Source organism: Ipomoea nil, unplaced genomic scaffold (assembly GCF_001879475.1).
Source record: "Ipomoea nil cultivar Tokyo-kokei standard unplaced genomic scaffold, Asagao_1.1 scaffold0322, whole genome shotgun sequence".
Lineage (NCBI taxonomy): Eukaryota > Viridiplantae > Streptophyta > Magnoliopsida > Solanales > Convolvulaceae > Ipomoea > Ipomoea nil.
The window spans coordinates 912,748-966,058 of NW_017616750.1; the positions used below are offsets into that span (position 1 = coordinate 912,748).

The 53,311-nt window shown below is 38.5% G+C and overlaps 1 protein-coding gene and 1 pseudogene across 2 annotated transcripts; one reads left to right on the forward strand and one right to left on the reverse strand.

Annotated features, from left to right (window-relative positions):
- Positions 1–2,531: 2,531 nt before the first annotated feature.
- LOC109171602 lies at positions 2,532–22,814 on the forward strand (annotated as a pseudogene).
- A 4,281-nt stretch (positions 22,815–27,095) lies between these two features.
- On the reverse strand, positions 27,096–30,750 carry LOC109171644. Of its 2 annotated transcripts, XM_019320717.1 has the most exons (6): positions 30,461–30,481; positions 29,275–30,304; positions 28,649–28,707; positions 28,256–28,384; positions 27,853–27,988; positions 27,271–27,594 (listed from the first exon to the last, which is right to left on the reverse strand). In XM_019320717.1, the coding sequence occupies exons 2-6, from the start codon at positions 29,977–29,979 to the stop codon at positions 27,313–27,315; spliced, it is 1,311 nt and encodes a 436-aa protein (XP_019176262.1). In that variant the 5' UTR covers positions 29,980–30,304; positions 30,461–30,481; the 3' UTR covers positions 27,271–27,312. The 2 variants fall into 2 exon arrangements, with proteins under 2 accessions (XP_019176263.1, XP_019176262.1); XM_019320718.1 differs by having other exon boundaries at positions 27,096–27,594; positions 29,275–30,750.
- Positions 30,751–53,311: the final 22,561 nt, after the last annotated feature.

A 53,311-nucleotide genomic window follows, 5' to 3' on the forward strand; every position in this document is an offset into this window, starting at 1 on the left:
CGGAGCGCACAATGCACTGTGTGCCGTGATGCTGGGTATAGAAAATTGATATTATAGATACATTTTTCGAGATAAACTTTTTTCTATCTGATCTAGCAATTTCCATTCATGAACCCAATTCTCTAATATAAATTATTATATTAATTATAATTGTTATTTTCCCCTAGTCATCTTAATTGGGCATTTGTTGACTTTAATAAGTGGAGATTCGTATGGAGAGTCACTTTAGATATTGGATTTGCTAGTGGGTTTCTGTTTATGGACAAGCAATTAAATGTCTGCCATCATATCCAAAAATGGTTTGTTTAAGAAATTAGGTAGTGGTCAATAACTAATTATTCCTCTTCAAAAAAAAAAAAAAAAAAAAAAAAACTAATTATTCAACTTTTGGTTCCCAATCAAATGACTTTGTCTCTGCTTTAACTCTGATTATTGGCAATATAATAACTCATGTGTTAGTATCACAAAGTCAACAAACAGCATTTGGTTAGACAATTGACTTAGTGATCATATGATTTCAAGTATAACTAACTTTTGGTGTGCATCTTTTTCATATGTACATAGGTGCTTTGTTTGGCAAACTTTGGTATTTTGGAGAACTTTGAAATGCAAATGTACAAAGGTGCTTTGTTTGGCAATTATACAAACTAAACAATGTTTTGATTGACATTTTGCCAATAAATGAATGACCTTATTTATTGGGTTTATATATTGATCGTTATTCATGGATTAATCTGCATAGCTTGCTAGTGAAATGAATCTACATATAGCTTGGGTATATATATTATATTGATCTTTATTCATGGATATCCTCATGGCAGGAGTGACTTACCATTATCCATATTGAACTAAAAAAAGTTTCATTTCCAAAAATTATATACACAGAAATATTCAATTCAAATAACCTAAGTTTCATTTCCAAACAAACATTCAATACACAGCAATATTATCCAATTCAACTAAACAAAGTTTATATAGCCAAAATACTACATCACATCGCTACCAGTAAGCTATAAAACCTAGTTCAGCTGGAATAGCATTTGACTTGGTTCACCAGTTTTCATCTGAAGGACTGCACCACATTTAATATATGATTACACCGCAAGGTCCTCCATACATGTGTAGGAGCGGTAGCGGTGCAATCATTCAAAAGTTCGCTAGTTAAGGTTGATTCTCACTCATATATATATATATATATATATATATATATATATATATATACCTCTTTGGTCCAACATATGTCAACTTTTAAAGAGATATTAATTAATAGCTTAATTTTGCACTAACAATTACTCCATCTATCACATTTGACCTGTCCAACTTATTATTTATTGGTCGAAAAAAGGGTCAAATAAGCCCCTAAACTTTACCCCAAAGGTCAATTAGGCCCCTAAACTTTAAAAAGGTTCAATTAAATACTCAGACATGTTAAATTGGGTCAATGAAACTCAAAAATCAGTAAATGACTTGTTATTACAGGTCATTTCAATTCCGGCCACCGGTGACGAATTCCGGCCACCGACGACAATTTCTGGCCGTCCTGTCGTCTTCCACTGGAGAAGACGAATGGACAGATGGAGAAGCCGGCAGGCGGCCGTCTGCCGTGTTCTCCAGTAGAGAAGACGACCAGGCCAGATTTGGTCTGGTCATCTTCTCCATTGGAGAAGACGATCCAGATCTGGCCGTCTTCTCCAATGGAGAAGACGACTAGACGGCCGCCTGCCGCCGGCTGTCCGGTCGTCTTCTCTAGTGGAAGACGACCGGACGGCCGGATTTTGTTGCCGGTGGCCGGATTTTGTCGTCGGTGGTCGAAATTCGTCACCGGTTATCCAAATTGAAATGATCTGTAATAACATGTCATTTATCGGTTTTTAGGCTTTATTGACCCAATTTAACATGTTTGAGTGTTTAATTGAACATTTTTAAAGTTAAATGGATCTAATTGACTTTTGAGATAAAGTTTAAGGGCCTATTTGACTCTTTTCTCTTTATTGGTCAAACCAACTCTTTCTTTTTTTGATTGTTTTTATTACTATTTACTATGTATTTAATATTATTTTTAATATACTCTATATATATAAATTTTGCATACTAATTCTAAACTTAATATTATAAAAATTAAATTATAAATAACTTTAATCCAACCTCGTTAACCAAACTCGACACATAAAATAGGACGGATGGAGTATATATTATAAATGTATTTCTGAAATGAAATTCTTATTCCGGGATTTTATCATTTGTAGAAGTCCATATAGGAAATGTGCTGTTTTCAAAAAAAAAAAAAAAAAAAAAAAAAAAATATATATATATATATATATATATATATATATATATATATATATATATATATATATATAGGAAATGTGCTGCATGATTACATGTATCTAGTGAGTGATGGAGACATAAAACTACAGTGAATGAAAACTGTAACTTTGTAGGCAAATTAAAGGGGCATCGCAAATTAAAGGGGCTTTAGATGCCTATAAAAGAATTGATGGAGTAGCTAGTAGCTAGCCCAACCTAGTGAAACAAATCATTTACCCTATCATATCATATCCTACCTAGAAAATGATTTTGGAATCCTTGCAGGAACCTATACAACTCCCTGTCCTGGATATATCCCAGCCCCTAAATCCTCATTCTCTGTCTGCTCTTGCTTCAGCCTGTAAGGATTGGGGATTCTTTCATGTTTCCAATCATGGAATCTCCAAACATCTTTATGAAAAAATCCATTCCTTATCCAGTAACCTCTTCAACCTCCCTCCAGATACTAAGCTCAAACTGGGCCCCTTTTCATCCCTAAGAACTTACACCCCTCATTTCATAGCATCTCCCTTTTTTGAGAGCCTCAAAGTTTCTGGACCTGACTTTCTGTCCTCTGCCCAGACTTCTGTAGATGTCCTTCTTGGTGAAAATGACACAGAATTCAGGTATATATATAAATATATATATATATATGCTCCTTTCACATCTCAGTTAGTTTGTTGTTAAGTGTTAGGATCAAGCCAAGCCCATAGCAAAGATACAACTTATTTTTTTTTGTAATATTACATTTTCAAAAGGTATTGTGCTAGACTTAGTTTTTCAGGCCTGCGTCTAACAATTTCTTAGCCACTTAATACTGGACTTAGCTTTTCAATATCCTCTGCCCCATAATTCCTCCCCCATCTACCAGTACAGTTTAAAAGAGTTCACCATTACGTCAAAAATTATAGCGGGTAGCGAAAACGCAACTTTATTTTCTTAACCACAACATTTTCTAGAGACCGAGTGTTGAACAATGATCCTTCAGGCCTCCGTCCAACAATCTTCTAGCCACTTTGGTGCTGGACTTGACCTTTACTAGTATCTGCTCAATAATCCCCGCACCTGTCAGTCTTAACTGTACAATTATTTCAAGAATTTGCCACCATGCCAAAAGCTAGCCCGTAGCAAAGGTGCAAATTAAATTTATTTCCTGACGTACATTTTCGAGATGCAAGGTGCTAGTTAGCTAGATTTAGCCCTAACTTCAGATCTCCGACCAATAATCCTCTAGTGCTGAACTTGGCCTTTCACTGGACTCCGATCCGGCCATCATTAACATTTTCTTTCCCCTTTTTCTGATGTGTAGTCTGGTGATGAAAGAATATGGGAGCAAAATGACGGAGCTGTCAAAGTTAATCATGAAAACAGTGTTGATGAGCCTGGGAGAAAGCCTTGAGAAGAAATACTACGACTCTGAATTCAGCAACTGCCATGGATACTTGAGAATAAACAACTACACCCCACCAGAATCCCTGGAAGGTGGTGAAGTTGAGGGTCTCGGAATGCACACAGATATGAGCTGCATAACCATCGCGTACCAAGACGAACTGGGCGGGCTACAAGTAAGATCAAAGGAAGATATATAATGGGAAGTGGGTTGATATCATCCCCCGTGAAGGAACCCTTGTGGTGAACATTGGGGACATGTTGCAGGCTTGGAGCAACGAGCGGTTCAGATCATCTGAGCACCGGGTGGTGTTGAAGAAGAAGCTTGTCAACCGTTTCTCTCTAGCTTTCTTCTGGTGCTTTGAGGATGAGAAGCTCATCTCAGCTCCTGATGAAGTGGTGGGCAAAGGAAATACGAGATTTTACAGCCCCTTTGTTTGCTCCCAGTATGTCAAGTTCAGGGAGAATGATGAGAAAGGTAAGTTTGAAAAGATTGGGTTCACTGTTAAAGATTATGCTGGCCTCACCTCATCATGGATTTCCTTGCTTAATTAGCTAGGATCTTCAGATTAGTAGGGTTTAATTTGTATGAGACCATCTATCTATCTTATATAGGTAATGTATAATATTTTGTGTGTATATAAATATATATTGGCGTGGCACATTCTTGTTTGAGATTTGTGTTTGTTTGTAGTTAGTTTGGTTTGTTTATAAATTATAAGTGCATTTGGCATGAAGATGTATACATGAGATACATATATATATATATGGAAAGACTACTTGTAGTTGCGTTGTAATGTTTGTGTATATATGAGATGTGTATGTACCATGGGTACGGTGTATTGGCAATAAAATCAAATCATTGCTTGTTTTCATTTATTACCAATATATAATACATTCTCGCATTGTTCTTTTAAGAGCATTACCATTGAGGATTGATTTTTATTTTTTATTTTTTTAATATTATTTTTTTAAGGAATAAGGGTCAAATAGGCCATTAAACTGCACACAATAATGCAATTAGGTTACTGAACCTAAAAAATTAACAATTGGGTTCCTAAACTAACCAATTTCAAATAATTTTTTCAATTTGAAGATTTCCAACATGTCAACAGGTCATCTCCCAAATTAATTATTAATTATTTTTTTAAAAATTAATACTTAAATTATCCGGCCATGGAGAAGAAGAAGAGACGAAGAAACCAGCCGGAGACGAAGAAGGTTTCTTGGTTTCCGGCCGGTTGTTTTTTTTTTTTAAATAATTAATTTTTAAACTTTATTTTTAAAAAATAATTAATTTGGGAGGATGACATGTTGACTTGTTGAAAACCTACAAATTAGAAGAATTGTACGTTTAAGATTGATTACTTTAGGGACCTAATTGTTAATTTTTTAAATTCAGTGACTTAATTGCATTATCATGTGCAGTTCGATAGCTTATTACCCTTATTCCTTTTTTAAAATTTTTTGCATCCAACACTTTTTAAAACAGAATGAAAAGAAAATGAGCATTACTATTGATTGATTTTGTTTAACCATTAATTGGAATGTGACTTAAACAACTTTTCGTTTCAAAAGATAACAAAGATGTCACCAAATCACAAAGTAATTGTTTATTCTCCTAAAAAAAACAGCATTTTAGCCATATATAACCCTTTCATTCTTTCTCTTCCTACATAACCATCTTCTCTTTGTGTCAAATCAGCCAAAAAGCATACAAAAAAAAAAAAAAAATAAATAAATAATCCATGGGAGATGCTCTAATAAAGGGGTATATTTGGTTTAATTAGGTTGTGTGTGTATATATATCACATAACATTGATAGCGCGAGCATTATTTGTACATTTTATTTATATGTACTAATTTGGTGCTCCTAAATATAAGAATTGTTTAGATACTGTAAAAATTTATAAAATGTTAAATTTTGAATCTTATTATTAAATATAAAATAACATATATATGTTAAAGGTTTAGTTAATGCCGTAATGTTAATCCGATGTTGAGGCCACCCATATGAAATTTATATGTTGAAAGGAAGCATATTATCCTAATACATGCATCCAGCATGCAATTGGGGCATTATCATGTTTGTAAGTTTAACTTTTAATAAGTTCAAATGAATAAATAAAGAAAGCACATTACAATTTTTGAATACTACTGACTCTGTTACAATGTAGTTACTTGAACCCAACAAAGTATCTCAAGTGGTAAATGAGCTCTGTTTGTGGAGAAAATTTTGGGATAACTCGGATTCAATTTCCACAAGTGACGATTCTCCTTGGGCCAGCTCCCGTGCCCCCCGAAGCGAAGGAGATTAGTCGGGTGAACCTGGACCCATAAACAAATAGAGAAAGACTCAGACCATCTCGTATTTTACACAAAAAAATGTAATCACTTCATGCTACTAGACCACAGAGTCATGAGCAGTAGTTATTAGTTAAATTATTAGTTATGTTGACAGCAAGAGATAGTAATGTGATAGCGTTAAAATACAAGCCTGACTTGGACCTAAAAGACTAAAATCTCTAGTTATGTTAGAAGGGAAAGGCCAGGGTTCACATTGAATACTGCCATAGTGAACTCAAATCCAAAATGACATTCATATTATGCGTCTTTATTATTTATTATTTATATGTAGTTAACAGATTATTTGTTTATAAATAATACATATCTTAACTACTAGCATTTTGTACGCGCGATGTGCGAAAATTCATGCCCAATATTAAAACATTAATAAATACAAATAATTAAAAAATTATAATTTGAATTATATATACACAAATAATATATGTATTTTGTACACACACATATATAATTTATCATTCATAGAAATTTAATTAAAATATAATTAAGTATTAAATTAATATATAATGATTTTAATAAAATGATAATTAAAAAATAGAAAAAAGATATGATAGATATAGATGTATGGTAATAATGATGTGTTATCAATGTTAAAATTAAAAACTAATGGTGTTATAACGGTGTAAGGGTAGTTTTGTCTAATAACATTGGAATGTACAACATTTAAAGTAAAATGTACACATTTATTTGCATACAAAAAGAGAGACATAAATCAAGGATATAACCTTAATTAAGGCTTATTATGTTTTTAGATAAGCATATAATATCTTAACTACAAACATATAATATATTAATTGCAAACACATAATATGTGCATATTATGTGCCTGTAGTTAACATATTATGTGCCTTCAATTTATTTACATGCACATTATCTGTTAACGGGAGACACATAATATGTTAGTTGTAGACACATAATTTTTGAACCAAGGTCCATAATGCAATGTGGACCCTGGTCCATGGTATAACAATTGTGTTGCAAGATATCTATGTGCCTTGTGATTCTAACTAGCCAAAGATTACAAGAATGTAAATCATACCAAGGAGACCAATAGACAATTCCTACATGCTCGAATTTGAAACCTTGTGGATACTAAGCCAACTGTTCGATGCACCTGGTTGTGTTTATACCCAAGTATGTGTGACACACACGAATCCAATGCATAATATTTTTTTAAGTATCTGTTCTATACTTTTTCTATATGTTGCAGCCCAAAGAGTTAATACTCCACCATGTCATAGAGGTACCATCTAAGCACAAGGTTCTTGGCAATTGCATAATATTCCAATTAAGTACATATATACATTCTGAATATCCATAAATCAATTTCAGGCATTCTTTTTATGTGCATATTAAGTATATAATCCTTTGTTTGCTTATAATAGAACACATAGCTGATTAACATGCGTTATTGCATGCCATTTTTAAGAGATTAATAACACACCATTTTATAGCTATTATGCAAATGTAATTTAGCCATTAGCCCATTAAAATAAGAAAAGTGTTATTTTCACTAGTAATAATTTTAAAAAAAAAAAAAAATTTCTTGACATGATACTAAAAATTATTTATACTCGTTAATTAGTTATGAATTATCTGATGAGCGCCACCTTATTAAGTGTAAAAAAAAAGTTTATACATTAGGTATATAATTATTTACAATAATTACACTTCAAAAAGCAAAAGTAAAAGTAAAAAAAAAAGGGTTTTTGGATGCGAATGTAGTGTTGTAGTAAAAAAAGTAAGAAAGAAAAGATCGCAACCTGATCTTACTTCGTGCCTCAAAATATAATTTAAGGGGTCTACAAATCAAAAGCTGTTTCTCCTTTTGTTTACAAACTTTATTTCAATTGCTAAGCTATAATATTAATTAATGGTAATGCATGCATCTGTTAATTTTCTTTCAGTTAATTTGGAAACTACAAATTTAAAAAATGTTTACTATTTTTTTTGTTATTGCGGATTTGTGGGCACTGTGAAGTCTTGAATCAAATTGTATATTTAGAGTGAAGAATGTTGGGTAATATGGTTGAAAATCCCAAAATAATAATAATCCTACGGAAAGATTAATATTATATGGGAAAACAGGAAAACAGGGAAGGAAAAGGTTGAGTGTTTGGGTAAAGGATTTAGCACGAGTTCGAACACAAGTTTCTTTTCCTTAAAACCTTATTTGCTACCTCCCACAAGTGCTAGGAGCGTTGTAGCCTAGGTTTCCCAGGATAAAACGTGCTACGATTCCTTGTTTAAGCACCTAAACAAGGAACCCGGCAAACAAAGCAAAGTAGAGAACACTAGTTGGTAAAGAAGAGAGTAGAAGCAGAGTTTTGGGAAGCTGAAAGCTACTGGAATTCCTTTCGTTTTTTGTACTGTGTGAAAAGCTACTGCTCTACCTCTCTTTATATAGGGATGTTGGAAGGGATAGCATTCAACATGGCCTTTAATTGGTATTAAACCAATTGTATAACACCTGTAACGGTCACCCACTAAGTAGGATTAAACTCAGAATTTAAAATTGGAATTAAAACAGTATTAGTTCCGTAACAGATGAGTTTAATCTGTACAACAGGCTGAACTTTCGGGTTTCAGACCGTTGGGGTGCAGGTTCACACGAGAGCACGCGGACCAGCAACACGAGAGTACATCTCTCGTGTGCACTGTGGTGCAACCCGAGAGTGCACCACTCTCGTGGTCACAGAATGCACGAGAGCACAGCGTGGGCGGACCAGCAACACGAGAGTACATCTCTCGTGTGCACTGTGGTGCAACCCGAGAGTGCACCACTCTCGTGGTCACAGAATGCACGAGAGTTGTGCTCTCGGTGCACCACAGCCTCTCTTGCTCCTCTGTAGCACGAGAGTAGGTCACAGATGCACGAGAGTTGTGCACCGGCCAGCCCATTTCCGGACGACATTCGTGCCCGCGCACGCGAGCTCGGGCTTGATTTCAAGCCTTTTTCATGTCCTCTGGATTTTGATTTGCAACCCCCCCCCCCCCCCCCCCCCCCCGCGCGAGAGAACCTCTATGCTATACAATTCTACAAGCTTGAAAAGAGCTCATGTATATAAGGGGGGCAAATCTTGTTTCCAAACCAATGTGGGACAAAGTCCTACATTTTCCCTTCATTTCCCAACTTAAATGGGTCTACTTTGAGAATCAATATCTCATTCACCCATTATCCGTTTTGAGCGTACAATATATCAATCTCTTCGTCTTACTACGAAGAATCCGAATCCACTTTGACCCGACCCAAATCGGAAGTGGACCCCACTGATAATTGTACCACAAAATAGCCACTTAATATGCCATTTTAAGCTAATTTTTCCAACAATCCCCCACATGAATGAAAATTGATTTTCGGGGTAGTTTTAAAACGGAAACAACTGTGTTCAACGGTCGATCCCTGCATAGGATAGGTAGGGTCACACCCTTTGAACCTTCCCTCGTGAAGATACATTTACTCTACTGACTGTACGGTAGAACGTGATGTCTTTGAACCGACTGCCGTTTGTGTAGACGATGACATATCTCACACAGGAGCCTCCCAACCATGCTTTGTTCTCATGATTGTGCCCATTTTGGTCGTGGGTCACCATTCCTGGTTCTGCAAGAGTTTGTGAAGAATTGTGCCCGTCAATTCTCCTTTGAAGCGACCCTCACTTCTCTCTCACATAGGTGATTCTTTCCCGAGTATCCCGCATACTCACATATGTCAACCGACATTCGAATCACTAAAGCATTTAACATGCTAACCTTGTGCGGGAGCCACTGTTTCTAACGAGGAGTGGTAGGGAATCCGAGACCCCCACAGTGACACGCTCCGTTCCATAATTTAGTTGTCCCATTGAACCTAGGTGCCAGCTAGGTTGGGTGTCCACTATAGAACTTTATACCAAGGGCTTTAGACCCATTCCTCGTCTCAACTTCTCCACAGCTACTCTACATAACCCTTTGGTTAGCGGATCCGCTATATTGTCTTCTGACTTTACGTAGTCAATCGAGACAACACCAGTTGTGAGAAGTTGTCTAATGGTATTATGTCTACGACGCACATGTCTAGACTTACCATTATACATATGATTCTGTACTCGTCCAATTGCAGCTTGACTATCGCAATGCACACACATTGGAGGTACAGGTCTTTCCCAATTTGGAATATCCTCTAAAAAATGGCGTAGCCATTCAGCCTCTTCACAACATTTGTCCAAGGCTATCAGCTCAGATTCCATCGTGGATCTAGCTATCACGGTCTGTTTAGAGGATTTCCATGCAACGGCTGCACCGGCTAGTGTAAACACGTAGCCACTCGTGGACTTAGAGTCCTTAATATCAGATATCCAGCTAGCGTCGCTATACCCTTCAAGTACAGCAGGATATCTCCCATAGTGCAGTCCAAGGTCTCGAGTATACCTTAAGTATTTCAGAACCTTCACTATTGCCGTCCAGTGCATGGCACCGGGGTTACTCGTATATCTACTGAGTTTACTAACCGCAAAGGCAATATCCGGCCTAGTGCAGCTCATTAGATACATCAAACTACCAATAACCCGAGCATATTCTACTTGAGAAATACACTCCCCGTGGTTCTTGGTTAGATGAACGCTTCGATCTAATGGCGTCCTAGTCCCTTGATGATTATCCTTGTTAAATTTTTCAAGGATTTTATCAATATAATGTGATTGGCTTAACACCAGACCATCAGGTCTTCTAATGATTCTAATCCCGAGGATTAAATCAGCCAAACCCATATCCTTCATGTCAAATCTCGCATTTAACATGTTTTTGGTAGACTTGATCATCCGATCGTTACTACCAACGATGAGCATGTCATCTACGTATAAACAAAGAATGACATAACCGTCTATCGTTTCTTTAACGTAGACACATTTGTCACTTTCGTTTATTTTAAATCCATTAGTCAACATCGCATGGTCAAACTTCTCGTGCCATTGCTTAGGCGCTTGTTTTAAACCATATAGCGATTTAACCAACTTACACACTTTCCTTTCTTGGCCCGGAACCACGAACCCTTCGGGTTGTTCCATATAGATTTCCTCATCTAGTTCGCCATTTAGGAAAGCGGTTTTAACGTCCATTTGATGAACTTCCAAATTCCGCAGCGCGGCTATAGCAAGTATCACTCTAATGGAATTTATTCTCGTCACGGGAGAATACGTGTCGAAGTAATCAAGGCCCTCGCGTTGCCTGTAACCCTTGATTACAAGCCTAGCCTTATACTTCTCGATGGAACCATCGGGTTTCATCTTCCTTTTAAAGACCCACTTGGATCCTAAGGGTTTACTACCCGGGGGAAGATCAACAAGTTCCCAAAGTGTGATTCTGTAAAATAGAATCCACTTCACTTTTAATAGCCTCTTTCCACATTGGTCCTTCTGTAGAAGTCACGGCTTCTCCGTACGTCCGAGGCTCGTTTTCTATCAAACAAGATAGAAAATCGGGCTCATTTTCTAATAAACAAGTTAGAGTACTCGAATCGTACTCCAACAAGTAAGTTAGAAAATCAGGACCGAATGATTTTCCAACTCTCGCCCGCTTACTGCGTCTTGGCTCGAGCTCGGGTTCTCTCTCGGATTCCCCACTATCATTATCCATAGCTTCGTCAAATGTTCGTTTTGATGAACTTGGTCCCTCATTGGACCTACAAGGAAATACATTTTCAAAGAAAGATGCATTCCTTGATTCTATTATCGTGTTCTCGTGTACGTCCGGATTATGGGACTCGTGTACTAAGAACCGATAAGCACTACTATTATGTGCATAGCCAATAAAGATACAGTCCACTGTCTTAGGACCTATCTTTACTTTCTTAGGTGTTGGCACCAAAACCTTGGCAAGACACCCCCACACTTTCAGGTACTGGTAGGAAGGTTTCCAACCATTCCACAGCTCATAAGGAGTCTTATCAAGCTTCTTGTGGGGTACCTTATTTAAAAGGTAATTACTTGTCAAAATAGCCTCACCCCACGCGTCTTGAGGTAGGCCCGAACTTATAAGCATCGCATTCATCATATCTTTCAATGTACGATTCTTTCGTTCGGCAACACCGTTCGATTGAGGTGAGTAAGGTGCAGTACGCTCGTGTATTATACCTACACTCGCACAGAAGTCACCAATAGGTGCTTCGTACTCACCACCTCGATCGCTTTTAACTTTCTTAATCTTACAATTAAGTTGGTTTTCAACTTCATTCTTATAGAGAATGAATTTTTCCAAGGCTTCGTCTTTGCTTTTAAGCAAATACACATAGCAATAACGTGTGCTATCGTCAATAAACGTGATAAAATATTTATTACCACCTCTCGTTTGTATCGATCTAAAATCACACAAATCACTATGGATTAATTCTAGTGGTTCAGTTTCCCTTTCAACCGATTTGAAAGGTACTTTCGTTAATTTTGCCTCAACACAAATTTCACATTTGTTATTTGTGTTAATTTGAAAATTAGGAATATGGTCCATGTTAATTAATCTACGTATAGAATTATAATTAATGTGACCTAGTCTACCATGCCACAAATTGGAAGACTCAAGCAAGTAAACGGAATTAACTTTGCTCTTATTCATGATAATAGGCATTACATTGAGCTTAAAAAGCCCATCAGTTACATAACCTTTGCCTACAAACATTCCTAACTTAGACAAAACAACCTTGTCTGACTCGAACACCATGCGAAAGCCATGCTTGTTCAACAGTGAGCCAGACACCAGATTCTTCCTCAGCTCTGGAACATACAGCACGTTGTTCAACGTCAGTTCCTTCCCGGAAGTTATCTTCAGAACCACCTTGCCCACGCCTTCCACAGCAGACTGAGCAGAGTTTCCCATCCAAACCTTCTCGCCCTCAACGGTCTCAAAGGTGTTGAACATTTCTCGGTTGCAACACAAGTGCCTTGTTGCACCAGTGTCGATGAACCACTCTCGTGGGTTAGAGTCCACGAGGTTCACCTCGGTCACCATAGCCGAAAGGCTAATCTCGACCTCCTTCTGATTGCTTTCCTCAACCATGTTGGCTTCAGAACTCTTGTTCTTCTTCTTTGGAACTTTGCATTCAGAGGACTTGTGGCCAGTCTTGCCACAATTGAAGCATTTTCCATGAAATTTCTTCTTGGTAATGCCTCCTTTCGGACCTAGCTTTTGCTTGTCCTTCTTGTTCTTCTTGGAGTTTTTAGCATGCTCCACAACATTGGCTTTAGCACCAATAGTGACAGAATTTCTCCCGTCATTTGTCCTGTTCCCCTCCTCAATTCGGAGTCGCTGGATCAGGTCCTCCAGGTTCATTTCCTTTCGCTTATGCTTAAGGTAGTTCTTGAAGTCTTTCCACCCTGGAGGCAGCAAGTGGATAACAGATCCCACTAGGAAGGCTTCACTCAACGTCATGCCTTCGTCACGGATTTCATCAAAGATTAGTTGTAAATCTTCAACCTGACTTAGCACGGTTTTGGAATCAACCATTTTGAAGTCAAGGAATCGGCCAACCACAAATTTCTTTGCGCCGGCATCCTCACTTCGGTATTTATGATCCAAAGCTTCCCACAGCGCTTTCGCTGTGCCAATCTTGCGATATACATCGTATAACGCATCACATAATCCATTCAGGATGTAGTTTCGGCATAGGAAGTCCGAATCCTTCCAATAGCCAACTGCCATCACGGATTGGGCATCTTGTTCCCTTAATTCGGGAACCGTCTCGGTCAAGAATCTCGCCAAGCCGAGAGTTGCCAGGTAGAACAGCATCTTTTGCTGCCACCTCTTGAAGTTCGATCCACTACCGGTGAACTTCTCCGGTCTTTCGGCCGAACCACTCGGTACCGTAGGTACCCGAGTCTTGGGAATATATCCCTCGGTGCTCCCACCATCTTGTGAACCAACATTCACTGGTGTAGCCTGGGAATTAGCAACATTATTGCCATTCCCACCACTGTTGTTCTCAACAACATTCTCCTCCCCGAGAGCTGGCAGAACTGGATTCTCCATTTCTTCTAGGAAATTAGAGATAAACAACCAACGGGAAACGGACAAATAAGGTTTTAAGATTGTTGGGTAATATGGTTGAAAATCCCAAAATAATAATAATCCTACGGAAAGATTAATATTATATGGGAAAACAGGAAAACAGGGAAGGAAAAGGTTGAGTGTTTGGGTAAAGGATTTAGCACAAGTTCGAACACAAGTTTCTTTTCCTTAAAACCTTATTTTCTACCTCCCATAAGTGCTAGGAGCGTTGTAGCCTAGGTTTCCCAGGATAAAACGTGCTACGATTCCTTGTTTAAGCACCTAAACAAGGAACCCGGCAAACAAAGCAAAGTAGAGAACACTAGTTGGTAAAGAAGAGAGTAGAAGTAGAGTTTTGGGAAGCTGAAAGCTACTGGAATTCCTTTCGTTTTTTGTACTGTGTGAAAAGCTACTGCTCTACCTCTCTTTATATAGGGATGTTGGAAGGGATAGCATTCAACATGGCCTTTAATTGGTATTAAACCAATTGTATAACACCTGTAACGGTCACCCACTAAGTAGGATTAAACTCAGAATTTAAAATTGGAATTAAAACAGTATTAATTCCGTAACAGATGAGTTTAATCTGTACAACAGGCTGAACTTTCGGGTTTCAGACCGTTGGGGTGCAGGTTCACACGAGAGCACGCGGACCAGCAACACGAGAGTACATCTCTCGTGTGCACTGTGGTGCAACCCGAGAGTGCACCACTCTCGTGGTCACAGAATGCACGAGAGTTGTGCTCTCGGTGCACCACAGCCTCTCTTGCTCCTCTGTAGCACGAGAGTAGGTCACAGATGCACGAGAGTTGTGCTCTCGGTGCACCACAACCTCCTCTCTTGCTCCTCTGTAGCACGAGAGTAGGTGCTCTCATATCAGTTGGAAAATGATACCGAAGTTAGGCATAACTTAGCCCGCAAGGCCAGCCCATTTCCGGACGACATTCGTGCCCGCAGGTGCCGGCGCACGCGAGCTCGGGCTTGATTTCAAGCCTTTTTCATGTCCTCTAGCTGGATTTTGATTTGCACCCCCCCCCCCCCCCCGCGCGCGAGAAAGCCTCTATGCTATACAATTCTACAAGCTTGAAAAGAGCTCATGTATATAAGGGGGGCAAATCTTGTTTCCAAACCAATGTGGGACAAAGTCCTACATTTTCCCTTCATTTCCCAACTTAAATGGGTCTACTTTGAGAATCAATATCTCATTCACCCATTATCCGTTTTGAGCGTACAATATATCAATCTCTTCGTCTTACTACGAAGAATCCGAATCCACTTTGACCCGACCCAAATCGGAAGTGGACCCCACTGATAATTGTACCACAAAATAGCCACTTAATATGCCATTTTATGCCATTTTAAGCTAATTTTTCCAACAAAGAATACATGCAACAGAAATATATATAGCTACACATCATATTTCCAAGGGAAATTACAATAGAATACAAGCTCAGTCTAAGGCTAACAAACAGAGAAAGAGTAGGACAATTAACATATATGTTGAAGGATATAAAGAAATAGCAAGGGTATTTTTGTAATCAACCAAATTTCGGTTATAACCGCTTCTTCCTTCCCTCCTTTTTGTGGCTTCATATATAATGCCTTCTACTGTACCTATCATGACAAGAATACAATGCACCATTTTTCAATTAAATTTCAAGTTCTGATTCCTTCAACTCATGTTATGTAATTGACTGTGAGCTAAGCTACTGATTCCAACATGGTATCAGAGTTACATCACAGCTACGCCGCCGTGGTAAGCACAGATCGTGAAGCCGGCAACGAGAACTCCACCAGAAATACAGCAGGAGCCTCAACTCCGGCCAGTCAGGTCTATGCGAATCAGAATCCGATGCATCGAGTGGATGAAATCAACGATCCGATGTATCTACACGTCATAGAGAATCCGAACTTAGTGTTGGTGTCACCTCCTCTGTCCGAATCCAATTATGCTACCTAGAGCAGGTACATGAAGCTGGCGCTAGGGGTGAAAAACAAGTTTGGATTCGTAAGTGACTTAATTCGAACTCTAGGTGAATCCGATCCAAAATTTACCGTCTGGAAGAGGTCAAATGACATCGTTTGTTCGTGGATCATGAGATCCCTAAACCCTACCATTGCTAAGAGTGTCTTGTATTTCGAATTAGCAGAGGACATCTGGAACGCCCTAAGGAAAAGATACTCCTAGGCAGATTCTCACAAGATTGTAGAGATTCAAAATGAGATCTATAAAAATCTGCAAGGTAATATGTCTATTAACGAGTAATTACAAAATGTAATGCTCTATGGAAGAAATTGAATGCAGTAAGGCCTTTACCTGTTTGCGAGTGCGTACCTAGATGCGCATGCTCCCTCATGGCCAAAATACGAAAGGACATGGAGGAGGAGCAGGTTATTAGGTTTCTGGAGGGATTAAATGATGACTTCAAAACTATAAAATCAGGTGTTTTAGTCATGGATCATCTTCCGACTATGGAAAAGGTCCTAAATATGACTTTGAAGCTAGAAAGGAAACTTAATGGTACCACAAACAATAGAAACAGCGAGGTTGTGCAAGCTAATGTTCTTCAGAATCAAGTAACAGATGATGAAAATGTTGTGGCTATGACAGCCTCAAACAACAAGAAGAAATTCACTAATGCAGCAGGAGGTAAGAATGTGTCAAATGCACATACTGTGGAATGAATGATCATACCATAGAGAAATGCTATAAGAAGCATGGGTATCTCCCCCGGATGGGTGCAAGGATACAAGTCCAAGAACAGGCAAAATCAAGACACTCAACAGAACTTTAACCCTTTTGTTAATCAAGTTGGTGACATAGGGCTTTCACCTGACCAGTTTAAAAGGTTGTTATTTCTCCTGCAAGGTGAGAATCAAGGGAATCAAGCCTCCAATAGTGCTGCAGTCACAATAAATAACACTGGGGTGAGGCCAAACTTCACAAAATTGTCGAATAATTCAAAAGAAGGCAAGTATCTCTCAAATCCTCACATTTATGATGTTTTAAATTGCCATACTATGTGGATCTTGGATTCAGGAGCCACTGACCATATCACATGCTCCTTAGATTATGTTGAAAATTGCCACCCAATCAATGATATATATGTGAAATTACCAAATGGAGAAACTGTACAGGTTACACACATGGGGGAAGTTAGGTTCCTTCCCAATCTGCTACTGAAAAATGTCTTATATATTCCATCCTTTACCTTTAACATAATCTCTGCTAGCAAGTTGAAAAAACAGAGTGGTTGTACACTTGTCATGAGTACTGATTCTTGTGACATTCAGGGCCTTCATGGGATGGTGGATTGTTTTGCTAAAGAAAAGGATGGGCTCTATCTGCTTAATCAACCTCCTGTCAAGAAAAAACACTGTGTTGAGATTAGTAATCAGTGTAACAATTTGACTCTTCATATGTGGCATAATAGATTGGGGCATTATCCCATAGAGAAGATTCACACTTTGAATTGAATAAAATGTGTACAGTTTCATAAACCTCAAAATTTTGCTTGTGACATATGCCATTTTGCCAAGCAGAAGAAATATGTGTTTCCTGTCAGTAATACTAGGTCTGCAAAATGTTTTGATTTGATCCATATGGATGTGTGGGGACCCTTTGCAGTAGCCTCCTTAAAAGGGGAACACTACTTCCTAAACATTGTTGATGATTGTAGCAGATTCACATGGATACATTTGATGAGAAACAAGTCAAAAGTCAAAGGCTTGTTTCAGAACTTTTACAATTATGTTGACACACAATTCTCAGCAAAGATTAAAGTGGTGAGATCTGATAATGGAACTGAGTTTTTTATGACCTCCTTTTTTAGTGAGAAAGGAATTGTACATCAAAAATCTTGTGTTAACACACCCCAACAAAATGGAGTTGCAGAGAGAAAACATCAACACATTCTAAATGTTGCTAGGGCACTTAGGTTCCAATCTGGGGTACCTCTGGAGTTTTGGAGTCATTGTGTGTTACATGCCACATATCTCATTAACAGGTTGCCTACTCCCACCTATAGTGGAAATCACCTTATGAGCTCCTGTTTGATCGGTCTGTAGACTATAACCATTTCAGGACCATTGGCTGTCTATGTTTTGGTTCCTCAGCTCCACAAGGAAGGAATAAGATAATGCCGAGGGCCAAAAAGTGCATTTTTTGGGGGGTTCCCAGCTAATGTAAAGGGTTATATACTATATGATCTTACCGACAGTTGTGTTTTTGTATCTAGGGATGTCCAACACTATGAGGACATATATCCCTCAAAGAAGGGGCCTCAGCAACCAGGCTTACATCCTCTCAGACTCAATGGTTTAATCCTACATTACCTCTGATTCCCACTGATCCAGATGTGTTACCAATGAGAGCCCCAGAGAGTTCTTCAAATAACTATAGCCCCAATGTCACACTACATGCAGCATATTATAGCCCCAATGTTTCAATTCGCACAGCAGATCATGTAGCAAGTCATAGCCCTTATGAACAACTTGCCATTGACAGTAACAATGGGCTGAACAATGAATTGAGTAGTGGGGCAGAAATGGAAGAGAGCCCTCAAGAAGGACACACCAGCCAGTAGCCAAAAATACAGCAGCAACTCAGAAGATCTGAAAGGGCAAGGAACATCCCCACAAAATTACAAGATTATTATTGTACACACATGAGGACTTCTCCACACTCTTTAGACAAGGTCATATCCTATGAGTCTATGCCTTTAAATCATAGGATATGTGCATCATCCATTCTAGCAACACAAGAGCCACAATCCTATGGGGAAGCAGTTCAGGATGAATCATGGAGGAAAGCAATGACAGTTGAAATAGAAACATTGGTTTCTAATAACACTAGGGTGTTGACAGATCTCCCAGTTGGTAAGATCCCAATTGGATGCAAGTGGGTTTTTAAGGTGAAACATAAGGCTGATGGCTCAATAGAGAGATATAAGGCAAGACTTGTGGCCAAGGGATACACTCAGCAACTAGGGGTGGACTACACTGAGACTTTTTCACCTGTTGCTAGGATGACTACAATAAGGACCTTCCTAGCTGTGGCTGTTACTAAAGGATGAGATATCCAATAGCTTGACATTAATAATGCCTTCCTCTATGGAGACTTAGAGGAGGAAGTTTACATAGTTCCACCCCCTGGTTTTAACACTGACAAACCAAGACAGGTTTGCAGATTGCTAAGGTCACTATATGGGCTGAAACAGGCTAGCAGGCAGTGGAATGCAAAATTAACTTCAGCCTTGCAAGATGTTGGCTTCCAGCAATCCACAACAGACCCCTCATTGTTCACAAAATCATCAGGAAGTTCATTCACTGCCCTACTTATTTATGTGGATGACATTTTGATAGCTAGCATATCTCCTTCACAGATTAATGAGCTGAAACAGTTTCTAGACAAATCATTCAAAATTAAAGACCTTGGTCATCTAAACTACTTTTTGGGAATTGAGGCATTCAGAACTACTGAAGGCATTAGCTTATTTCAGAGGAAATACACTTTAGAGATCCTCAAGGAGAATGGTTTCATAGAAGCCAAACTTGCAAACACTCCAGCCACAACAGGTTTGAAGCTAACTAGCTCAGAAGGAACTCCTCTTGACAATCCTGAAGTTTACAGAAGAGTGATTTGTAAACTATTATATTTAACAAACACAAGACCAAATATTTCACATGCTGTTCAGCAACTAAGCCAATTTGTTGACAGTCCTACCAGTACTCACCTTATTGCAGCTCATAGGGTGCTTAGATACCTCAAAGGGTCTCCAGGGAAAGGAATATTCTATCATGCCAATTCCTAACTCAAATTACAGGAGTTTTCTGATTCTGATTGGGCAAATTGTGTTGAATCCAGGAAATCTATCACTGGCTTTTGTATATACCTTGGAGATAATTTGATCTCTTGGAAGACTAAGAAGCAAGCCACTGTGTCAAGGTCCTCTTCTGAAGCTGAATATAGAGCCCTAGCCTCAACTGTGTGTGTGAGATTCAATGGCTACACTACCTGCTGGCAGACTTGGGTGTGAAATTTGATGCTGCAACTCCTCTATTTTGTGACAGCCAATCAGCCATTGCCATAGGGGAAAACCATGTTTTCCACGAACGCACCAAACACATAGAAATTGACTGTCACATTGTCAAACAAAAGGTCAATGAAGGGCTAATCAAGCTGCTGCCCATCTCATCCCATAAACAAATTGCTGATGGCTTCACCAAAGCCTTGCCAAAGCCATCTTTTGAAACCTTCTATTCTAAGCTGGGCATTCATGACATTCATGCTCCAACTTACGGCGGGGAGGGGGGGGGGGTGTTGAAGGATATAAAGAAATAACAAGGGTATTTTTGTAATCAACCAAATTTTAGTTATAACAGCTTATGCCATGTATTTGGGGCCGGGTAGGTATGTTTGTCGGGAAGGTTGGTTATACTGCATGACGAGACCTTTGACTAGATCAGTAGAAAGCCGCCTCCATGGCGAGATGGAAGGGCTAAGACGGAAAAAAGGAAGCGGAAGAGCTTGACAGTTCACAGGATGTTATGCCGAGCGCATATCCGGGGAAAACAAGCCAGGATGCAAGCTTCTACAAGCGTCGTATTGGGCCTGGAAATCTATAAGGCTGGAAAGGCTTTAGAGCTCGACAAGAGTGAGAAGAGGGAGGAAGGTTTCCACGGTATCACTACTCAAAAAATTTTGCCTCCAACTGGCTAAGGTGGGGGTTCGAATCTGAAGGGATGGGCCCTCGGCCACTCGGGGAGTTAAGGAAATGGTGACTACTCGGGAAGTAAAAGGGCTCGAGTTAGTTCGAGTTGATGATGGGTTTACCCAGGTGGAAGGCTCTGTTCCGTCGAGGTTGGGATTAGCATGGGTTGTTGACCTCCTGATGGTCCTATCAGCGCTGCGCTCAGGGATAAGACCTGGACTTCCGAGAATTCCTCGACCTAGCGAATCGTCGAGTCATATGACGGCATGAAGAATGACTTGACCTCCATTTCATCTTCGTAATCTTGTATTGTGACATTTTGGTTGTTCGAGTTCGACATAATTCCTCCTTTAGGAGGGGAGGACATTTAGCACAGGAGGCTAACCAAACAAATTAAATGCAAATACAAAAAGAAAAATTAAATTAAGCAATGAGGACTTACTGAGAAAGGTGATCGAAAAGGCGTTGGTCTCTGCTCGACTTGAGAAAGTCCTTCTACTTTCAGGTTGGGAAGCTCTCAAACTCACACTAAGAAAGCTGAAGACTTAGGCCATTACTGTAACACCCCGTGTTACGGCCTCTAACTCGAACTAATTATTTAACTTCTTACCATTAAAAGAGAATTGAATTCCCTTAATTAATTAAGAAGGACCCACCATGGATCATGGACCCTTATCCCTAAACCAAATCCTTAGTCCTATAAGGAATAGAATAAGTAGATCCTTACCATTCAGACCCTAGTTAGGACTCTTACGTATATATAAGCACCTAGGAGGCACCTAGAAATCACACCACAATAGATTTCACCAAACAAGAATTCCTAAGAATTCACCTATCACCAAACGTAGGAGAAATCACGAAGAGGAGATCTTAGAGAAAGAACCTTAGTAGCCAAGGATTCTAATTAAGGCTAAGAGGTAACCCATGTCTCAACAAAATCTATTTTCCTTGCTATAATCTCCTTCATTGGCTCCTTCGATATATGATTCCGTGTTTGCATCTTGATAAGGTTTTTCTTGAGATTGATATGATGATTATGAGATAATCTTGATGTTTATGAGATGATCTTGATGTTTATATGCTAATCTTGATACTTATGTGATAATCTTGATGTTCTTGATTCTAAGATAAATTATATCAATGATCTTGTGTTTTAATTATGACTAGAGCCCTAGGGTCAAAACGTGGATTTCGTATTGTGTTATTCTTGGTATGTTTGGGTGGTATTTTGCATGATCGGGCATTGATTCTTGGCATGTTTAGAAGTCGTGTTAGGACGTATTTAATGTGATTCTTGGTTTTAATCCATTACTTGATTACGTGGTGTCGTCGTTTGTGTTTAAATGTGTTTGGACATGGTTTCGGGTTCCACAAGGGATCCCGGGACTGAATTATTACATAAGAGTCAGTGGGGGGTAGGTGGGGGCAGGGGTACCCGCCACCTACCCGCTGCACCATGGGACCGCCTGGCAGCGGGCAGCCGGCGGGCAGTCGCCTGCCCGCCGGGCACCCGCTGCCTCGTGATGTGCTGCCGGCGGGTGGCCCTCCACCCGCTGGAATTCCAGTGTGGAACGTGGTGGTTTTCCCCGTTTGATGTTTCCCCGTGTCCCGTGGTGTCCCATTGGACTCCGTTTGTCGTGCTTGAGTCTTGTTTGACGTTTCGAGTACCGTTTGTAGGATAAGAGAGTCTTGTGTATTACATGCTAGTCGAATTGGTATCCCGTGGACCTAGGAGAAAGGAGCATGAACCCCTTAGGCGTATCTCTAGTAATGTGGTTGACCACGCATAGGTTATATATGTATGATTTCCCCCTCCTTATATGTTAATGTGGGTTGCATGTGCTTGGCTATGTGTTATTTGTGCATGATATCCCAATTGGTTGCGATCAATTGGCTATACAGGCAGTTGGATGGGTTGAGAACCATCGGCTGTTAACCCAGCCGGTTGCGATCGGACGGGTATAATATATATATATATATATATATATATATATATATATATATATATATATATATATATATATATAGGGCTGCGGTCCATAATCTGGTTGCGATCAGATATACATACTATTCGGGCTGCGGTCCACTGCTTGGTTGCGATCAAACGTTATAAATGAGTTGCGGTTCATCGATTGGTAGCGATCAATCCCCTTGTGCTGCGGTACAAGGCAGGGTGCTTCGAGGCCATGTCAGAGCTATATGCGCTGACCCTCATGTATGGGCATGCGATTGGTCCTGCGACACCACCAAATGTGTATACCTGATTGAAATAATGATTGAATACTGATATGATTGATATGAAACAGTCTTGTGACATTGATTGAATACTGATGAATGTGTCTACCATTGCTTGTTGAGTCTATTCTCGGTTTTAAATTAGAGTTTCATAAGTATATATGTATTCCGGCTTCAAAATGGTTTTTCTTATATATATATATATATATATATATATATATATATATATATATATATATATATATATATATATATATATATATATATATATATATATATATATATATATATATATATATATTGTATTTCAACGCGTTGGAGAAGGTTACCAGCATTATTCGCTGAACAGATATATTTGGCTTTCAGGCACAGATGAGTAGCTCCGGAGCGCGCTAGAAGATCCGAGGTTTAGCTAGTTAGTTCCTTATCGGCCTACGTGCCATGATGATGTACTTAACATTGATTTGAGGATTTATGTTGTTTAGATAGTTTAGCCTGTGCGTCTGAGTTCTCCAGCTCAGACGTGGCATAGCACCCCAACAATTATGTTTAGTTATGCTTTGTTTTGAGATTTAATGATAGAATCACCTTTATTTCATAAGCATTCAAAGTTTTAAATTTTAGGGGTGTTACAATTACTATGGCTTATTTATAAGAGTAATGGGGATGTAAGTTTCAAAATTTTGGAACGGATCCCCAGGCATATAGCCAAGAAGTGGCACGTGGCGACGGACGTGACGTGGGTGGTGATCATAGCGGTCCACTGTAGGCCCGCACTGCACTTGAGCTCGACCCTGCCAGGAAATTTTTAAATACTAGTTATGGTCGGATTATGCAGTCTGAACCCCTTAGAAGTAAATAGCCCTCGGGGCACGGACTGGGGGCTACTTGATAGGGAATATCCCTTATCTGACCTCATCTGGGTCCGACCTGACCCGGGCCAAGGTGCAAGTTTATTTGGCCAACATTATTAGTTGCTGCATAGCGTGCCCGAAGCTTGGGCGAAATTCCCAACCTTCACGCTCTGAACGTTTGTCCCGAACAGACAACCTACCGCAGTTAGCGGATAAATATAGTAAAACTTGCCATATCCGATCACATCCTAATATTATACATTAGGAATCATTTTGCACATGAACATATCGGTGACGCTCACAACCTCTTCTATGCATGGGGGGCACGTGGCAAACATGTCAAGCTCCCAGTATGCCGTCCCCTTTCCTCTATATAAGACACATTTAATGCCTTGAGAGAGATGAGGGGGGGGGGGGGGGGGAGAATTTTCTCACTAACAATACGACTAGCTTGGGAGCGTCAAACCCCCTGTCTAGTCATCCCGAGTTCATCAACATACTAGTCAAACTACACATAGGTGTATTCCGTAGATCTGGATGTATTTACCACATCATATATATATATATATATATATATATATATATATATATATATATATATATATATATATATATATATATATATATATATATATATATTTGTATACGGATGTTTGGCACTGACCACCACTGGTGCTCTAAGTCCGGTCCGGTCGGCATCATTGTCACCACCGACGCTTTAGGTCCGGTTAGGTTGGCATTGCCATCACCGACCCAGTTAGTTTGAGATCGTATCTCAGCTTTAAGCCTTACGAGGTAGACATTTCTTTTGATCGGTTAGGTTGGCCTCGCCACCACCGACCTAGTAAGCTCGAGACCATGTCTCGACTTTAAACCCAACGTCAGCAACATATAACCCTCTACCTTGTTAGAGGTTCGATAAATCGATCGGTCAGTTCAAACTTAGCAAAGTTCCAAAGTCGTACAAATTAGGCAAGACGACCGGTGGTACACCAGCGCTGTAGACTCAATCAGGTCACTTCTCGATCATCGGCAATATGAGTATGGTCCGATGTATTCGCATCGCGAGATCGATCGGGTCATTTCCCGATCGCGACCAAAGTTAGGAGGCGAACTCGAGAACCCATCGTATATACTCCCTTACGTTGACGATCCTCGCAACTAAGGGAGTGGGGGGCTTACACTGGTAGATTAGCTCGTTCGCCAAGGGACTTCCCGGGTAAAGTGACCTTCCCGGTCCCGTTTTTGTTAAACCTTCAGGTCTCCTAGCACTAAGGTGTTTCATAAGTAGATCGACCTTCCCGGTCTCGTAGATCGCTTCACGAGTAGATCGGCTTTCTCGGTCTCGTAATCGCTTCGCGAGTAAATGACCTTCCCGGTATCGTTTTCGTTAGACCTTTGCGTTTTTGCTATTGGTAGACCATCTGGTCTCCTAGTGTCCCTCCGCCTGGGACTTTAGATTCGTAAACCGAGCGCATCTCGCTATCGTTAGACCATCGAGTCTCCTAGTGTTGGATCGTAAAAAGTTCGATCCCCAAATCGCAAATAAATCCGACGTCCTGGTAGCAACCAGGTCGGTAGACCGTAAAGTTGACCTCTAGATCGCAGCTAACCCAATCTCCCGATCTTATCTAGCTTCCCGGCCGCTCGATTGGTAAAGATTCGACCTCGCGAATCATGTTGCAAAACCGACCCCTGGGCCGGGCAACCCCTTTCTTTCGTCCGAAAGACTGTGCTTATGGTTGTACTCTTTTTCCCTTAGCTAGGATTTTTTCCCACTGGGTTTTTCCTAGTCCAAGGTTTTTTAATGAGGTAACCGGCTTAAGTCACGGACCGTATGATTAGTTTTCCAGCCCGAACCCTTCCTCGCTAACTCATCGTCAGGACACAGACTGGGGGGGCTTCATGATGGAAAATATACCCCGGGTTCAGGCTCCCCGTACGCTCCATGCTCCTATTTGGGTCGAGTCAAACGGTTCGGGTCAAGATCAAACCCGACTTGGTTTGACCTATATAAGGGCTTTTAACCCTTCATTTTAAGGGGGTCCACTCTCTCAACTCCCGAGATACCATTTTCTACTCATTCTCTCTAATGCATACAAAGAAAACAACATGAATAAAATACCCATTGTTCTATATCTTCTTGTCTACTATGTTGTTCTTAACTTCTTATACATTACATACATACAGTACATACATTCTACGAGTGCCACCGACCACTGGGAAGTAGTACTATCAATGAAAAATTTTATTGTTGACCGCGGTCCACAATGTATTATAGTCCAGGCATCAAAACGATGTCGTTTCTTTTAATGAAAAAAAAACGACACATGTTTCGCGCCGTTCCACAAAAAGTAACTCTCTTTGTATAATATATTCAGTTTCATTTTAAATACACTACAGTTTCATTTCAACACAACTACAGTTTCATTTCGATATAACTACATTTTCATTCGACATTATACATTCAAATATGTTACACTGTTATTCAGTTTCATTTTATATACACTATAGTTTCATTACAACACAACTATATTATCATTTCAATATAACTATAGTTTCATTGAACAATATACACTCAAATATGTGAAATTGTTATCTAGTTTCATTTTATATACACTGCAGTTTCATTTCAACAGAATTACAATTTCATTTCGATATAACTACAGTTTCATTCAACATTATACATCAAATATGTGAAACTGTTATTCAGTTTCATTTTATATACAATATAGTTTCATTACAACACAACTACAATATCATTTCGATATAACTACAGTTTCACTAGACAATATAGACTCAAATATGTGAAACTGTTATTCAGTTTCATTTTATATATACTGCAGTTTTATTTCAAAACAACTACAGTTTTATTTCAATTCAATTACAGTTTCTTTTGATAATATAAAAACAATATGTGAGGCATTATAATTTTAGATACACTGTAGTTTCATTTTGTGCTTAACACACCAAAAATATGGGCTCCGTTAATCTGTAACGGCAGCCGTTTCTTTACTTAAGGAAACGACGTCTTTTTTGGACCATGGTCCACGATATAATTGCTGATCTTAATGTCATTTTGGATAAAGTCCACAATGCAAAGTAGACCCTAGTGTATGGTATAATTTGCATATACTAGTTGAGTTCATTTTCCCAACTCGTTTTGCATAAATCGGTGACGAGTCATATGGGCCGAGCTTGTCCGTTTTGAGCGCTCTAATTAAGAGATTAAAAGTGAAATTTTCTATTAAAAATTACACCTCAAAACAATCAAATAATTTCACTGACCATCACTAACTATGCACTCAAGTTTATTATCTGAGAACACCAAAAATGAGAAGGGGGATGGACATTATGCATATATTTCCTAATTAAGCTATGATTATATGTTGGGGTGTTGCCATGGTGATTTCCTCACTCAGCACCATTCACCCAAACTAGTCTTTGCTAAAAAGGCGCCGGGCTAAATCATCCCAGTTTTCTCTTCTTACTTTGACTGCTCTTAAAGAGGATTCTTGAGGATTTCTGTATTTCTCTCCTTCCTCATCTTCACCAAAAGTGCCATAAGAAGAAGGTGAATACGCTTGGGGAACATCCAGCGCAACTGCCCGCTGCAATGCCGCCTTGTGTTCCTCCCTGTGCTCTTTCGCAAGCGAGGCTTGCCGCTCCATTCTCTGCTGCGTGGGAATACCCATTGCGTGTTCTTTCTCCAACATTGTCTGTACAAACGCAAACTGTTGAGCATATATATATATATAATATATAAACATAAATGTGCAATCCAACTATCAGCTTAGACTTTTAGTTTAGATGGAGCAAATGCTTCAATTTGGTATCAGAACCAACCCCATGCCAAAGGTCATGGTTTAGTTGAGATGGAACCCATGCTTCAATTCAAACGACAGTCAATTGAAATGCAAGAATTTGGCTGAATAACTGTCCTGCCTCTCCATCAATAGAAGAAATGGAATACTTACATCAAGCGTCCTTTGAGATTCTTTCAATATGCGAATAATTGCATGATCAGCCATCATGTTGTGAGAAAGGACAATGTGTTCAAACCGCCCATCCACGGGTATGGCTGTCCGGACAACAGGTGATATCTCTGCCAAGCTGCCGCAATGGGGAGGAAGAAACAAAGAATAAATTTTCAAAACCTAATTGTTGGTTCATGATCTAATTCCAATATCATTTACACTTCCTAAAATCAGATGGCATAAGCCCCAGAAAGCTTAGCTACTTTTCAACTTGTCTTTGTCGTTGCTAATCAACTACCTAAACAAGCAAATTATGTTTCCAAGTTTTGATAGGAGATAGTTTTTGTCTTGCGTCTACTAAACACTCTTCAATATTCTCATACAAAAAACAGAAATTACGAACCTGAATGGTTTCCTGGCAATAATGTGATAAAGACGACCAGGTGCGTAGAGGCGCCTTGGATCTGTAAGCATCTTCTCCTCCATAGTGCATGTGTCTTTCAGACACGTTACGCAGAACACACATGGGAAACTATGAGAAGTTAATGGATATTAGCCAGTCACGAAAAACATCTAATACAATCAGAGGTATTGCTGATAATGCTATTTTCAGCCAATTCAGGACCTTTTCATTCACAGAAAATCGCTATGGCTTATGGCTATAAATTTCCATTTTAAAGTACAAAAAGGAAAGAAAAGAGGCACTGGTTTCATTGTTTTTTACGAGAAAGTTTATCTACACGATCTGATAAAATTTCGAATAATATGATAGGAGGTAAGACCTGCAATTCTTTACCAGAAAAGTGACTTGAAGAAATTTTCCTGTCCCACAGTAGTCCGAGGTAAGAAATCATCCTGGTTAGTTATCACAAAGTAATTATCAGATTTGCGTTAAAGTGGGAAAAACGCAAACAAAACAGGCAATTTACAGAATAGGAAACGAAAAGAATTGTGGTTTCCAGAGAAGTATATATAGATCAAGTCCAACAGGTTACAAATTTCATTAGTTAATGCTAACTGCTAAGGAGTCTTTTTCTATAGATTATCCATCTCGTAAAACTGGAAATCATAGAATAGTTTTCAGCCTCGCTCTAAAAATACAAAGCCACCTCTCTTTAACACTATAGATTCAAATAACAGTGTATTTCTGTTGGGCGTAAGCCCGTGAAAGGCCAAGTCCAGCACCAGGTGGCCAGGGGATTGTTGGACAGAGGCCTGAAGGGGCATCCTGCCTCTCGAAAATGTGACAGTATAGAGAAATAAAGTTGCGCCTTCACTACTAGCTATAGCTTTTAGCGTAGTGGTAAGCGCTATATACTGGGAAAATGACTATATCCACTTTCAAATAAAGGTTCGATTTTTATCGATCAAACAGGGTTGAAGGAACATAGTAGGGGATATTACCCTGCACACATACATTACCTGCAATACAATAGAATTGATGACATCTGCATATCTGACTGCCAAATTTAGCGATACACACCTTGCAGGAGCGAAAGCGTAGCATCTGATCCTTCGTCTCTCGACATTACCTAATTGATCCGGGTTCTTCACAGCTAGCATTGCCAACAATGTCACCACTCCGGCCCCTAAAGAATGCCCCGCAAATGTCAAGGTATAGTTCGGATACCTCCCGATTAGTTCTTCCAAAATCTTGGAATCTTTTTCCAAAACCCATCGAGCCGACTTCAACAGCCCATTATGAACAAACCCCCCATCGAATTCAGCCTGCCCGAGTTTGTCGTCCAGCAGGACAAGATAGTCACTCTCCTTCGCCAAATTAAGACCCCTAATGGCTAAAACTATTTCCTCATTCTCGTGATTCAGGTATATCATATAAGGCGCTACGTTTCCTTGAGTGAAATCATAATCTCTCCTCACTACTATCCAATCCGGATCGACACCATACCCTCCCGGTGGGGCCCAACGCGGGTTCCTAATATCATCCTCATAAACAGATAGAATATACCTACAGATCCTAGGCACAGGCTCAAATTCACTTGCGGTTGCAAGCCCCCAGTTTTCGCTTTCCCGGCCAGCAGTATAACGGAACTTCTTCCACGCCCAACGGGCACACCCTAAACAGTACACACATTCAATAATTGGCAGACAGCAGGCAAATGACATTGCTGCCTACCAAGCTATCATCTTCACACACTTCAAAGATCACAACTTTCTAACCCAATCATAACAACAAATATATCCACACCTTCTTAAATTGGGTAATTTTTGCAGCAACTAAAGCATAGGTATCAAGAAATGGATTTTTTGTTCAGAATTTATGAAACAAGTGGCACAATCTTCCCACACTTCAAAGATCACAACTTTCTAACCCAATAATAAAAACAAAGATATCCACAGCTACTTAAATTGGGTAATTTTTGCAGCAACTAAAGCATGGGTATCAAGAAATGGATTTTCTGTTCAGAATTTATGAAACAAGTGGCACAATCTTCCCACACTTCAAAGATCACAACTTTCTAACCCAATAATAAAAACAAAGATATCCACAGCTACTTAAATTGGGTAATTTTTTCAGCAACTAAAGCATAGGTATCAAGAAATGGATTTTTTTTTTTTCCAGAATTTATGAAACAAGTGGCACAACAAATAGTGAAATTAGCTAAATATACATGACAATATATGAGGAAATTAAAGCTTATACCATATGGCAAGATTGGAGAATGTGGTTCAAGAGAAACAATATATGAAAACCTGTGAAGAAAACAAAAGAAAGAAGGAAGAAAATGGGCTACTGAAACCAGCAACTGCACACTCTCGTGGCCTCCTATGAATTATTTATCGTGGAAACCCAGGACTCTCTCAGTGAAGACTGAAGACTAAAGACTGTTCTCCCAAACATATTTTTTCAAATTTATTATTTTCTAAAAAAAAATATTATTTTTTCCCTACAAAAATCAGTCACGAAACTATTTATAAATATAATAATAAAACTTAACTCAATTCAATAAATTCATCCAGAAGTAAATTAAAAAAATAAACACATTTTCCACGCACTTAAGAAATAGAGAGCGAATCTCACACCTTAATTAAGAAATGAAAAGGGCAGTATATAACTGTTTGGATAGTTGGTTGGTACAGACGTACAGTGGTAGGTGAGAATGTTTCTATTATATTAGTTGCGGTTAGCAACTGTACTACTACAAAAAACTAATGGATAATTTGATATTTTGATTAGTTGAGAAATCTTCTTTTGTTTACTCTAAATTACTTATACTCTTATTTTATTTTGTATGAATTAATCATTAATTTTAGAAGATAATTTATTTATTTTTCTCTTTCATTTTTCAAAATTTTCTTTCAATTAATTAACAAATACCAGGCCAAGCACCTTGTTCTCAGATGGCACCCAGGTTGGACTCCCATATGGGAGGTTGTGATTTCAAGCCTCAGTGGAGGCGATACCACATGGTAAAAATATACCGTAGAGAGCCCAAACCATGCAATTTGTCCCAAGTGACCTGCAACGGCAGGTTACCAACAGGTAATTAATTAAAAATAACAAGGAGATTTCGGCGGCAGTGGACGGCAACGCTACTTTCCGGCGAGCATCAGCAACTATGGCACAAGGCAGCAGATCGGGTGGGGTCTTCACCAGTCTGGCGTGGACGGCAACCCTACTTTCCGGCAAGCATCAGCAACTATGGCATAAGGCAGCAGATCGGGTGGGGTCTTCACCAGTCTGGCGACATCCAGTTTCTCTTTCTGGCGATGGACGACCAGATCGGAGGTGGGGTCTTCACCAGTGTAATGGTTCCGATAGTGATGGCGGTGAGCTGCTCTCCCTCTTCCCTTGGCAACCCCTGTTTCTGCCGAGACAAAGTAGGTAGCGGTGGATGGCGAGTTTTTCAAGCAAAGAGAGGTAGTGCGCAGTAGCGGTAGCTGGTTTCAGTGAGACGACGCCATTCCTCTCTTCAGCCATTAATCAAGACCACAGCAGACGCCACCATTTCCTCCTCTGCTATTTCCTCTACATTTTCACTCGCCAACAGATCTGAAACCAGAGCCGACGCTGCTGCCCTTCCTCCGCCGAAGCTGCCATCCGACACCACCGACGACGCTGCCTCCGGTTTTTTTTTTTTTTTTTTTTTTTTTTTTTTAAATATAAATAAGGAGAAGGTTTTATTGAAGGCGTATAACACGGTGGGAGGCAAAGCCTCCAAGGTCATACAAAAGAGCTGATTTGGCCTTTTCAGGCACAGCATCCAAATCTCTAAAAATCATCGAATGAGGGAAAGCAAAACTAGATTCCGCAAGTGCATCCGCAACCTGGTTTGCCTCCCGGCAAATATGCCTAATCTAGGCATTCCAGAAACTCAAACATGATCGAATGAAAGTCACCGCGCCTTTAATCCTCCATGGTATCATGTCCGTGCGAGACGCTGCCAAGTCAGCCAAAACACGAGAGTCAACTTCTACCTCAGCTGGACGTTTTGCAAACGCAACACACCACTGGGCAGCAAGTTGAAGGGAAATAGCCTCGGCCTCAAGCGCTGAAGTTGCCTCAAGGCGGAAACATAGTCCCACAACTAGATGAGCATAGGAATCATGTAAGCAAGCGCTTCCCGCCGCCTCTTCCGCCACGTAGGCCACATCCGAATTGAGCTTTAATCTCCCCACCGGCGGCGTGAGCCATCGCACCCACACAGTCACTTTTCACGGTGCAACGCCAAAGCGAGCCAAGAGCTCAGCCTCAAGTAGGAAGTCATCTCCCGGGCCCCTCCGGCGACAAACGCACGTTAACGAGATTAAATAAATCTCTTTACGCACTATGTTAGTAGCTTCAGCCGTTGAGAGAGACGCATCTTCATAAACCCCCCGATTGTAAGAACACCACAGAGTCCATAGAATGATAGCAGGCATTAGCTTCGCACACCATCTTATTGCCGAGGTTGGTGCTAGCAGCCACCATGCATGACACTCGGTTCTGATCGAGCTTGCCCTAGATCGGGAAAACCCAAAGAGACTTGCGAAAAATCTCCAAATCTGCTGCGCCCTTACACAATGGTAAAGGTAGTGCTCTAGAGTTGCTGAGTCGCAGCGGCAGAAAGGGCAAACAGATGGTTGACATGCCACCCCTAACTTCTGGTTTATGTCCGAGAAAGGTAGAATCCGACGAAGAAGACACCACATGAACAACGAGATTCTCGATGGCAGACCACATCCCCAAATGCTTTGTGATGATAAACTTTGGCCAGCCTTCTGTCGTAGGGCCTCGTAAGCTGATGAGAAAGTAAAATCTCCAAAGGATGAGAGGGACCAGTATGTTTTCCCCTCAGAAGTAATCACTATATGCTCATCTACAAAGTCCCTAAGTTGTTGCATTCTCTTCCACGTTAAAGAGGTGGCTTCTCAGGGAGGGTCTTGATATCTGGTTCGCATGTAGTCACTCCAAAGCGAATCCCCTTGTAGCCAATTGAAGTAGAGTTTGGCTGAATAAGCTTTCTGGATGCTGCCAATTGAGCGAAGTCCAAAGCCTCCCTCTTCGATCAGAAAACACACCTTCCTCCACGAGGCCCAATGCCTCTTCGGCTTACCATCTTCCATGCCCCATAAGAAGTTGGAAAATTTGGTTTCCAGCGCCCTTTCAATCTATTTGGGTAGAAGGCGTGAGGAAGCAGTATACATCGGGATCATGGAAAGCACATGACGAATTAGGGTTAAGTGCCCCCCCTCCCCCGGGAGAGTAATTTTCGGTGCCAGCTAAGCAAGGTAGTGTCAATCTTCTCAAGTATATGGTGATAGTAAATAGGACGGTTCCTTCCCTTAAATAAATTAACGCCAAGGTAACGGAAAGGCAATGCCGATCTTTGCATGCCCAAAATTCGAGTCATGGCATTAGTTCGACCGTGCACGCATTTAGAGGAGGTAACAAAGAAGCTTTTGTTGTAGTTGATTTTTTGCCCTGAGCCGCTTTGATATTGATTTAACACATCAACTAGGGCTGTTAGCGAAGCCGATGATCCATTTGCAAAGATAACGATATCATCTGCGAAAGCCAAGTGAGTAACCGGAGGGCAGTTTGGCGTTGTAGAGTATGGAGACAATAGTCCTACTCCCACCTTCAAGATCAGAGAGCGAGAAAGAGTTTCTGAGGCCAATATAAAGAGGAGGGGCGATAGCGGGCCCTTTGTTTTACCCCCTAGTTGGCTGGAAGAAACCACAACTGACCCCATTAACCATAATTTATAGCCTTGTAGCCTCCAAATTGGTCATGATAATATGTATGAACAGAGCCGGGAAGCCAAGATGCACCATGACTGCCCTTAGGTAAGGCCAAGAGACTCTGTCAAACGCCTTCATCATATCTATCTTGACTATCACATTAGCACCGCCGCATTTTTTGTCAAGGTATTACAGCAATTAGAAGGCTAGCAGGACGTTATCTTGAATACTGCGACCCTTCACGAAACATGCTTGCTCTCAGGAGATCAACTTCGGGAGAATAGGGTTTAGTCTGGAAACAATGACTCGAGTAAACACTTTGCTAATGAAAGTGCATAGGCTGATCGGTCTGTAGTCAGCAAAGGAGTCTGGATGGGTCTTCTTAGGAATGAGAATTATTTGTGCACTTTCCATTGCTCGAGGGACCGGGACTCCTACAACGAAATCCTGTACTGCCCAGAAAACGTCCTCCTTTACTAACTCCCGACAGTGCTTGAAGAAAGCACCCGTAAAGCCATCCGGCCCCGCCGCACTGTCCGGGTCTAGCTTTCATACTGCATTTTTGACTTCTTCAGATGTCAATGGTGAAACAAGAGAGTGGGCATCTTGTTCGAGAAAATTCTGGGGGAGACATTGCAAAAGGCCGTCTAGGCTAGGGCAATCTTTAGCTGAGAAGAGGGTAGAGTAAAATCTTACAGCCTCCTCTTGTATATCCGCTTGATCGAATAGCAAAAGTACCTCGGTATTTTTTATCGCAGAGATGCGCTATCTTCGGTGTCTGTCTTTAACCACCGAGTGGAAGTAACGTGTGTTTGTGTCTCCTTCCTTTAACCACTTTACCCTGGCCTTCTGTTTCCAGAAGCAATCTTCCTGTTTTAGAGCCAACAAGAGGTCTGCTTGCTTAGATTATAGTGCTGTGCGAGAATCCCCAGAGGGTCATTAGCGTGTCTGCATTTTGCCGCGGCTACTTCCAATTCCAAAGCTTTTATCCGATCAAAAATGTTACCAAAGGAGTTCTTATTCCATTCTTCCAGCGCCACCTTGAGCCATTTCAATTTTATTATTATTATTATTATTATTATTATTATTATTATTATTATTATTATTATTGTTATTGTTATTGTTGTTATTGTTGTTATTGTTATTAGTGTTATTATTGTTATTATTGTTATTATTGTTATTATTATTATTATTATTATTATTATTATTATTATTATTATTATTATTATTATTATTATTATTATTATTATTATTATTATTATTATTATATGAGGGTTATGGTGAGAACACATTCTCTCATAAAAAGTATGGACACATCCATACCATCCATCTTAAGAAATCAAAGACTAAGATGTTATCATTACAAAACTTCTATGTTTGCAATAATTATAAAATGAATCATGTTCTTAAAAATTTTCAGCAATTATAAAATTAACTCCGTATTTTTTTTTACTAAAATTCTCATATATAACCTGATGGGACGGCCACTTTTTACAGGAGGATCATGCTCTCATTTGATCTAACCTCCCCATGTGAGAACTTGTTGATAAATCTAAACCGTCGATCTGCAAGAGCTGATGGATAGGAAATCAATTAAAAAATGAGTGAGGTTATTTTTATAAATATTATGAACTTTTAAAATTTGTAATATTTTTTAAAATGACCCAATCACTTATTTATTTATTTTTTCAACCGTTAGTTCTATTAGATTAATGATTTGGATTTGTCCATAGGTTCTCACATGAGGCATGGTTTTCATGGAAGTCGTACCCCCTATATATATAGGATTATATTCCTGTAAAAACAAGCCTTAAAATACAAACGTGTAGTCTTATCTGGGGCGTTTATTTTTTCATTCTACGGACTTGATTCGTTTTTAATTTTTGGATTTTATATGTGGTATTAGTGTCTACCGTGTTATGTTTTTATTTTGGTGTGGGGCAATTGGGGGTTTTTATTTTTATTCTTTCACTCTTCCTTCTTCACTCGCTAGTGTGGTTCCTTTTGCTACGCACAGTCCTTCTCCTCTCTGCAACCGCAAAGCTTAGGAATCATAGTAGTCACTCTCCTTCCATGCAGATGGTGCTCGCTGGGGACGACGAACGAGGCAAACAGCAGGGACCACCGGGTTCAATTGTCGGTCGCGGTATGTTTTTCCCCCATTTTTGTTGTTTTATTGTTATTTGGATTGCCTTTTTTTTTTCTCGTGGGTGTGTGCATTATTTCAATTATTTGCTTACCAGTTGTTATGTTCAGCGTTGGGGGGCGGGGTTGTCATTTTTTGTCTCAAATTTGGGGGTGACAGGCATATTAGGGTTCTTGGGTTGTTGGGTTTGTTTCAATTTTGGGGTTTTGGGCAGATTAGGGTTTAAATCTTTGTTTGAGGGTTGGGGTTGGGGGATTTTGTCTCAATTTTGGGTGACGGACATATTAGGGTGGTTGGTGCAGTCGGGTTTACTCGAATAGTAGGGGTTTTGTGCAGATTATGGTGGATTGTTCGTCGTTTGGGGAGGGGAGGGGAGGGGGGTTCATTTTTTTTTTATCAATTTTGGGGTTGATGTGCAGATTAGGGTTCTTGGGTTGCTGGGTTTGTTCCAATTTTGGGATTTTGGGTAGTTTAGGGTTTATATTCTTCGTTTGGGGGTTGGGGTTGAGGGATTTTATCTCAATTTTGGGTGATGGGCATATTAGGGTGGGCAGGGTTGTTGGGTTTGTTCAAATGGTAGGGGTTTTGGGAAGATTAAGGTGTAATTTTGTCGTTTGGGGGGGGGGGGGTTGATTGTTTTTGTCCTAATTTTGTTGGTTTGGTCAGATTATGGTGGACGGGGTTGCCGAGTTTTGTTTCACTGTTTGTGACTTTGGGCAGATTACGTTGTGAAACCATGGATTTGGTTTTGATTCTTTAATGCAAATTCATTTTAAAAGATGAATTGTTTGCCTCTTCATTTTAGTTTACTCAATGTTTGGCGAGTTTGATCGTTTATAGTTGCATGTTGTGATTATGTGCGGATCATTACTTAAAATGAACTACTAATTAGTACATATGATATATTTTATGAGAAAAATGGAGTTGTTGATGGTATTACGGGGGGTTGGGGGGGGGGGGTGGATTTGAAAAGCTCATATGTTGTGCGTTAGGACAAAGTGTTATATTTGGAGAACTACATTAAACGGTAGTTTAATTCGTATAGTTCGTGTGCATTGTTCTGTGGTACTGTGTGCAACCATTGATCTTTTGTGTGACTGTTTTTATTTGTGTTTATTTATATTGTGTTTGTTGTTGATTATTCTTGAGGTCTTGCTATTTTCCCCGTGGTCAATTACTGTAGTTAGATGTGTGCATTTGTTTGTGTGAACGTGTGTAATCTACGGAGATCAGTGTTGTTTGTTTTTTAAAATGTGTTAGTGGGTGCACATGTTTTGCGTTTTGGCTAGTTGTTGCAGGTAAATTAATAAATCCAAGGTAACTCATCCTGAAGCTGATGGTTCAGGGATTTCTAATGATTTTGATGATTTTGTGTTACCACCTTTGGCGTCCCTAGAACGGTTGCATCCAGACCCTTTGTGGAATGCACCCAATGATGAACTCACTACAGAGGAGGAGGTTAGGTTTCTATGGGTGAAGACAAGGGCACCGTCTTCGATATTGGTTGAGGGCTTAAAGGATTTGTCCGCTCAACAGAAATCAGACATCCGGGAGCTTAGATTTGGGCCGTTATTAGACTTTAATGTTAATGATACTCCACCACATCTTTTGCGTTGGATGCTCTCCCATTTTGATCCCTAGACGAGGACATTTGATATTGGTGGGGGTAGATCGTTGTTGGTTGATGAGGGAGATGTTGAGCTGATTTTGGGTTTTCCTCGGGGTCACGTAGACATGGTTAAACGTGACAGGCTTTAGATCATCAATCTTTTGAAACACTAGAGGGGTTTGTTTCAGAAGGGGAGGCACAAGGTTACCCTGGCTGAGATTTATGCGAGGATGGTTCATCTTGTTAATGGTGGCGTATGGTTTAAGCGCCATTTTCTTGTGTTGGTGTTGACCACATTAGTTTCGTGCATGTGTAATGGCTACACTAATCAGATGTATTTCCACCATTTTGATGATGTTACACGTGTGTGCGATTTGAATTGGTGCAAGCTTGTGATAGACACTTGGGTGGAGACCCAATCTGCGTGGCAATCTGGTCGTCATAAGTTCTTTGTTGGCCCGGCTGAGTTTGTGGCAATCTGGTAGTATACATACTCTTTCGTCTTTATGTTTTATGGTTTTTTTTCTTGTTTTCCCATTTCATAAAAACAATTCACATGCTTTTATTTTGGTTGTTTTGTTTCTTTGTGTGTAGTTGTTTTACATTGATTGTGTTGTGCACATCGTTTAGTCAATTCCCTAGGATGTTCCTGTTTTCTATGGATGAATGTCTCTTCTACTTCATGCACGGGAGTTTGCTGAGATTCGGATGGCCGGGTATGGCCTCGGGGTCATTGAGCTCTCGGTACGGGCATGTGATGATGGTGCCTACCCCCCCCCCCCCTCGCAAAAGAATTTTGTGATGGTGTTCATCCTGGTTTTATATCGCCCCCTCAAGAACATGGCCATAAGGTGTGCAACTCAATGGTCTTTAATTTACTATTTCTTGCTTTTTGTTGTTGTTGTTGTTGTTTTTTTTTTTTTTTTTTGGTGGTCTGGTAGGATTATTGTGTGCATTGGTTGTTTGTGCACACTGTTTGTAGTATGTGTACACATGCTTGTTTGAGTTTGGTTTCCCCATAAAGTGGTCTCTATGTTCAGTCGGGTTACATCGGTTTAGATGCACACAGTTTGTTTTTCTTGTGCACTTACTTGATTCTTATTGTGCACACTAGTTTACCCACTAACACACTTCCTCCAAGTTGTGCCCACTTGATGTGGTTTGTTTGGCTAATGTGTTGGCAGTTAATTCACTACTTGTTCTTTTCTTGTTCTATCCATTTGCAGCTTACGTTGTTGAAAATACTAGGGCTTTGGCGAGGTCAATTCTTGATTTGGCCCAGTTGGTGAAGCAGGCCCGAGGTGTTGATTTAGATGGGGAGGTGTGTAGGGAGATGTATGAGGCCCTAAAGTTGCTTGTTGGGGTAGAACAACGTCCTTCCTGATGGTGAAGTTCCAACTCAAACACTTTTACCCAACGCGAGGATGTTTTCTAGAGTGAACCTTACAATATGCGTGTTGTGGAGGAGATTGAGCGTGCCATTGTGCAGTGTTCTAAATTTAACGATATTCCGTCCTTTAGTCTTGGGATTACGCAGGATTTACGAGATGATGTGTGGGTTGATGTTGCAGATATTGTGCGTGAATTAAGCCCAGCTGATACGTGTATACGTGTATCTGATGATGCGGTTAGTTATGTTGTTTTGTTTGACTTTGCTATTACTTGTCTAATTTCCCTACACACACGCTGTTTGTATTGTGCACACGTATTTAAGTGTTGTTAGCACAGTAGTGATTTATTTGTGTTGTTTTTTTATATGCGGGTGCTAGGATTTTCATGCTGAAGTAGCCGATGGTGATGCCATTGTAAGGGCCATGGGTTGTGTGGTATCTCATGGGTTTGGCGACAAAGACATTGTTCCTGTTACTGGGGTGTGGACCTGGTGAGTTCGGGTGACCCTACGCATGAAACTTTTCAGTACGCAACACCTCATGAGGTAGGTTTTCTATGTACTTTTTAAATTCATTGTCTAGGTGTGCACCTAACGTCTCTCAAATGTGCACACACCTTTCTCTTGCCTAATGGTTTGTGCACACGCGTAGTTGCCTGTGTGCATGGTTCATACATTACCAGCCACCTTCTCCCATATATGTATGTCTCTGTTGTGTGCTCCAATGCTTTAAATTCTCTGTGTTGCAGCAAGCTTTACAAGGGGATGAGTACACCGGTTGTGGGTCTACGAGACCCAAGTGTGCAGGCCCTTTGAAAACTCTTAGGTCTGTGATGTGTCCGCCAATTTTTTTGTGTGAGGGTGTGTCCCGGCTGGATTTGGGGTCTAGCGACTCGCGCCCCCCCTGTGGTTTTGCCCAACCCTGGTGATCTTGAAGAGGCCGTAATTTGCCACTAGTTGATGGGTGTTGTTGATGGTGACATGTTAGTTAGTTGGTTTTTTTTTTTTTTTTTTTTACTTCTCGTGCGTTGCGTGTTGTTGCTCAATCTGGGAGCTTAATCCATTTTTTGTATGTAGGGAGGATATTTTGTTCAATTCTAGGGCTTTTTCTTCCACTCTCACTACAATTTGTGTGTTTATCTTTACGTCATCTTATATTTGGTAGTCTCAATATCTTTGCTTAATACTAAGGTTTTTTGTTAGTGCAACTTAATATAGTCCTGGATACCTCTCAGGATTGGGCTAAGAAGGTAGTTTGGTTCAAGGAAAGACTAATTGAGGACTTTGAGTTGTCGTCATACCGTGACATTTGCAAAGTTGACTTAGTACGTTAGCAAATTTGTGTCTATTATTGTCCATTTTATACTGCATTTGTCTGCCGTGCACACTATGTTTCGCGTCAGTGCACACACCCAAGCTAACTAGTTTATGCTTTATTCGTTTGTGCAGTTTATGTTCCCAATTCTATGGCTTGACCACTACTTTCTGCTTTGTATTGATTTTCGCAATGGCCGGTATGAGGTTATTGACAATTCCATTGTCCCTACTAAACATTATTTTTATTGTTTTTTAAAATAATATTTTCTTATTATTAGTTCGTGTGCTTTTATTGCTTTCTATATTTCTCTTTTCTCGTCCTCCTTGTGTTTTTTGGATTTTTACATCAAAGACGATGCAAAATTTTAAATGTGGGGGAGGAACCCAAAATTTGTGGTAATTTTCTAAATTTTTGCTTGGATGATTCATGTTCTTGTTGTTAATAGGTTACTTGTCATAGCATGCAGTTACAATTTCTCTCTCTTGTGGGTTTGTGGTTTGTTTAATTTGGTGGTACTTTTTGCAATTCAATTTGTGATTGATGATTTGAGGTGTAACAAATGATTGATTTATTCTCTTGCCAATAGTCTTGTTAACCAATCATAAATTGGATTAATTCTTGATCTTGTGTGTATGCATTGCTAGTGAAGACTTATGTGAGATTCCGATTATGAACGTTTTGCTAGAACTTGCCTCATTACTCCCCAAGTGAAATCTAACTTTTGCATGTTTTGAAGTGATTTAGGCCATTTTTGTTTAGCCATAGCCTTTAAGCTTGTCCTTACATATGTTTTACCCCTTGTGTCCCTTTGAGCCTTTTGTTTGTTTAAATAAGTACAGAGCACTTATCCCCGTATTGTGATTGTTTTTGTTTGTGTTAACCCGCATCAAAACCCTTAGCCTTTAGCCAAATGTTTTCCCTTCCACCCTTGAGATAATGGAGCTTTTGTCTTTAAAATGCTTGTAGAAGAGATCTTTCTGGAGTTTGTACCTAAAAAGCAATTTCTGTTACAAATGTTTAAGTGTGGGGGTCTTGATTGTTTGTTTAAAGTTGGTTCCCTTGATAGTTTGTTCCAAAGAAATTCAAAGAAAAGAATCAAAAGAGAAATCATGAAAAAAGAGAAAAGAAAAGAAAGAATAAAAAGATTGAAAAGTTTGAAGTTTAGACCCCCACTTTACTAGAAAATTACTTTTTTCTTAAGTGATTTTTGCTCCTTTGGTTTTATTGTCTTATCTCTTCTTAAGCTTAAAGATGGATAATTGTGACATTCTCGTTTTTGCTAATTTTTCTTACCATTTCTTTGATTAGCCATTCACCTTTAGCCCCATTACAAGCTTAATAAAGTCCTACTTGATCTTATCATGCATTCTTAGAGTTGAGCTAGTGGGAGTATGAAGGGCAAGCCTATGGGATTTTATTCATGAGAAGTGTTTTGCATAATCTCAACTGAGTATTTGTGCACACATGATCCTCACGCACTTTAATAATTCCTGGTGCTTGGTTATTGGCTTGAGAATGGGTCTTATGTGCCAAACTGAGATGATTCTTGAGGCTTGTTGTCTTGTAGCAAGTTGGTTGGTGGTATGCTTGGTTGTGCAAGAGAGAGTATAAGTAATTTGTATGCTTGACTTGTGATTTATTCCTTGGTTTTGCTTGAGGACAAACAAAGGTTTAAGTGTGGGGGTGGGGGGGGGGGGGGTTGATGTGAACCTAATTGTACATGTTTCTAGTGTTAGTTTGAGTATATTTGTTGGGTCTAAGTTCATGAAAATGCTACTTTAATTGCATATTCCCTTGTTTTCTAACTAGTATTTGGTTTACACTTGTTTAGAATGTTTTACGGTGTTTATTAGTGTTTTGGAACCATTATAGGTCAAGTGAAAAGGCTAAGAGAAGTGCTAGGACAAGTTCGGGGTCAAACGAGGTGCCGGTTCATGTTCAGAGAACTCGACACGTCAAGAAACCTTCTCGACGCGTCGAGAAAATCCAGTAGCGTTGGAGGTTTCGAATAAGAAACTCGACGCGTCGAGAAGTTACAGCGCTGAACCAAGGAGTCAAGGCCTCAGACTCGACGCGTCGCATCGAGCGGGCGAAAAATGCAGTTTCGACAGTTTCTAAAATTGCGAGGAAAATTCCTATTTTGGCCCTTGCTTGACTCCCGCTATAAAAGGACGCCTTCCATCAACCCTAGGCAGTGTTTTGGAGACAAGAAAGAAGAGAATTATGAGCCACAAGTTGTATAGCGAAGCAAGAAGCAAGCTAGGGAGATTTGGGAGAATCACTTGGTCTAATTCTTGTACTCTTTTAGATTACTTGTAACTCTTAATAATTTCTATGTATTGCATATTAGACATATGTACTATGGCTAATTTACTTTAGAGATTCTTGGGTAAAAGTATTTATGAACCTATGTGCCTAGTTCTATAATTCTTAATGTATTACTATTTGGGTTATAACTTGTGTTGCAATTGTGATTATATTGTTTGATGCTAGTAGTTAACGACCGTAATTACTTGTTTCATAGCTTTCTTTGTGTCACAACAGGAGTTGGGCATAATTTAGGGCATACACAATTGCACTTAACTGTTGCACCTCGATCGGGAGAGGGCAAATATATTATGGAGTTTGATTCTTAGTTATTGCACATCGGGAGATGGTAGTAATTAGGGATTTATTATGAATGTTTGTTCTTATATTATTGGGTATTTATATCACGTGAGTGGATATTCACTAGGGTTAGAGATTACGAGAGTAACTCTATACCATGCACCTTTGCATTCTCACAGTTGTTTAAACCCAGTTTTAATATTGTTCATAAGATTGACACTAGGTGATTAAATACTTGAATCCCAGTAATCTCATCTTCTTCTTATTGTTTTCACAAACCTGCATACTTTGTTTTCCTTTTATTATTTTAATCAACCATCCATGTCTTTCGTTAGGATTAGCTTCAGAAGAATATATTAGTAGCTAGTGCTTAATACGCCCCACTTCCCTGTGGATTGATAACCCAATACTCGAGGTAATTATTTGTTTGAGAATTATTCTGCAATCAGCTGATATTCCTGAAGATACTGCATTATGCTGCTGGAATTGAGTAGGTAGGTCGATCCCGACCTGAATAGGTCGAGGGCGCACATATCACAAAAGGCGCATGTATACGCTGTCTTAAACGAAGCTCGGCAAGCGAGACGGTCGGGAAAATGCAAGCAAAAGGTCGGTGCGGGTCGGATCGATCCTAGCTCTCTCAGAGGGTCTACTACCGACCACCGTATAAGCACGGTTATCGGAAATAATCCCCATCAACTTGAATTGAAGTAGTTTCTTTTGAATATGCATATTGTATTTGTTGTAATCTTTATTTTATTAGAGTAGTTGATTTTGAAATCAATATTCAATCTACTTGATAGGGTATTAAGCTATTAAAAGATTTGGAGGATGATTGAATTCAGGATCGGAGCCAATTCAAGGTGTAGGGGTTGGGGCTTCAAGGTTGAGGTCTGCAATCACATAGCCCGCTTTGTGAGAGGTTGACTCATGCATGTTATGTTGGAAAAAATAGCTTAAAATGGCATAAAATGACATGTTAAGTAGTTATTTTGTGGTACAATTATCAGTGGGGTCCACTTCCAATTTGAGTCGGGTTAAAGTGGATTCAGGTTCTTCGTAGTGAGACGAAGAGATTGATATATTGTACGCTCAAAATGGATAATGGGTGAATGAGATATTGATTCTCAAAGTAGACCCATTGAGTTGGAAAAATGAAGGGAAAAAGTGAGCTTTTGTCCCGTGGTTTGGGAAAAAGATTTGCCCCACTATTTATACAAGAGACTTTTAAAGGTTTATTGAATGTATAGCATAGAGGTTTTCTTTTGCGTGTAGAGGGTGGTGCAACAAATCCCAAAATGAGATCGAAAAGGTTTGGTTCAAGCCTAATCTCGTGTGCGCCAGCACCTGCGGGCACGAGTGTCGTCTGGAAATTGGGAGGCCTTATGTTGATTTTTTGAATTGAACCCCATGTTAATGGTTGCTGTTACAGGAAGGTGGAGGGGTTCCCTTAAGTGCCTGAAGGAGAGGCAGCAGAAAATTTACACATAACAAGAAAGTATATATTCAGACTCAAAACTCTCTGCTTCTACTCTCTTCTTAGCCAATACTGTGTTCATAATCTTGCTTTAGTTCGCCGGATTCCTTGTTTGGGTGCTCAAACATTGAATCGTAGCAAGTTTTATCCTGAGAAGCCTAGGCTACAATACTCCTAACACTTGTGGGAGGTAGCAAATAAGGTTTTAAAGAAAGAGTGATCGTTTGACTCTTGCTAAAAACCCAACCCCGAACACGAGCCATTCTCTTCATTTTCTTTCCCCTTTTCTACAGAAAAAATAATCCTTAATTTATAGGATTATTATTTGGGTGTCACCAACGAGATATCCAACATGTTACATTGTTTGTCAATCATTATTGTGTGGACCATTATCCACACATTTGTGTAGATTATATTATCAAATAATGTACATTACGTACACAAATAATTTATTTTTAATATATTAAAAATATATTTTTTGTTATAGTTCACATAGCACTATAATTTACACAATAATTTGTTTTTGTCGGTGGGGTGAGCTGTTTTTCTAGAGACATATACACAATTGAGAATTGAAGTGCAATAATGCAATCAAATTCACTTCGTGAGAATCGGGCAATTAAATACGTCTCACAACATCAAGGTGTGCAACATGCATCATTTCTAATTAACTATAGTACAGTGCATGTTGGCCTATAAAAATAACATAATTATTAGGGGAGCGCAGCAACTTTTCTTGATGAGTTCATATATATAGAGAATTCATTTGTAACACGTACTGTAATCTCTTAGATACTTCATTATATTAATGGAACTATTATTTGATACTGAAAGGGTGCAAGTTATCTCGTGTCTCATTGTCAACGTAACCTATTGATTTTTGCCATCTTTACATTGCGTACGTACCATTTTTGCATTGGATCTGGGATTTAAAAAAAAAAAAAAAAAAAAAAAAAAAAAAAAAAAAAAACCCACTACTCTTTGATAAAATATGAATTATATTAAGTTGTTAATGCATTGGACCACACTACAATACAATCAGATCATGAACTAAAATTGACAAACGACAGTACGTACCTTAATAACTAAGGTTTCTCTTTCAATTTTTGGAATTATCAAAATCAAGAAAATTATAATGTCAGGATCATACATACACACCTTTCTGCATTAGTTAATCAGAAAGATAAATTCTCGTGTGAGACTGTAGCGGGGATCTTAATCCGTGAGATGGGTCAGATTAAAAAAATTTGAGTCTTATACTATATGAGTTTAGTAATATTATTTCCTGTATGTAAACTATATATCTATTACAGTTGTTCTATAAATTACGTTATTACTTTATTCCCGGCAAATTGTGTATTATATTTATACTATAAAGTATTATATATAAAGCTTAAAGTATTGATTATATCATTACGTTATGTTATTACTTAATTATTTTGTACAAATTAAATTGTCTAGCTATTACAGTTTTGCTATAAAGTTCTACATTTATAATATAAAGTATTATATATAAGGTCTAAAGTAATGAATTATATATGCAATTCTACTATGCTATTACATTATTTCTGGAAAATGATCTATTACGATTTGAGTCACACTTGTGTGAGACCGTCTCACGGATTCTTATCCATGAGACGGATCGGATCAATATGAAAATGTAATACTTATACTAGCAAATTTAATATTAAATCAGAAATAAAATGTTTGTTACTTATAAGTGAGAACATAATACTTTTGAGGACAAATATAAGACTATTATATTTTGATGTAAAAATATTACTTTTTTCATCAAAAGTACTATATTTTCTCTAATAAGTAATGTTGCACTTATAAAAACAAATGTAATACTTTTGATGAAAAATGTAATACTTTTACATCAAGATGTAAAAGTATTACATTTTTCATCAAAAGTATTACAGTACATTTTTCCATATAAGATTTTCTCATATAAGTAATAAACATTTTATTCGATTTAGTATTACATTTGCTAGTATAAGTATTACATTTCATCTTGAACCGACCCGTCTCACAAACAAAGATCCATGAGACGGCCTCACACAAGTTTTTTTACCTTACAATTTTGCTAAAGTACTACATTTATAATATAAAATTTACTAATCTACTAAATATTAAATATCTACTAGTCTAATAAGGCCAATAAAGTTAGGCTTATAACGGGAACTAAAAAATGTTAGTCCAATTGTTTGTTGAAATAAATAGTTCCTATTATTTTGAATTTAGTATTTTTTTAGTTTTATTTTTCATACTTTACCCTCTATTATATCATTTACTTTTCATAAATACCCTTGCATTCCGTCAGTGTAGATTTTAGTAACAAAATATTCCGTTAACTATTTCTTATTCTTAACTTACTCACTGATTTCTATAATGAATGTCTTATGTTCGAACCCCATCCCAATCAGAGTTGACATAATTTTTTAATATATACTATGAATATATTAGAGTATATTAAAAAAATACAACATAAACATTCAAAGTTGAGCATAAAAGATTAAAAATAAGGAATCTTGAAAATCATTTCTTGCATTTTTATTTAAAAAACAAATATAGGTTAATTTTTTTTTTTCGTTTAATTAATTTTCTTTTGATTATTTAGAACAAGACTCGATATTTTAATTATGCTTTTGCATTATTGAGAAAGATTTAGGTAATCATGGTATTAATAGTTTTTGTATATATTTCTATAATGGTACAATTGTACATTACTTTACAAATATTGTACTATTATTTTTTATCAGACAAAATTATTCTTAAATCATTAAAGTTCCACACGCACATGCGCACGCGCAGGCGCAAACACACACACACAGATATATATATATATATATATATATATATATATATATATATATATATATATATATATATATATATATATATATATATATATATATATATATATATATATATGAGTAATGTTATTCCACCACTTGTAATCTATTTCTTGACATGACAATTTTCATTTGATGATTTAGTCTCTGATAATAAGTTAGTGGGGTCCTAATTCAATACATCCAATTGTCATAACTCATGTTAAGATGAATTTTCGGTGTGGTGTGGTGTGGTGTGGTGTGGGGGTGGGGGGAGGGGGAGGGGGGTGGAGAACTTTTTTGCAAACTAGCATCAGTAACCCAATTGCACATGAGATACTACCAACAAAAAATAAGCAGACAAACAATGAAGACGAAGACAATGATAAACCTATTCCAAAGCGAATTAACAAAACTTAATAATTCCAACCAAAAGTAGTATCTACTACCTAATACCATACCAACTACAATAAGTATTTAGATAATTGTTTTTAGAAAAGTGAAAATTAAACATTAATTATAATGCCAACTAATGAATTTCTCCTATATAATCTTGCATTGATATACTTTGAATTAACAATGGGCATTAAATCAGTCGCGCAATGCGTGTGTAAAACTAGTAAATAAATCAAATAAGAGCCAATAAAGTTAGGCTTATAACGATAACTAAAAAATGTTAGTTCAATTGTTTGTTAAAATGAATGGTTCATATTATTTTAATTTTAATTTTTTTTCTACTTTACCGTGTATTATATCATTTAATTTTTCTAAATACCCCCGCATTCTGTCAGTGTAAACTTTAGTAACGCAGTATTTCATTAACTATTTATTATTCTTAACATACTCATTAAGAGAGAGAGAGAGAGAGAGAGAGAGAGAGAGAGAGAGAGAGAGAGAGAGAGTGTGTGTGTGTGTGTATAAACGTATTCAAATGAGGACAACTATATTATAGAGGACTGTGAGGACAGATGTAGTCGTGTGCCATTAGTCTGTATGTCGTGTGCATGGTCAAATGTAGTCGTGTGCCATAATTTGTAGAGTAAATACCCAAAATGGTCCCTCAACTATAGCTAAATTCACAAATTGGTCCTCGACTTTCAATTTTAACCAATTAAGTCCTTTACTTTACAATTTTAACACGATTTGGTCCTTCGAACACTTCTGCATTAACGTCGGCGCCCGCGCCGTCATCGACGATCTCGAGAAGAACCCGCAGCTCTCACCGGAGCACATGGAGGCCTCCAGGATGACGCTGCACCGATTTGGAAACACGTTGTCTTCTTCACTCTGGTATGAACTCAACTACATTGAATCCAAAGGGAGGATGAAGAAAGGCAACAGGATTTGGTAGATTGCTTTCGGCGGTGGATTCAAAAATGTAACAGTGCGGTCTGAAAATGCAACCGGAACCTTAAAAAATCGACGATGGACCATGAAATTACATACATATCCTCAAAAATCATAGTCAACAAACGGTCAAATAGATGGAGGACCAAATCGTGTTAAAATTGCAAAGTTAAGGACTTAATTGGTTAAAATTGAAAGTCAATGACCAATTTGTGAATTTAGCTATAGTCGAGGGAACATTTTGGGTATTTACTCTAATTTGTATGTCGTGTGCATAGATTTGTTAACTAATAGAGCCTGGGTTCGAAATCTGATGTTTACATGTATTCTTGTGTGCCATTGTGTATTAAATTGTGTGCATGATACTAATTTGTCGTGTGCCCATTATCTATCTGCACAGTCCTCTATATATTGATGTCCTCATTTGAACGCAACTATATATATATATATATATATATATATATATATATATATATATATATATATATATATATATATATATATATATATATATATTTATTTATTTATTTATTTATTTATTTATTTATTTATTTATTTATTTATTTATATGTGCGCGCTCAGGTGAGAACTGCTACCCAGGAAATAACTAAGAACCATTGCAGCCGTCCATGTGTCCAGATTTAACGAATCAGATATAATTTTAAAACACGACACGGTGGTATTTTCGTAAATAACTCGAACTTTGGTGCAAGTAACATTTGTTATAAGTGCAAGTAGCTGGTGCACATTTGCAAGTAAAAAGTGCAAGTAAAATCACTTACAAGTGCAAGTAATTTAACTTTTTAACAATCGTGCACCTATATGCAACTAATTATAACGTTAGGTGCACTTAGTATTGATGCTCAGTGTAAATTTTACTTGCACTTGTAATACATTTTACTTGCACTGAGGTGCACTATATGAAATTGCTACTTGTGCCACCGCATTTAAAAAAAAAAAAAAGGTCAGTGTTTCTCACCTGTTAGATATGAAAACGTGGACAAATGTCATGCGTTCTGAGTTCTCTCCTGGCGTACCGTTCGCACCTGAACGCACTCATATATATATATATATATATATATATATATATATATATATATATGAAATTGCACCGTGAGTCTTGAATTCAATTACACATTTAATGTTCTACTTGTTTTAGGAGAGATATTGCATTATCAATTAATTAGGTTATTTAATGAACAATTTTCAAAAAAAAAGGTTATTTAATGAACATAAATAACAAAATATAAAAGCATAAAAATAAAACAAGTACTCAGAGATTGATCACGCAGTTCGGAGCTCCTTCTCCTACGTATGCGGGGCAACCCACGTCTGCCCAATCCACTATAGATGTTCACCAAAAGGAGTATTACAAGAAGTAAATGAAGATGGCCTCCAGCCTTTACCACTACCACTCTTTCTAACACCTATCCAGGACTGACACACAAATACCCGAACAACCTTCACAAGATACTTCAGCAGTACCACGTATTGATCATGTAGTACAGATTAAATATTCTTAAGAATTAAACAATAAATCACATTAAAAAGAATAGCTTTGTAAATCAGAATGACTTTCGTAATTTATGTTCTCAAAGTTGGCAGTGTCTTCATTCGAGCAGCACTCTTTTATAGCACTTCATGAGCTCCCTTTGAGATTCCCAAATGTAGCCCTTTTTTCTAGCTCTTCTTTGTTCGAATTAGCCACATCCACACATTTTATTTCTTTGAAATCTTCATACTTTATTCACCAAGGGACACCATCCACTTATTTTGTAATCACATGGTCCAAAAGGGAAATAATTCTAATAACAATAACTTAATTAAAACTAATAAGACTAAAAATAAAATAGCCAATATTGTGTAAAAAAATATTTTACACTTACAATATATATATATATATATATATATATATATATATATATATATATATATATATATATATATATATATATATATATATATATATATATATATGAATGTAGTATATTTCTCAAACAAATAATTACTCGGAGTAACGAGTTATCGATTCACAGGGAAGTGGGACGTATCAAGCACTAGCTACTAATATATTTTTGTGAAACTAATCCTAATGATTATCATGGATGGTTGATTAAAATAATTAAAAGAAAGCAAAGTAGCAGGTTTGTCAAAACAATAGAGAGAGAATGAGATTCATGGGATTCGAGTATTATATCACCTAGTGCCAATCTAATGTGCAATATTAAATCTGGGTTTAAACAAGTGTGAGAATGCAACAAGGGAAAGAATTACTCTCGTAATCTCTAACCTAAATGAATGTTCAATCCCGTGATATAAACACCCAACAATGAAAGAACAAGCTAAGCATTCATAATAAATTCCTAACTAGCTACTAACATCTCTCGATGTGCAATAATCAAGAATTAAACTCCTTAACCAATTTGCCATCTCCCAAGGTGCAATAGTTATGTGCAATTGTGTGTGCCCTAAATTATTCCTAACTTCCGCTATGACATAAATAAAGCTATGAAACAAGTAATTCGGGCCATGAACTACTAGCAACAACAATATAATCACAATTGCAACACAAGTATAAAACCCAAATATCAATATATTAAAAATCCGAGAAACAGGCACATAGGTTCACAAACACTTTTTACCCAAGAATCTCTAAAGGACTTTAGCCAAGCATGGCTAAATTATTCATAGCAATTATAATAAAGACTTTACAAATCATCTAGCTTTTCGTCTTGCTTCCAAAGACAACTTGATTCTCTTTCTTTTTGTTTCCAAAACACAGCATAGATGGTCTAGAGTTGAAGGAAGACGAGATTTTATAGTGGGAATCAAGATGGGGACAAATTAGGAAGTTTTCGCACGACCTTGGAATCTGCCCAAATTGGCCTCTCAACGTGTTAAGAAGTAACTCAACGCGTCGAGTTTGAGGTGTCGACTTTTCGGAACCTTGGCTGGACGTCTCGACGCGTTGAGCCTACGATTAGGACCTCGGGACACCTACTAGAATTTCTCGACGCGTCGAGTCCACTGAGCCTCGACGGCCTTCGACAAAATGGCTATGGGATTATTTCGACGCGTGGAGTTCGAGACTCGACGCGTCGAATCCTCTGGGCTCGAATCGTCACCTCGTTTTGACTCTGAACTTGTCGTAACACTTCCCTTTGCCTTTGCACTTGACCTATAATGGTTCCAAAACAATAACAACCACCGTAAAACATTCAAAGCAAGTGTAAACCATATCTAAATAATAAAACAAGGGAATATGCAATTAAAGTATCCACTTCATGAACTTAAACTCAACAAATATATTCAAACTAACACTAGAAACATGTACAATTAAGCTCACATCAAACTCCCCCACACTTAAACATTTGCTTGTCCTCAAGCAAAATCATGGAATAAATCACAAGTCAAGCGCACCAATTACTCCTACTCTCTCTTGCACAACCTTTCATACCACCAACCAACTTGCCACAAAATAACGAGCCTCAAGAATATCTCAGCTTGGCACATAAGACCCATTCCCAAGCCAATAACCAAACACCAAAATTATTACAGTGCGTGAGGGTCAAGTGTGCACAATTACTAAGTTGAGATTATGCAAGACACGACTTTGAATGAGATCCCATAGGCTTGCATTTCATACTCCCACTAGCTCAACTATAAGAATGCATGCTAAGATCAAATAGGTCTTTATTAAGCTTGTAATGGGGCTAAGGCTGCATGGCTAACAAAGAAGTGGTTAGGAAAAATTAACAAAAATAGAGAATGTCACAATTATCTATCTTTTCAAAACTTAGAAGAGATAAGAAAATAACAACCAAAGGAGCAAAATTTAACTCAAGAACAAAGCAACATTTTAATGAAGTGGGGGTCTAAACAATAAACTTTCAATCTTTTATTCTTTCTTTTCTTTTCTCTATTTCTTGATTTCTCTTTTGATTCTTTTCTATGAATTTCTTTGGAACACCACAAACTATCAAGGAAACCAACTTTAAACCAACAAATCAAGACCCCCACACTTCAACATTTGTAACAAAAATTGCTTTTTAGATACAAACTCCATAAGGATTTCTTCTACAAGGATTTTAAAGATAAAAGCTCCATTTTCTCAAGGGTGGAAGGGAATACATTTGGCTAAATGCTAAGGGTTTTGATGCGGGTTAAATCAAAGAAAAACAATCACAATAAGAGATAAGTGCTTAGAACTTATTTATACAAACAAAGGCTCAAAGGGGACATAAGGGATAATAACATATATAAGGGTAGACTTAAAGGCTATGGGCTAAACAAAAATGGCCTAAATCACTTCAAAACATGCAAAACTTAGAATTCACTTAGGGAGTAATGATGCAAGTTCTAGCAAAACACCCATGACCGGAATCTCACATAAACCTTCACTACCAGTGCATAACACACAAGATCAAGAATTAATCCAATTTATGAGTGGTTAACCAGACTATTGGCAAGTGAATATACCAATCATGTGTCACACCTCAAATCATCAATCACAAATTGAATTTTAACAAGTACCACCAAAACAAA

Coding starts and splice junctions, on each gene's coding strand:
- LOC109171644 (XM_019320718.1), bottom strand. CDS start 29,979: ATGTCATTTGCCTGCTGTCTGCCAATTATTGAATGTGTGTACTGTTTA. Junction 28,385..28,648: donor TTCTTCAAGTCACTTTTCTG/GTAAAGAATTGC, acceptor AACTTCTCATAG/TTTCCCATGTGTGTTCTGCG. Junction 27,595..27,852: donor AATCTCAAAGGACGCTTGAT/GTAAGTATTCCA, acceptor GCGTTTGTACAG/ACAATGTTGGAGAAAGAACA.